This window comes from Arachis hypogaea, chromosome 16, assembly GCF_003086295.3.
Source record: "Arachis hypogaea cultivar Tifrunner chromosome 16, arahy.Tifrunner.gnm2.J5K5, whole genome shotgun sequence".
NCBI lineage: Eukaryota > Viridiplantae > Streptophyta > Magnoliopsida > Fabales > Fabaceae > Arachis > Arachis hypogaea.
The window spans coordinates 135,401,742-135,473,830 of record NC_092051.1 but is presented as its reverse complement, the minus strand read 5'-3'; the positions used below and the strand labels follow the sequence as shown (position 1 = coordinate 135,473,830).

Sequence of the window (72,089 nt, the reverse complement as noted above, 5' to 3'; positions counted from 1 at the left end):
TTTAGGATTTCTCATAGTTTTAGGATTACTTCTTCTCAATTTCAGGTTCAATGTTCCTTTAATTTAGTTTCTCTTCTACTTTTATTTATTCTAGTACTTTGGTTTATCTATTTCTCTTGTTAATTACTTATGTTGCCAATTTGGTTTATGAATTTCTATGTTTAATTTGACTCTCTATTTAATACAATTCGAGGTATTTCAGATTTAAGATTGCTTTCTTCAAATTCATGTTATTGATGCTTTTAATTTAATTTAGATTTTTCTCCCTTTTCTTTGGTTGAGTAATTGGTGACACTTAAGTTATCAAACTCAGCTGTTGAGTGAAAATTAGAATTTGCTGATTAATTTGGATCCCTCTAAAGATAGTCTTTCCCTGGGAGTTAACTAGGACTTGAGGAATCAAATAGATTAATCCACTTGACTTTCCTTTATTTAGTAAGGGTTAACTAAGTGGGAGCAATAAACAATTCTCATCACACCTGATAAGGATAACTAGGATGGGATTACCAGTTCTTATACCTTGCAATAGTTTTCATGATGATTAATTTAATTTCCTGCCAATTTATTTTCTTGTTCCTTATTTCAAAAACCAAAAAATATACCTTTTTTCATAACCAATAATAAATCATACTACCCTGCAATTCCTTGAGAGACGACCCAAAGTTTAAATACTTTGGTTATAAATTTTATTGGGTTTGCTTAAGTGACAACCAAAACTTTTGGACGAAAGGATTCTTGTCGGTTTAGAAACTATACTTACAACGAGCTTTTAATTGTGAATTTCTAGACCACACAAAAGTCTTCTTGTCAGGCTTCATTCATAACTCTCTAAAAATTCGGACAGAATAATTGAGATTGTACTAACCATCTCATCCTCCTCCTCCTCAAAATACTCCTCATAGAGATCAGCATCATTCTTCTTAGGCTTGGCAGGAACGACCTCTATTGCCTTGCATTTACCTATCGACCCTGAAAATTATATTCCCTTTAGGTAAGATTCAGCATCAGATAGAAAAGACAACTCTATTCAGATCAGAAGGTTTTGCCCCTAGAGGTCGAAGGCTTCTCTGTCACAGCTCGACGGAAGTGTCTTCCACCCCGATTACTTTCTACCTTTCCTCTTGGGTATGGATATCGACCGCGACCATACCCTCGACAATCCCTTTGAGCATGTTGTTGTTGATACTCTCAAAATTTGCACTCACAAAAATCCTGGAAATTCTTAATCCATTGAACACCAATGGCCTGGGAGCGGCGAAACGACTCTTGAGGATTTCAAGAACTTTGACCTTCTTGACGTCGAGGAGGACGCTTCTATCAGACTTGCTCTTCCTAAGCTAACTCCTTTTTCATCCTTTCTTTCTCAAATATTGTTGTATCTTTAGCATCGAAAACAACATTGTACCTTAGTCATAAAGATACATCTCTATCTTTTAACTTTTGGTGCATTAAAAAGTCCAGCAACCCATCTCCGACTCTAAGGTAGACCTGTCGAACATTAGCTTCAAAGTCTCCCAAAGTCGTATCAAACTCGAAAGAGGTAAGAACAGCCATGTTCACCCCAAGGAAATGAGGTTAAGCAAAGTTTGCAACTGCATCAAATGGATCGACATCAACCTCCATATCCTTTTTTATATCATCGAACTTCAGCCTCCCTTCCATAATTGCTTCTTGAATCAAATCCCTGAAAAGAACACAATTATTAGTCAAATGGTTGGTTACTTGATGAAATTTACAACAAGATTTTCCTTTTAAATCTTTAGTCGAGGGTAAAGTTTTTCCCTCAGACAAAACCAATTGTTTATCTTTGAGCAACACATTGAATATTTGTTCCGATTTCGAAATATCGAAACTATATTTTTTACCACCCTTATGTTTTGTTTCGCTAACTTTATCAATATTTGAAACTTTTTTCAATGAAGGGAATACATAAGGTGGCCCTTTCCTTAATTTAGCCAAGTCAACTTCAAAATATTCGTTTTTAGAATCCTCACTCAAAGTTTTCATTTCAACATAAGAAACCTTTTCCTTTCGAGCAAGAGATTTTAGACTTCTTCTCACTTTTAAATGTCTTTTTTTCTTTTTTGAGTAATTCAACCTATCTAACCCTTTCGAGCAAATGAGTTAAATCATGAATATGAACATTTGATAAATTTTGACGCATATAAAAACCCAAATCCATGGTTGCAATCTTAACTACCTCACTTTTAGGAAGAGATACATAACATCTGGTACGTGCATTTTTAAATCGAATCATAAAGTCATCGATTCACTCACCAACATCACGCTTTATTGCAACCAAATCTGTTATTGTAACATTTAACACTTCCCTACAAAACTGAGCCTGAAAAGCATTCTCTAACTGTGCCCAGGTCTAAATCGAATCAAGATTTAGATTTGAAAACCAAGTGAAAGCATTTTTTGTTAAAGAGGAGGGAAAAAATTTTCATTTTCAAATTTTCATCTTTTGCCAAATTTTCTAATTCGACCATAGATCAAGTAATATGCTCGATAGTAGATTCTCTAACCTCCCCTGCAAACTTAGTGACTATCTTAGGACTCTTTACCCCTCTTGGCACCTCATCTGTTTGCACTTCAGCAGGAAAAGTTGACAAAAAATAAGATCAATTAATGAATCCCACATTAATACCTACTAGATTGAGCACATTTTCTATTGATCCCCATGCTGGTTAGTACAAATTATGTTCAACACGTCATCAGCATTTTGATTGCATCGAATTCTATTTATCCCTACGCTGGTTAGTACGAATTCTATTCAATATGTCATCAGCATTTTGATTGCGTCGAACCATATGAGGTATAGGCTGATCTTTATTGGGATTGACATGTAAATTTCCTTGATCAAAACCCAAATTTTTAGGATTCATCTTGAAATTTTGATTATGAGGTTGACCTTTATCATAATCAATAATTTGAGCAATTCGTTCAACTTGTCTATCCAAACACTCATACTTAGTTTCATTATCGGTCATTATTGAATTTAAAATGGTAGTTATTTGCTGAGTTAACAAATTAACTAGGTCATGATGGCTCTCGTCAATGTGTTGTTGAAAAGTAGCCATAGACCTCGAATTATTTGACATCGAACCAACATGATATTCTCTATTCATTTTAAAGTGAGAAAAAGTAGGTTGATTATTAACCACACTTTGCACATTCTCAAATCTAACTGGGGGTGCAAAATTACTCATAGGTGGAGTATAATCTGGAGGAAGATCAAAAGGAGGCCAACCTGTAGTTACTAGCAGTTGAACTAGAGTTGCAGAAACCCGAGGATGTGGGTTACACCCATTATTCCCAGCGGTTACATTATTAACTGCATCATTCTCCCCAGAGCCATTTCTAGAATTTTGAATACTTTCTTCTGCATGCGATCTTAAACTTGCAGAAGTCTGTGCTACAACTATAGGAACATTATTATTTGAGGATTCTATATTACTGTTCGAGGTTTCTTCAGCCATATTGATGATCCTACCACTTCGAAGTTGCATGCACTAAAACAGAACCACAATAAAAAAATATTTGACACAATTTCACAAAAACTTTCTCATCGGGTGTGCCAATTTGTTATGCCAATTTTTAATAAATTTAGGTTGGTTTAATATCTATGACCTGAAAGTGAAACCTACTCCTCTTTTACTAATACCAATTTTTCTTTAAATACACCAAAGACTCATTTTTTGAATGAAATAAAGGGTATAGAAAAATAAAATGTAAATTAAAATTGAATTATTTGAATTCGAAATTATAGAGAATAAAGTGAATGACCTTAATTTAAAGAAACTAACAAATGCCTTCAACACAATTAAAGGACTTTGGAATAAAAATGACAATACAAAATTTAAAAAGGAAAGAAAATAACTTTGCAGAAGAAAGGTAAACTGCAGGAAGGGAAATTACAAGAAATTTAAAAAGAGAAATATAAAGACATGAATTGAAAGACATGGAAGGAATCTTATAGAAAATAAACTCTTGGCAGACTCAGAAATTCGCTGGGATGTGAGTGTGCGAGAGTATTTTCTAAAGACAAATTTTCACCTCTTGCTTTTTCCAAGTCGTTTTAATTTATAGAGCAATCTGACCAATCTTACATGGTCAGATGTCACCTCTGAAAAGTCCAAAAATAACTGTTCCCGTCAAGTGCAGAGCCGGAAAAATGCCCTTGTGTGACACGTCGTCGATCCTGGCACATTGTCCATCGAACTTCATTCTTCGACAAGTTATAGCAGATCAAAACCCCTTTCTTTCGACACCCTTTTTTTGAATTAACATTCTTGCAAGTTCGACCAAAAAATACTTCAATCTGCGACCTTTTCGACTATCAAATTCTTCAACTAACAATAATATTGAAAAATATGGGCTAAAATTATGTTATTAGATTGTTTGACTAAAAAAAAAAAGTTATGGCCAAAAAAATAAATTCTATTGATCATTAAACTTTTCTCTTTTATACTTAATAGCAAATCTTCTTATTTTCAAAAAAATATTTATTGAAATTAAAAGTATTTAGTATACTAAAAACAGATGATTCAAAAGAAAAGAGTTTGGACCGCGAAAGAGGTAGCGGCGACTAGTAGCAGCAGTGTGGTTCGGGGCTCCTACAACTTTCGTGGTGATTTGACAAACTCTAATGACTTTTCGATAACTTCTACAAAAGATCCAGCTACTCTTTGGCGAGTGAGTTTTTTTATCAGAGTTGGCACCTTACGATGACATTTTAGTGGGTTATTGATAATGGTTCAAAAATTTTTTAGCGACAATTTGACGACCATTGGTTGTTAATGGTGGTAGGAGATGGTGTTATAAATAAAGCGGTAATACTAGGGAAAGAATATCTAGAGTTATTTAATACTATATAATATTTATAATTTGATACACATAATATTTGTAATTACATATTTATTATATCTAAAATTATACAATTATTCTAGCGATAATTAATAAATATTAAATAAGACAATTTTAAATTATTTAGGTTGATTTTTTATTGTCTCTCAAATATTATTGTAAATAAAGTATAAAAAATTAAAAATATTCATTCAAATGAAATTGATTTTTATTAAATTACAATCTTAACATAAATATTGATTTTGTAAATTCGTTTTATATAATAAATTTAAATACAATTTATTTAGTTTATTCCAAATTAAGTCAAGTCAAATCTAATATTGGCCAACTTAAGAAAAATGTGCGTGCGATGGCATGGTGAGGGACCATAAGTAAGAAATAACGTGAGAGAGAGAGAAAAAAAATGTTATTAAATATAAAATACTAAACCCTTTTTATAAAGTAGTTATAAATATTGTTATGCAACCTAAATTTGTTCTTTTTTTTTTATCAGAGATAGGAGACTCGAACCCACAATTTTTTAATTGAGTATGGAGAGACTGTCATTTGAACTATAACTCATTGGCTAAATTTGCTCCTTTCACGTTCATATAAATATACTATCTATATACAAAAAATTAATCATTAAATTAGTTATTATCATATATTAAAATATAAAATATGTATTAAATATAAATTAAATAATATATATGCATAATATACAAAAATAAATAATAACTAATTTTTGCATATTCATAGTTTATTTGATAAATATAATATAAATTCACTTTCCTCACTAATTATATAATATATCTTCTCCAAAACCGTTAATAATGATTCGTGTGGCACTTGTAGAAATAGAAAAGGTATATTAGTTAGTTACTAAAATATCTAGGCAAGAAAAAGGTCACAAGACAGAGAAAGCCATGATCAAAGTGGCCGGAGAAAACAAATTAAAGCAGAAATTAAATTGACTCAATGAGAGTAATTGAAGTTATCTTCTAGACTTCTACCAAAATATCTCTAATAAAGTTCGTTTGGACATTGGATTATAGAGAATCGAAGGAAAATGACAAGAACATTATAACAATATGTTTCGCTTGGATTTTATTTGATGAAAAGAAATAAAATTTAAACAAAATTTCTATCATAATAACTTGAGGAATAGATAACTCCTCTTGTGAGCTCACTACAAACATATTATTACCAACCACAAAAGTATCTATAAAAATTATTATCATGAATCAAGTAGGATTCTCAAATGGGTTGATTAGTCCATTTAGATTCAATCTGTTTAAATAGTCAGATTGATGAGTTATAAAAATTGATCAGTTAATTTCTTATTATTTTTTTTTGAAAAAATATTTGGATAAAAAGGTATAACCTTGGAATAAAACAAAGACTATTTCTAGATAAAAAATCTTAAACAAATAGAATTTTTTTAGTGGGTTGGTCAAGCCTTCGGATTGAGTTAGAAAAATTACAAAAAAAAAAGCTTTTTGTAATGAAAAAATAAAATATTAAACAGACAACCTATTTAGCTCCTCGAATATCCCATTTTGACCATTAATTTTTAGTGCGTAAAAATAAAGTACATTAGTAATAATTCTATAATTAAATTTGACAATTTTTACCAACATCCAGCGACTATCAACAATAATCAAAAATAAAATTTGAAATAATAAATTGTTTTATTTTTTATTTTAAAAGTTTTTAATAGCCTAAAAAAAAGAGTTGAATTTATGACTTTTTTTTATTTTTTTTTTATATTTTACCACCAAAAACTGTTTCTGTTAAGTCTGCAAAAGTGATTATGTAGAAAATAAAATATTTTTATTTTATAACGAGCAAAACAAAAACAGAACAAAGAAAAAAGAAGTACACAGTCATATATTTTGATTCAGCTATTTTGTACAATGTGATCTACATCCAGTTTTTATCATAACTATGGTAGAATTTTCAATATTTTTTCAAAGATTTACATTTACTAATTTTTTAGGATTCTTTCTAATCCTATCCGGGACAAACCAAACTTCTAGCCAAACTTGATTTGATTAGGTTCACTCCTTAGACGTTTAACCAGTCACTAAATGCTCACCCAACTTAGCAAGAAATACCTCTCAGGTATAAGAAATAAAATAGAAACAGATTACCAAAGAGGTTGACATAAATTTGATTTTTTCTCCAAGCTAATTCTCTTTATCTTTTCTCTCAATGATTTTTTTCTTAATACCTCACTTAAATGCCTTTTTCTATTGATACAAAAAAGATAAAACTGAAGAAAATATAATATTTAATAAATGAACAGGAAGGAGAAGAAGGTATAGCAAAAATGCTATGAAGATCCAAACAGTATGCTCTCACTCTTTACTTCTATTTTCTGGTTGTTTATCTTTTTAAATAAGAGTAAAGTTTTCAAAATTTGAGCCGTTAAAAAGAGTCAATACCTTGAACATTGAACTTGCTAAAGTTTTCTCCTTCTTTCAAGAAATCAGACCAAAAAATCAGGGATTAAGAATAGAATAATGTGACGAAGAGGTGAGATGGACAACAGCAATAAATTTGTCATAAGATCTTCAATAAATTTACCAAATCAACACCTTAATCTTGTGCTTTGCCCCCAATTTCCTTTTCAACCCTTGGATATAAATCAGAACCAACAACCTCCATCTTTCTTCTTCTTACCTGAATTGTGAATGAAGAGAAGAGATAATTTTATTAAGCTATTTTATTTGCACAAGAATAGAAACACTACATCATTTTTCTTCTGAATTAGATCTGTCCCAGATTTGATTCATGGATTTATTGATTTGACTTTATCTCCAAATCTTTTGTTTTTTCCTCCTTCCTCTTTAGTTCTTATGAAAAAGTGAAACACTTTTTTCTTGGTTATTTGTTTTATCTAAATTGTACACTAGTAGTAGCACGTTACCTTTTTTTTCATGATGCTAATAGACTAAGTTATGGTTGAAGATAGATTTGATCCACTTGTTAGTAGTTTTATTTGTCCAAATAGCAACACAATGAATTGATTGCTCTTTTTGTTTAAAATGCTCAAATGAAGAGTGACTTGGGCACGCAACACTAATATATTTATTAAATAACATTATCAAATTTTTAAACCCAATCAAATATATGTTTGTTATCACTAAAAATATGATTATTGTTTATTAAATTCAACATACTTATTGATGATATAATCGTTAGTAATAAAGTTTTTTTTAAATACTATATATTGATTATAATAAAATAAATTTTAAAATTTTAAAATTATTATATTTATTAGTTAATAACAATTAAAATTTGTAACAATTATTATATATGTGGTGAAAGTTTTAGGATTAGTGAGTAGGATTAATTAGTGAAACACTTAACTTAGTAGGAAATATTTTAATTGAAAAGGTAACAACTAATCTTTATCCGATCAAAGTAGTTAAGACAAGTTGTCGTCAACTAGGAATGAATAGAGCGGACTTCATTTTTAACAAGTCTGATACAATAAGGAGGGGCAATAGAGTCAAAAGAAACACATTGCGAGGAGAAGGGAGATATGATTCTAACTAACTGGAAGCGAAAAATAATGCAGCGGAGGGGGATATCAATAGCTGGAGAAAACGAAGAGAGGTGTGGTGCATTGTGACCAGTGGAGCTCCTTATATTGTTTATTCTCATCTTCCTTCAATTCATTTGTGCAATTTATTTGTAAAAAACCAAAAAAATTCCAAATTATAGCCATGTACTCATACATACGTACTCCCATTTCACTTGTTTCTCTGAGATCATATCATTTGGTGCTTTCATTGACGACATGACTGAGAACACCCATTTGTAGTCTATGCAAGCCGCCATCAATAAACTCGCTAAGCAATCCGATGATCACCATGAACAACTCGTTGCGGCTACACAATCCTTGGTGTCCATTCAGGTACAGCTCGCCCAAAAGTTTGATGACTCGCCGCGTCAACCTTCCCCTCACTCCATTTTTGCTGCTCCATGATAAATGAAGGTTGATTTTCCACAATTTTCAGGCGGAGATAATGTATTCCAATGGATCTTCCTGGCTGAGAGATTTTTCAGGATCTATGATATTCCAAAGAATCAGAGGCTCGATTTGGCTGCTATTAGCCTTGAGGGTAGGGCCTGGCATGGTTCCAAATATGGGAAAAGTTGGATCAGGTACATGATTGGATTTCTTTGTCAACAGCATTTCAGATTCATTTTGGCCATCTCAATTTGAAAATCCTAGGGACAGGGACGGATCCAGAAATGATATTATAGGGGGCCAATAACACATATAATATTAAAAATTATGTAAAAAAATTATATAATATAAGATGTATTATAAAAATATACGGATAGAGAATATATTTTAAAGTAAAAAAAATGTGTATACTTTTTACTAATGAAGTGGTCGATTCTTCGTATCATAAAATTCACCGATAATAGAATTTGTGTCAAAATTTTCAACAATTTTCTTTTCAATATAATTAAAAGACAATTAGCAAGAAATTCATCTTTTATTTTGTTTCTAAGTTATTTTTCACAATATTCATAGTTGAAAAAGATCTCTTAATTGTAGCAGTTGAAACAGAGAGAATTAATACCAAACGAATAAAAAAAAGGGCCACAAGAAGAAAAAGAATTCACTTTATGAGATTTAAAAATTTTTATTTAATTAAAAAATATTAGTAATAATATCTTTTTCAGATTTTTTTAATATTGTTACTTATTTTTTAGATATTAAAAATTATTAATATTTAAATTAGATTGAACTTTTATTTATATTAGACTAAATACTAAATATTTTTTTTTAAAAATTAAATTATACATAATAACTTATTACTATTAAAAAAAGTTGGGGGGCCGAGGCCGCCACTCGCCCCCTTATGTCCGTCCCTGCCTAGGGAAGAACTCTTGAAATTGAAACAATCTGCTTCTGTGAAAGTTTATTTTGATGCCTTTAACGATTTAGCTGCTAGGGTATTTGGAATGGATGATACTTTGCTGATGGATTGTTTTATTGGGGGATTATTACCTGAGTTGCGGCGTGAGGTGAAATCATGCTACCCGGCTTCATTAATGCAGGAAGTAGCTCTGGCCAAGCTTTTTGAGGAGAAGTTTTCTCCCAATAGCCAGAGGTGGAGATCTCCAACCATACCACACTCAGCTACACCGCCTAAAATTACTTCTTCCCCCACACCCAAACCACTTGCCACTACCCTAACATCCCAACCATCAAACTCATCTTCAACCTCACTTTTACTACCAACACCACCTAAACCAGCCACCATGTGTAAATTGTCTCCCATGGACATTCAGTTTTGGTGAGAGAAGGGCCTTTGTTTTACTTGTGATGAACGTTACTTTCCTTCACATTGTTGTACTGTCAAACACTATTTCTTAATCCAATCTATGGAGGAATTACCCTGGGAAGAGATTGTTGTGGAAGAAAATCTCGAAATCAAGCAGCCACCACCGGTTGAACCTGATCTACCTGAACCATTACACCTTTCTTATAACATTTTGATAGGAATTCCAAGTAGGAGATCAATATGATTCTCTGGTTCTGTTAATGGGAAAGATGTTCTTGTTTTGATGGATGTCGGCATTTCCTTCACCAAGCGCTTGTTACTGGCTATTCACCAGGCGCTGATGTGTGAGCATCTTTCCTATCTTTTCCTAGTGAATTTGCATTTGGATTGTCAAGTTTAATCAAGATTTAAATACTCTTTAGCCACTATGAATGCTACTTTGAGTTGGGTGCAACTTTGTTTGTTTCATGTAGCATTCGGATGGAATTGACAAGGTTTGTGTAGAAGAAAAGGGAGAAAGTGAATGATGTTGTCAATCCTGACCTCCCTGCACTCCAACGGGCATAACTTGAGATACAGAGGTCCAATTAACGCGGTTTCAGCGACATTGAAAAGCTAACTTCTTGAGCTTTCCAACGATATATAATAGTATACACTTTTTGTAACGACCCAATTTTCAGTATGTCTAGATCATACCGGAAACTGAGCGTCACCAACCTGTCTTCCTAATTATTATCTATTATTTAATTATATGAGCCTGATTCGTTGTTAAAAGCGTAGTTATTTTGAGAGGTATTTTTTTTTTGAAAACATTTGTATTAATAAATAGAGTCATTCATAATCAATTCACAAATGATAACAATACAACAGTTATAAACAACCACACTTATATACATCTTAAGCAGTTAACAATATTCAGTTATCCAACCTTTATTAGAGTAAAGATCTTTAGTTAGAACACCCCTAGATATAGCTAGATAACAAAAATATACATATATATACATACAACATCCCAGGTCTTGACCTATTTAAGAAGTTCCTAAGCTGGCGCCCAGGCTAGCCTAGACTCTATACTCACCTAGTCCCTCTAAACTATTAAAGCGAGGGAAAGTACGTTCTAGGTCTTCAAAACTCAAGTCAGGTGGAAAGTCGTCAAAAGGCAGAAGATCGTCTACTACTCCTCTGCACGATCATACATCGTCAAAGAGCATCTCTATGGTACTTCATTAAGTGGTACAAAATAGTAACATCGTACGAAGGACTTACGCTAAAGTTCATAGATAAACGGGGTGTAGATGTCGGCTGATCTCACGGTATATACGTATAAACAGAAAATGAATCTCACTCTAGACTCAATAGACTATCCAGAACAGAACCCTTTTGCAGAACTATCATCAATGAACTACGAAAGGATACTCTTGCTTACATCTAGAGGGGGAAGGGGGAGAGAAGGGGTAAGAACTGGGGAGTTCTTAGTAGAGTCGGGGTTATTAGTTAAGTTCATTAATTCTGTGTTATTTAGCAGACGAATAGCAAAATACAGAAAAGCAGTAAACAGAAAATATAGATAAATAGAGAAAATAGAGAAAACAGAAAATAGAACACAAATAGAAGAATACAAGAAAACAAAACACAGACATAGAGAATAGAATACAAACAAAGAAAACATACATTCATACAACAATCATAACAGAGGAAATGCAGAACCAAGTATGATGCATGTCTAGCCCTAGTGCAGGTAATGAGCTCATTTGTTGGTTACTAACCCGCTCCCGATGTTACCCAACAACCTCTGTTTAGATAAGGCTTTTCTGTTGGCAATACCCATTGCAAGCACCCTTTGTCTTGCAGGGTGGCATTTGTTAGCCTATATATGCCTAACATACTCACTGTAAGCAACCTTTGTCTTACAGGAGTACAACACACTCACTGTAAGTAACCTCTGTCTTACATGAGTATAGCACACACACTGTAAGCAACTTCTGTCTTACAAGAGCAACATCACACTCATTGTAAGCAACCTCTGTCTTACAGGAGCACACTGATCTCGATACCTCTGTAAGCAACCTCTGTCTTACAGCAAAGCATTATAGCAAGGTATCCCAGGAAAGTATTCTCAGTGGTCATACCACCATCTATCTGACTGCCTCAATGCAGCAGATGAACATACAAATATCTCTGGAGTTGCCTTAATGCAACAAATGACCTTTCAATAGGCCATCTATTTATTCTCTAATCTCTTTATCATATTACTCTTTTCACTTTGTCTCTTTACTCTGCTCTAATTACACTTTTCTCTTAGTCACTTTACTATGCTCTGTTTACTCTTTTCTCTTAGTCTCTTTACTCTGCTCTTGTTTCTCGGTTTAACGTATGTATTTATAGCTTATGTAAAATTCGGTATGAATAGTTAGCCTGTCCCAAGTATAGGTTCATTAAATCTATACTGAAATAGTTTAAATTTTCATATTATACCTAACCCTAGGCGCAACTCAAGAACTAACTATGTTGCTCCTAGTTTGTTCACTAATCTCTGTTTGTTTCTGTCATTAAAACTTTACAGACTTTTTCTTCGATTTTCATTTCTTCTTTAACTCTTTATCTTTCCTTTGTCTTTGCCTCGCTAATATGTTATTACCACTCCCTAAGTGTTTTATGAAGGTAATTATGGGATTCTGAGCTTAAAGTTGTCTTTCTAAAGCTTTTACAAAAAACTGCCTTTTCCACATTATTTTATTATTTTTATTAAAATATTATTTTTAATTAAATATTATTCTTTAATATTTTATTAATATATTTTCGAAAATTACCCCTTTTTAACTTTTAACCTTTAAAATTCACTTTTTACCACTCGTAACTTTTAATATTTCTACTTTAACCACTGTAACTTTTAGAAATTACAAAGTAACCTCCCAAACACCAAAATATTTACTTTCTTGCCCTTTTATGGATCAAAAAGGTGTTCTTCATTGTTCTTCACCACACTCAAAGTGTTCTTCGTGTTCTTCGTAAATTCTTCAGATTCTTTCTCTGTTTTTACCCGTTTTTCAATCTTTTCAGCAACCGATTTTTTACCATAATTCAAAATAAAATTGAAGCCACTAAAGCCCCATATTTTCCCCTTGATTACAACACAAATTCAACCCCAATTTAAGGGTTAGTATTCGTTTTTCCCAGCTACCTAAGAACACAAGTTCATAGCTTGAATTTCATCAAATTTTCACCAAACTTTCAATAAGAATCACTCATATAAACAATCAATTTCAAGAATAACCAAACCATATCATAATCACACAAATCAAACACAATTAACCAAGATTAATTTTACCAAACTCTACCTTGATTTGCTGCTCCAAATCTGGTTACTCTTTGAAGTGTTCTTAAAGCACTTTTTCCTCCTAAATCTAATCAAGAACAACTTTAAAACTCAATATCATCAACCAACCAAAACTTCAACTGCAGCTTAGGAAGAATATCCTCACCTTAAACTTGCTAGAAATTGAAGATCTTTGGCCCACAAGTCAAGCTAAGCAAGAGATCTAAGGAAGAACATCAAGAAAACACATATTTAGCATTTTTCCTTGAAAACCAAATTGAAGAGAGAGGGAGACAGCCATCTCACCTGATTTTCAGCCATGAAAAGTTACATGGTTATGTAGAGAAAGAAGAGAGGATCATTTTGGTGTAATCAGAGTTTTGATTTGAGTTTTAGTTCAGAAGAAATTAAGCTTTGAAGATTAAGAACCAAGAACTTTCTCTCCTTTTTCTCTTGATAATTTTCGTCCACAATGAGCAAATGAGGCAGCCTTGGAGGTCTTGGGGTGAGAAAAGTCATGCATGATAATGATTGGCTAGTTTGGGAGGTGGTTGAAAAATATCTCAGGTGTATAATTACTAAAACTATATGTATTAGAACATACACTTAACAACACTTCTAGAGATTAATATCTGAGCTACTAGTATAAATGACACTAGTAACATGATTAACATGAGAAAAGAAGATATATGATGAGGCATTAGCATTGCTAAAGTCATCAGAGAGTGCTGGTGTTAATCTGCACCAGTAGACTGTGAATCCGGTTAAACCGATCTCCTATTTTTAACTAAAATAGATCAAATAATATTATAATATTATTCAAGCATCTCTAATATTAATATAATCATAATATTATATTGCTATTTCTCTTCTCTCATGAATCGAGTCTGGCTTGTCAAACTAACACTAATTATGGAAACCAGAATCAAAAGCTCCTAACCGATACGGTTTAAAAACAAGGTTCTCCGCGACCGCATTGTTGAGCTTGCCTCAAAAGAGGTTCTGGCTTAAAGATGACATAATGACAATGAGGATTGAGATGCTTGATGATACAGTAGAGGTGTTCCCTTCACTGATCTTCCGGAGAACTCTGTGAGTTCAGAAAAGATCTCACGTACTCGAAAACTGGGTTGTTACGCTTTTTTTCCAGATTGTACGGCCTTGGTGGCGTCTAACTTAGGATTTTCCAAGTTAGGCGCCAGATGAAGACAAGCACGCCAATTGCTTATGGGAAGGGTGGCGACTAACTTGAACTTTCCCAAGTTAGGCGCCAGTTTAAGCCAAACAAGCAAATACTCGCTGCCATAGCCACGCCTAACTTGGAATTTTCCAAGTTAGGCGCTAATCCTAGCTTGTGCAATGGTCCCCACGCCTGTTAAGGAGAATTTGAAGATTTAGTTTTTTTTTTATTTTGATTAAACTTTATTTCATTTACAAATAGGAAAAGATATTATTTAGTTTTAGAAAATATATTTTAGATTAATTAGGATTAGATATAAAAGGGAAAAGATTCAGCCCTTCGGGCTCTCTTCTCTTGGACGAACCTCATTCTACAGTCTACAACTTTTTTGAATCCTAGTTTTCTCTCTGAATCATGAGCAACTAAACCTCCACTGTTAAGGTTAGAAGCTCTGTTTATTGTATGGATTGATACTATTACTCTTCTATTTTAATTACTATATTGATTTCAATTTCAAGAAGTTATTTTCGTTCTCCATCTTAAGGATTTGGGTAGATCGGAAGAATAACCCTTATTCTATTTGAGTTCCTGTAAACCTTGGAAAAGTAATTTACTTGAACAATAGCTTGAAAATAATTTCTCCTAAATCATTAATTATCTAGACTTAATGGGATACATGACATATAATCCTCTTATATATGGATAATTAGGATTTTTGTGGCTAATAAACTAGAATTGGACTGAAACCTCTAATTGAAATTAAGTGACCAAGGAATTGGCGATTAACTAGGTTAGAGGAGACTAAATTACTAAGAAATTAGGGTTTAGTCAAATATAGTTTGTCATCAATTGAATCTTGCATGATTAAAATAGTTGGTAAGAAATAGAAATCCAGAAGATAAACAACTCTAAAACCTTAACTGTTTTCTCCCATATTCTTCACATCAATTTATTGTTTGCTTCTAATTCTCTAAATTTACTGTTTAATGCAATTAAAACCACAAAACACTCTTTTCTGCTTGCTTAACTAAGTAAATCATTCGATCATTGTTGTTTGATCCATCAATCCTCGTGGGATCGACCCTCACTCACTTGAGGTATTACTTGGTACGACCCGGTGTACTTACCGGTTAGTTTGTGGGTTATAAATTCCGCACCAGCCGCCACAATTCAAGGTTAAAGTGGGAAGTGGTCATCTCCTCCAATGCGAGGGAAAGGTAAAGGACGTTCTGATTCAGATCCATGACCATAGTCTCTTTATCAATGCTTTTATGCTCCCAATTGCAACTTAGGAAATCGTTTTAGGTGATATTTGGTTGGAAACTTTGGATACACACCTGGTGAACTACAAAAAGAAACTCATCACCTTTTTAGATGGGAATCGGTTGGTCACTTTGCAAGGGAAAATGAACCATATACGGGCACAAGCACAGTTCAATCAGCTCAAACGGCTAAACCACACGAAGGAAATTGTGGCATTATATACTCTGCAGCTCCAACTCACTCCTGGCAAGGACCTCACTCCATTCGTATTACCTACTGATTTATAGCCCGAACTTACACAGTTGTGAACACTTATAGGGCAGTGTTTCAGAATCCACAAGGCCTTCCTCCACCCCGGTCTCATGATCATGCAATGCCACTTGTGTCCAATGCACCACCAGTCAAAGTTAAGCCATACAGATACCCTCACAGCCAAAAGTCTAAAATAGAGCGCATAGTGGCTGACATGCTGGTAGAGGGTATTATACGGCCAAGCACCAGCCCGTTTTTCTCACCGATTCTTTTGGTTAAAAATAAAGACAGCTCTTGGCATTTTTGCACAAATTACCGTGCTTTGAATGCGGTCATGGTTAAAGATTCATTCATGATGCCAACGGTGGATGAGCTTTTAGATAAATTATTTGGTGCCCATTACTTCTCCAAATTGGACTTGCAATTCAAGTATCACCAAATCAGAGTCCGCCCTGAGGACTGCTTTATGACTGCTTTTCGCACACACCAAGGTCTCTACGAGTGGTTGGTGATGCCATTCAGTTTGACGAATACTCCGGCTACATTCCAAAGCTTGATGAACTCCATCTTTGCTGAGGTACTACGCAAGTTTGTTCTTGTTTTTTTTATGACATATTAGTTTATAGTCCGGATTGGCAATCACACTTAAACCATTTAATGCACGTGTTGAATATTCTAAAGTGCAATGCATTATATGCTAAACTATCAAAGTGTTCCTTTGGCAAAATGGAAGTGGATTATTTAGGACATGTTGTTTCCCATCAAGGGGTCCAAGTTGATGAGTATAAGGTTCAGGCGATAAGGGAGTGGCCGGTTTCTACATCTCTTAAGCAACTGCGGGCTTTTCTTGGTTTAGCCAGTTATTATAGAAAATTCATCCGACAATTTGCTGTGCTTGCTGTCCCTTTGACTGATCTTTTAAGGAAGGATAAATTTCGTCGGTCTTTACTAACAATGGAGGCTTTTACCACCCTAAAGGATGCCTTGTCCAATGCTCCAGTTTTGGCAGCAGTTTTAAGCCAAAGCGGTCATCCAATTGCTTATTTCTCTAAGAAGCTATCGATTACTGCACAGAGACAGTCAATATACGCACGTGAGATGCAGGCAATTCTAGCTACGGTGTCTAAATTTTAGAACTACTTGTTGGGTTATCACTTTGTAATACGAACAGACCACAAGAGCCTTAAAGAGTTACAAGTGCAGACTATCCAGACCTCAGAACAGCAGGCATGGTTGGCTAAATTACTTGGGTACAATTTTACAATTGAATACAAGAAAGGATGCGAAAATAAAGGCACAGATGGGCTGTATCGTGCCTTCTTGGAGCTTACCACGATTACCGACAGTCGGCTGCCATTGTTACAACAAGAACACCGGTCTTTTAGGCCAGATGTGGTTTTCTTGTAGACAAAACAATACTCTGGCCGGCTGCAGCAATGTCACGAGTTATGGTACTGGGACGATCGCATTGTAATCCCGGCTGGCTCCCCTTTAATTCAACAGCTGCTGCATCTAAGCCATGACTCTTTTATAAGAGGACATGGTGGGTATAAAAAAACTCTGGGCAGAATAGCTGCACAATTCTTTTGGAAGGGAATGCCTTCATCTATTCGCGACTATGTTAAAGCTTGCAACATTTTCCAACAGGCAAAATATAGTACACAATCATCCGCAGGGCTCCTTGAACCTCTGCCGATTTCCTCACACATTTGGCAGGATATCTCAATGGATTTTATCATCGCCCTTCCGATGTCCCATGGTTGCTCGGTTATTTTAGTGGTGATCGACAGATTATCAAAATTTGCCCATTTTATTCCGCTGTCTACTGATTACACAGTGCCTAAAGTGGCAAAAGCCTTTGTTCAAACCGTGGTGAGTGTGCATGGAATTCCCCATTTGATTGTTTCAGACCGTGATAATGTTTTTACTAGTAAGTTCTGGGAGCAATGATGTGGAACTCATGGTATCACTTTGGCTAGAAGTTCAGCGTATCACCTTGAGTCAGATGGCCAAACTGAGGTCCTTAATCGGTGCTTAAAAATGTATCTACGGTGCTACACTCAAGAGAACCCCAAAGATTGGTTCAAGCTTCTACCATGGGCTGCCTATAATTACAATTCGTCTTTTTACTCGGCCATTGGCATGATGCCATTCAAGGCGGTCTTTAGGAGAGATCCTCCTCCTATCCTAAAATATGAACCAAGACCATCAGACACTCCATCATTGCAAGAACAGCTACAACAGCGGCACAGGGTCCTCGTGACGTTGAGGAGAAACTTAGAACGGGTGCAACAATGAATGAAGGCGCAGGCAGATTGCAATCGGTGTGAGGTTGACTTTCAAATTGGTGATTTTGTTTATGTCAAATTGCAGTTGTATTCACAAAATTCGGTGGCACGAAAGAACCAAAAATTGTCCATGAGGTATTTCGGCCCTTTTCCGATTAGTGGTCGAATTGGGAAAGTGGCATATAGGCTTGCTCTACCCCCTATAGCTAAGATCCACCCGGTTTTTCATATTTCCTTACTCAAAAAATGTGAAGGCACCCCTGAACCAACCACTATTTCCACATCCTTGTTGATTGATGAACAAGGTTGTAAACTACAGCCACATATGGTATTGGGACATCGCATGATAAAAAATAATGAAAAATGGCAAGAGGAGATCTTAATTAAATGGCATAACCTGTCCGACAAAGAAGCTACTTGGAAGCTGTATGAGGAAATGAGATCAACTTACACATCTTTTGTCCTTCAGGACATGGTCGTTTTTCACGTGGAGGGTAATGATACAATAAGGAGGGGCAATAGAGTCGAAAGAAACACACTGCGAGGAGAAGGGAGATATGATTCTAACTAACTAGAAGCGAAAAATAATGCAGCGGAGGGGGATATCAATAGCCGAAGGAAACGAAGAGAGGTGTGGTGCATTGTGACTAGTGAAGCTCCTTATTATACTGTTTATTCTCATCTTCCTTCAATTTATTTGTGCAATTTATTTGTAAAAAACAACAAAAATCCCAAATTATAGCCACGTACTCATACATACATACTCCCATTTTACATGTCCGAACCACTTGAGCTGCGATTCTACCATCTTTTCCACAATAAATGCTATTTCAATCCTCTCTCTTATATGTCACCAAAAAAAAAAATCCTCTCTCTTATATCTTCATTACTTATCCTATCCAATCGCGTAGAAAATTAACAACCGTAGAAAATTATTGCTATATATGAGATATCAAAGCAAGCATTAAAAAAAAAAAGAGAAATTTTTAGAGACCAATAAATTTTAGTATTTTTTGTCATAATTTGACCAATACAAATACTAAATAACCTTTAACAAATAAATTTTACTAATTCATGTGTACAAATTCTAAAAAATTTGGGTGCAAACTGTATTGATTTATGTATAAAAAATTCTAATAAATATATGTATAAATTATATATTTTTTATGTGTAAGACATTTATAAATATGAGTACAAATTGTTACTAGATAAAAATAATAATATTTATTAACTATATAGCATTATTCTTAAAAAAAATAGAAATCCAATCATTATCTCGAATTTAATTGATAGTCGATCACGGATCTGATGAGATCCAATTCAATTAACTAAGACATTAGCGACGAAATTCAATTCCCCTTTGAAATGAAACAAGACTTTCCATGTATCTAGCAGCTCTTAATGAATCATTATTAACATAAACATGAAAATCGTTTATTTATTGGGAATCACGTTCATACATCACTAGTCTTTCATCGTTACCTTTTCAAAGAAGTTGACTGCCCTTATAAAATCCCACAATCCTTGAAATCACTTCAACATGTCCAACATTGTATAGCTTCATCCAAGACTCTTCATCCCAATAATCCTTCATCATCCAAACGTCATAGCATTTCTCTTTTCCTCTCACAACCACAACAATGCTAGCAGATTCCTCGAACAGAACAAGCGTGGCGAAGGATGCTATCGAAGATTCGCATATTTTCGGTACATTGATCTTTCTAAAAAAGGCTTCGTTAACAATGTCAAATGATAGAACCACATCTTTTCTTTTACCAAATTTATCTTTAAATTAACCCAACAAATGACAATAATTGTTTTCATAAGTATAAATTCGAGATTGATTTTTACTTTTTTCGCAATCGAATTGTAACAACAATAAGCGCATGCAGTTCATATCCCGTCGTAAGATCGGTTGGCGGACATCCTGACTAAACTACTCTCTCAAGCACCCTTCTTTAATTTTAGACTGAAGTTCAGAATTGTAGTAGCTACACCGTCTTTAGTTTAAAGAAGGAACCTGTGGTTAAAGGAAGATGTTAGGGGTTGAGAGAAGCTGGCAAAGTAGTTAGGATTTATTGAGTTAACCTTTAGTTTGTTATATATTGCTGAAGTATAAATAATCACTCATCTCATATCACTATAATAATTCACAACTTTCAATAATCCATTATTACTTGATCTCTGATACCTTTCAATTTAATATGTAATTTGTTATTGGACTATTTTTCAAGTATTAAATTTAGTATGTTATTGATCATGATTTAATTTAAAACTTGTTAAAATATCTGACGGTTTCTATTTTATAAATAAATATATTTTTTATAAAAAATTACTTATGTGTAATATATCAAATTACTTGTTAAAAGTATTTGTAATTTTTTTATTTAAATTAAAATTAATTTTGTTAGGTTTGCTAGGAGAATAAACAATTTTTTAAACATTAGTTATAACTCATTTTGAGTCTTGACAATTAATAAAATTACCGAAAATATAAAAAATATTTAAAGTTTATAAATTATCCCTCCTAAGTCATAACTCATAATCTATCCTATCCCACCTTCAATTCATTAATTCTCGACCCTCAACCCTTTACCACTACTATACCAATCTCCAACTCTCCATTATCACTCCTTAAATCTATTCTCATCCAACTCTTATTCCCCACTATTACCACCAACACCATCAATAACTCATGCTAACACAATTTCAACGCTTTTTATTTTTGTTTTTGGACTTCTAATGGTGTTTTCAAACAATGTGGACAATTTATGTATTTTTTTTATGTGGAGAACACAAATTTGAGAATTAGATTTGAATTTTTTTATTTTAAATTTTTTTAAATGTTCAAATTGGACCCTCCGATTGCTTTAAGGTAAAAAAATATATTTCAACACAAATCGGAGGCTTTCAATTTGGACACTATAAAATCTGACCCTCAAATTTCTCTACTTTTATAAATTTGAGAGTCCAATTTATTACTTAAAATTAAAAAAAATTAGCCCAATTTTAAATCTCTAGAATCCACCATTCTCTTTATCTCTATAAGACCCTCCACCATTACAAAAAACTTTACTCAACAAAATTTTCATAGTTGAATTATCTATACATCTCAAAGATCAAATTTTTTTTAAAATCCACTTGAAGAACCAAACCAGAGAGAGAAGAAACAAAAAGACAAAAGCAACAACATTCAGATGATAGATATTGTGGTGGCTGATCTCATTCGTCAACAGTAGCTCTTTTCATTTATACTTTTCCTTTGCGAGTTCCTTATTTTTCCCTCCATTTTCTTCTTTTTTTTCTTCCCCCTCTCCGCCACACTACCTTTCCATTTCCTCCTTCCCACTGCACGACGTCCCCTATCTCTATTTTGACGGCGGTGACAATGAAAGTAGCTCTCTTCGTCATCGCCATCTATTCCTACTCCTCACCATTGCATCCTCTCTTTTTCTGTTCGGTATTTTCATCTTTCTCTCTTTTGCATCTTTTAACAGTAGCGACAAACTGTAGTTCTCTCTGATGTCGTTCTCTTCTCTTCCTCTCTACTTGGATCTATTTTTTCTCTTTTTCTGTTTTGTCCCTTTTTTTTCCACAATAGTGGTGGTGAAGATGGCAGTAGTGGTGCGCTTATTCTTTTTCGTATGAGAGAGAGGCGTGTATTTCAAAATGGTGTGAGAAGAGAAGTGTTTTACGTTGTTATGACTTATACAAATCGGTGCCTCCGATTTGTTTTATTTTTCAAACAAACAATCACAAATCGGATGGTCCGATTTGTGTTTTCGAAAATAAAAAATTTTTTAATGTTAAAATCGGACCCTCCGATTTGTAGTTTATTTTTTCCTTCAAACAAATCGGACCCTCTGATTTGTAGGTTATTTTTTTCTTCAAATAAATCGGACCCTCCGATTTGAATAATACCAATAAAAAAAATACCATATCAAAGGAAAACACCTAATCTTCCAATAACAATGTATTACACATATATTTAATCAATATAAAAAAATTAGCTGTAGTGGTGATAGTTGGAGATAAAAGTTGGATGAGAAATTATTTGAGTGATGGTAGGATTTGAAATTGAGACTGCTGATGTAGAATAGAATTAAAATTTGAAGTTAGGTTAAATTAGTTTATATTAGAGGATAATTTAAAATTTTAAAATATAAAATCAATTTTTTTTAATAAATTTGTCAATATTTTAAATATGGTGGGTAGTTTTATCAAAAGAAAAGGAAAAGAAAAGAAGAGTGAATTTTTTTTTTGGAATAAATTTGTCAATATTTTAAAGAGGTCTGCTACACATACAAGTCTTTTTGACTTACAAGTTGCTACACATACGGGCCTTTTAATGCGTTATTTAACATCTTCCTGTTTTCAAAGCGCTACACTCACCATGTATTATGAACGACTCTTCTTCTTCCTCTATGAAAACGAGGTTCTTGTCAAATTTGTTCGATCTCCTTCGTGCGTTCTCTCTTCGCATTTTCATTCGTTGTTTTACCTGCGTTTATCACTGGTATTCTTGCTTCGTTTTTTTTTTCGATTTTCATGGTTTCTGAAATCAAGCTTTGAAATTATTTTGAAGATAATGGAACTTCAGAAATACACCCAAACGATTACAGAAATATACCCAAAGGATTACAGAAATACACCCAAACGGTTACAGGAATTCACCCAAACGATTATAGAAATACACCCAAAGGATTACAGAAATACACCCAAAGGATTACGAAAATACACCCAAAGGATTTAAGAAATACACCCAAAATTCGTTGAAGTACACCTTATGCATAATTCAGAACTCTTTCTCTTTCTCCTCTTCATCTTTTGCTGCTTCTTCTTCTTCAAAAATAATTTCAGAGCTTGATGTCAAAAAACAATGGAAATCGAGAATAACGAATAAAGAAAACAGAGAGAAAAACACGTAAATGAAAAAGGAGAAAGAGAAGGCAAGAAACGAAAGAAAAGAAGAAGAAGAGGAAGAGGAAGAAGAACGTGCAGCAAGAAGAAGAAGAAGGTGCAGAAGATGAGGAGGAAGAAGATGAAAAACGTGCAGTAATAGTTCGAAGCGCGTTAATATAAATGACTTGTAAAGACTTGTATAAAAAAACGTTTGTATGCGAAGATTTTCTCTATTTTAAATAGTAGGTAGTTTTATCCAAAAAAAAAAAGAAAGAAAAAAAAAGAAGAGTGAATAGATATACACATGAATGATACAAAACAAATAAAAAATTATTGGAACGAATCTTTTGTTTTCCAAAAGAAAGCACGAAAATGGGATCATTATTTTCGAGTTTTTCACTACGGCCTATTGGCATTATATTCGACTCGAATAGCTAGTACCTCAACGATCATGGACCCAATCAATTGAAACACATTGTCGACTAAACTCGTTTCCCCTGTGAAGTGAAAGAATGCTTTCCATATATCTAGCAGCTCTTAGTGAATCATTCTTACCAAAAACTTGGAGACATTTTACTTTCCCTGATTCAGCTTCATACATCACCAACTCTTCATTGTTGTTTTTCCAAAGAAATTGGTCTCTCCCACAAATCCCCACAAGCGTTGAAATCACTTGCACGGGTCCAACACTGTATACCTTAACCCAAGAGTCTTGGTTCCAATAATCTTTCATCACCCAAACATCATAGGATTTTTCATTCGCTCTCACTGGGTGAACAACCACGCCAATTCGAGCCGACTCGTCACGTGGGACAAGCGTCGCCGAGGATTCTTCCCGAGAATCTCGTACTCTCGGTACATGAATCTTTCTGAAGGTTTCATTAACCATGTCAAATGCTAGAACCACATCTTTTCTTTTACCAAGCTCATCTTCAACGTAACCCAACCAGTGACAACAATTGTTCACCAAAGTGTAGACACGAGAAGAGCTCCAAATTTCAATGGGAAGTGGAAGAACAGCATCAAGCTTTCTCCATGAGTTAGAGTTAAGGCTGTATAACTCTGTTCTCCACCACCCAAGATGTTCTTCACCTTTTTCCCTAATCCAAAGATCCTTGATCACAACAACTTTATAGTCGTTGGTTTTTGGATCAAAGCCGAATCCGGTGTAATCCATTAAAGAATTTCCACCAAAGGGTGTTGCGAAATGGGATTCTGGCAAAGCCTTGAACTGTCCCAAAGAAGGGTTCATCATCAAATTTGGTTTGCCTTCTAGGAAATATATGCCATTGCAAGGACCCATGATTTCGGTCCAATATTCGTGATCAGAATTGTATTCACAAGGAGGGTTTAGAACCTTAGAGGGAACATGTTCTTTGTTTTTGTTGGTAATATTATCATTACTATTACAAGAAAGCAAAGAAATGAATGTTTTCTTGCTAGAAGGAAAGGGTCTGCCAATGACAAAGAGATCATGATTTGTTACTATGTGGTTGTTGTAGACAACATAGTAGTTGGTAACAAAATGAGGATCCTTTATGATATGGAACCATGACTTGCAAACAAACTTACATTTCTGCAACTCTTTCGATGGTAACCTTGAGAGGATGTTGGATAACAATTCCTCTGGCAAATGCTCTATGCTAATCTTCTCTTTGGGTCGGGTTTCGGCTCTGGGCAGCGCTAATTTTGAACTAAGAATTTCGTTACTCTTCCTTGGCAAGAGTATTACCACGAGAAACAAAAGGAAGACAAGAAAGTATAGGAAGAGCATGGTTATGGTGAATTAGTGATGGTGATGATACTACGATTTTGTTAGTATAATGGTTAACAGTAATAAGTGTTGATGGTGATACACTTATACAAAGATTTTGTTTGTTATATATTGCACATGATTAGGGATTACTTTGTTACTGTACTGTACCAAACACCGAGTACTGACTTGGTCGTCCTATGATGCAGGTAAGCCATCAGAATATCGGATTTTTTTTAACATAAATAATTTAATTATTTTAATTACTAAAATAAATAATTTATAGCGTACTTATCAATTTAAATCATATTATTTATCCTGTTTACACTATAAACGAAATATATGTATTTATAAATAATTAAATATAATTTTTAAAAATAATAAAAAATATTAATAATTTAAATTGGACCAAAACTTTTAAAAATGAAATGTTTTAAATAATAGAAAAGATGAACGATTTTAAATAATAAGAAGATAAACCGTCTATTTCAAATAATAAAAAAGATGGATTATCCACTGTTAACACGGTTACCTTTTTTTTTTTTCTAACTATCCATTATTAACACGATTGTCTCTTCCATTCACTGACCTCCAATTTTTTTTTTACTAGAATTTACATTAAATCAGTTCAAATAATATTTCAAATTTTTAATTGAGATATAATTTGTTTATTAAATTTTTAATTTTTAACTAACAAAATTTTTAAATTTTGTATGTATTCTATTGAGTATTAATTTTTAAATTTAAATTATATACCTTTCAAATTTCATTTGTTGCATGAGAGTTTATAAAAAATTATATATATTTTAAATTATATATGTTAATACTCAAGAGAGTACATACAAAATTTAAAAATTTAAAGTATTATTTGAATTGAATTGGTGTAAATTCTAATAAAAAATTGTCAGTAGATGAAAGTCAGTGAGAAAGAAGCAATAGTATTAATAGTGGATAGTGAGAAAAAAAATCGTATTAATAGTGGACCGTTTATCTTTTTTATTGTTTAAAATCATCCATCTTTTCTATTATTTGAAGTGTTCTATTTTTAAGAGTTTGGTCCAACTTAAATTATTAATATTTTTATTATTTTAAAAATTATATTTAATTATTTATAAATACATATATTTCATTTATATAGTAAACGAAATAATTTTGAAGGTATCTCGTTTGTACTGTAAACGAGATATATGAAATTTAAAAATTTTCATATATTTCGTTTACACTATAAACAACATACATTTAAAATTATTTCGTTTACAATATAAACGAGATAAATAAATATGATTTAAATTAGTAAATATGTTATAAATTATTTATTTTAATAATTAAAATAATTAAATTATTTATTTAAAAAAAATCCTCATAATACTAGGATGAGTGATTGACTTAGACTTAATTAATGCAGGTTATTTAAAATACATATAAACAATAAATGAGTCTGAAGAGAAGTTAAATATGTGGGATGATTTGATTTGAGTATTAATATAATGTTTCCTTGTTAATATAATAATATAGTCCTATGGCAAACCATGGTCAAACAATCTTAATTTTATTTTTTTTCTTCTGTGCTGATGCACTTAAATATAGATATATTTTTTAAAGACCATAAAGGGTAGTTACAGCAAAAGTCAAATTAAATATGCCCTATTATATGGCTGCAGTTGATCAAGTGCATGCTTTCCTATTTGCTTCCAGGCTTGTGTTTAGGTTCACACATGAAAAAATCTACATGGCTCGATTAGAATAAGCTCATGTCATTGTGTAAAACCATGATTATAGAATAAGTTATAGTCATAGTTTTATCTATGGTTAAAATTGTGATTATGAAATTGTTTTGTCGATTTTTAGTATATTAAAAGTGGTTCAATATTTAGTGGTTTGCGAGTGAAATCTATTTTTTTGTGAATTTAAAATGAATTGCATTAAAATTGAATAAAACAGTAAACTGTCTTCGATAGGATCAAAAGACTTTGAAATCAAATACAAAATGTAGAATCTTAAAGGAAAAGGAAAAAGTAAAAGTGCTTAAAAGATAAAATTGCAAAGAAAATAAAGAATACAAAAAATATAAATGAAAAAAAAAGATGTAGAAGGAACTCTATAGAAAAATGATTCGAATGCAAACTCAGAAAATCGTTGGAATATGAGTGTGCTTGAGTGTTTTTCTTAAATAAAGTTCTAACCCATTCTTCTTCGATCTTTCATCTATTTATTGAAGTCCTTGGCCAATCAGATTTAAGAGTAACTTCCACATGTGCTAACTTTCAAGCAACTATTCTTGCTCTTTTTGTCAACGTGAATAACTGCCAAAAATCAATTTCAAAAACCTTTATTCCTCTATTAAGTACATCGACTAGCTTCTGTTTTTCATTCTCCAACGAACCCTTCTCGATACAAACTCCATTCCTCGAAATAGAAATTCATTGTACTTCAACTATAGTGTATTTTGAAATCAAATATTTTTTTATCAACAAATTGCTCCCTTAGGATTAACGTGTTTTTCGATATCATTTAAGAATGAAACACTTAATCCTATCTCATTTGACTCTGCAACTATAATCAATAAATTTGATTTGAAATTATTAATCTTTCATTTATTTGTGCCCACTATGGCACGTTTTCCATTGCTAACTGTTTCTCTCTCTTCTACTTCGCCATCTCAAGAAAGTTTTCAATTTCAAATTTTGAAAAAATGAAATACAAAACGGTAGCATTATTTACCTCTTTTATTTTCACTTAAGAAAGTTCTCACCGTTACACAGCGTTAACCTTCCGTCTCCCAACTTTCACCTTTCTTCTCAAAACTTGTTACTAATCCTTTCCGAATTTTCTTGTGCAAACTCTCCCCTCTGTAACCAAATCAATCATTATGAATTTCTTTTCATACTCATCAATGGCTTCCTCTTTTGTTTGAAGAGCTTTATCTACCCAAGACAAAGGCAAACACATTGCAATCGAAGCCTTTGAGCAATCTGATTTGAAGGTATTGAATCGATTTAATGATGTTATCATTGAAGATCTTAAGAATTTGCTCACTAACAAAAGGCTTCTCATCTCCTTCACTGCTGATGATGACACTTGCTGCTTCGTTGGTCCTTTACAAACTCTAGAACAAACCAAAAAGAATGCTCATTTCTTCCCAAGCGCCGAAGGAGAGGATTTGCTTATCAAGCAAGATCTTTTTATTGCCCTTCATCGATCACAAAAAATTCTTCATAAACAATCCAAAAATCACCTCCCAAAATGCTGATTTTCTTGCCTGGTATCAACGCCTTGAATCAACAAAAGGCAAAGTTTGGAGAGCACAGAGCATTCACGATCTTCTTCGTCTCTCTCACTTCACACCAACCCAAAAAATTCTTATAGTGGTTTTATTAATTACCATACGGGCCATGGAAATGATCCTATGATTGATGAAGCGTGTGTGACTTTTTTATATTACTGGTTGAATGCCATCGTCTTTTCCTCAAGGAGCATTCAAATGCAAAAGTTATTACTCTCACTGGCCACCTAACTCTATGAAAGTCACAAATTTAACTTGGCCAAGTTAATCTTAGAAAAATTATATGATGAACTGGGGTACTTAATTGATTGTCTTTGAAAAAGATCTTCGATCAATGTGGAAGGACCCCTTTGACTTTTGCAAATCTGGCTAAATGCTGTCTTCGAAAAGTATATGAAACAAGGCGGGGGCACCATTTCGGAAAAACAACATATCAAAGGCTTCGATTAGTTCCCTTCCAGCCGAACTTTGAGGATGCCACTTCGACTAAAGACCTTTTCTGGGTTGTATTTTCATTACTTCGTTCATGCAAAAGCTTTCAAAATGAAGAACTGATGTTTACCCCTTTCTTACGTTGAAATTGTGGACCGGCTTAGTTTGAACACCTCCTTTTTCCCACTAATGATGATGATGACAATGACTTGGCTAATGCAACTTGGGCCAATTTCCTTGCCGCTTAGGTATTTCCAATAGGAATACCTCAATATAAAAAAGAACAATTTAAAGTGACCCTCCATGCTCCTCATTACGTTGCAAGACAAATGGGTTTCTCCCAAGTTCTTCCAGCTCCTGTTCCTCGAAAAAACAAATCCCTTTGTCACGTCGATTTCAAATCAAAGAAAGATATCCAAAGATGTCTCGATGTCAATGATGCACATCAAAGCCGCTATTCTCATTTGCCTTACAATCGTAGTGAGTTTGTTACTAAGTCTTTCATCGAATGGTGAAATAGTTACTATTCTCAATATAATCACTCCTTGGATAAAATTAAAGAGTCTTCAATAAAAAATCTTCAAGGAATTGAGGCTTCACCCAAAAGAACTCAGAAAAGAAAAATCAAAACCACTGAGACATCCAAACAACCGAAGCAAAAGGTCCAGAAAATTTCTATCAAGACTGCCAAACTAACAAAATTAAGGACTTGGTTAACTCTTTTTATCGATCCTGTTTATTTAGTAAAACTTTGCATTAACTGTACAATCATTATTCCAGAGGCAATCATCAAGTGAGAGCACTTCTGACGAGAGTCAACAACCCTCCAAGAAACAAATTTCCTCTTATTCGAATGTTTTTTCCTCATCTTCCAATGGATCTGATTTAGATGATTCATCAGAAATCTCTTCATTCTCACATCTCCAACCCAGGAAATCTACTAGGTATAATACTTACTAAATTAAACTCTAGTCTCATCAATTCCCATTTTTTCACTCATAACTATTTCTATATTGACAAAGGCTGGGAGGATCAATCAGTCTACCCCTTCTTCACCGATTGCGCAAGTCGATCTAGAAGGGAAGGAAAGCCACCATTTAAGTCCATCCTCTTCCAGTGATAAAACGATTTCTCATCACACAATTGAAGCCCAAAAACCACCATCACCTATTCATGTCATCGATTCATCAGTTGTTGAAAAATAAAATCCAATAGAATTGGATAGGGAGAAATCTCCTTCTCCTCAACCTGTGAATAATTCTACCCTTTCTTCTCCAATTGATACCAACCTTATCATCAATTCTCTTGCCACACAAACTGTTGACTCACCTGTTCGAGATACCAGAGAAACAGTGCCGTCTCCTCAAGCAAGTCCAATAATCAAAGATCCTTCAGGTCTAATGGACCAATCTGGACCGTCTCTCCCACCAAGTCCCAAATCTGCAAAGGACCCTTCAACCACTGCTTCCAACCCATGTAAGTCTATTTTGGATGAACTCTTAGCTGTTTTGAATGGGATTACTATTGAAGAGGAAGCACCCACTTCAACTTTGATTGTGGAATAATTTTCCAAACCAAGTCTTCCTAAAGAGCTTTCCCAAAGAACTCTCAATCAATTGACCTCTCTTCTAAAGTTGTTAAACCATACTGCTGAAGAATTTCACAGAATGACTTAAATAGTATCTTATCTGAAATTTCGAATTCTTCTCTTGAATTTCAGGTTTGACCTCAATTTTTCGCAGTGGTGAAAAAATTTGAAAGGGTTTCTAATAATCTTTTTATTTTTCAAGATAAATTAAAAGAAGTAAAAGAGAGAGGCTAACCAAAATCGAAGTGGAATCTGCAAAAACTGAGGCAACCCATCAATCAGTACAAAAGTCTTACTAAGAATTTGAAACCCATATCACCCAGGCTGTTAATACTCAAGCTTATTTAGCAAGGCATGAGGAAGAACTCGAAAGGAATTGGCCCTAGTTTGAGAAAAACAAGCCGCATTAGCGGAACCTTACGCCAAGGCCCAGAAGGAGAAACAAATATTATTTAAAAGTCTTTGCAAGATAGAAGACAAACAAGCTGAGATTAATAGGAGATATAACAGAGTGCAAATCGAAGAACATGACGAAATTGAAGCTTATAACAACAATAACACAGAAAGAAATCAACTTCACTGGAACTCAAAGAACTGTTAGCACCTTATGCTCCACAAGTTTAATGTATTCTCCTGAACAGATCTTCTTTTCCTTTATTTGTACTTCTTTATATATTTAAACATCACTTTCCAGACATCGATATTGCTTCAAAAATACTTTCCATTTATCAATTTAACCTCATTACTAGAATCGATATCTTTAATATGGTATGCGTTCCCAGTGTACAAATCGATCACCTGAAAATGTCCTTTCTAATTATGGGACCATTTACCAAAAAATTTCGATTTCCTTTCCATTGGTAATATAACTTTTAAGATAACTCTCCCACACTAAAGCACTTCTCTTTCATTTGATGGTTATAACTTCGAGCAATACTATTTTTCTGATAAATCATATTCTCGAGTGCTAAAATGCATTCTTGATCTAAATCATTCAACTCATCATACATTGCATTCTAATAATCTTCAATCGGTAAATCATCTTGCCTCATCACTCTTAAAGTATTAAGATTAATTTCTAATGGCAACACCGCATCATGGCCATACACCAATTTAGAAGGAGACGTATTTGTCGATCCTCTAGGTGAATTTCAATAAGCCCACAACACTTGGCTTAAAGTCTCATGCTAAGTTCGAGGTTTGTGACCAATTTGCTTCTTAATCAAGTTAATCAAAATCTTATTTGCTGCCTCAACTTGACTATTTGCTTGTGCATAATATAGAGTCAAAGTTACCATAGTAATATTCCTCGAGGCTGCAAAATTCCTAATGCGTTGACCAGTAAACATAGTTCCTTGATCAGTACTCAAAGTTTGAGAAATCCCGAATCGATGAATTATATATTCCTCTATAAAATCAATAATTTCATTTTGACATGCCTCTATTAAAGGAACATCCTCAACCCACTTTGTGAAATAATCGATTGTCACTATGATAAATTTATGATTCTTCGATGAAGGTGGGTGTATTATTCCAATCAAATCCAAAGCCCAACCTCGAAATGACCATGGTTTAAAAATCGAATGTAACTCAGAAGCTAGAATCTACTGTATCACTCCATGCCACTGACACTCTTGGCATGTTTTTGCATAATCAATGCAATTTTTAATCATGGAAGGCCAATACACTCGATTTCGTCGAAGCACCCATTTCATTTTTACTCCAGCTTGATGAGCACCATATATACCCTTGTGAACTTCTCCAAGAGCAATGTCTTTATCCAATTGACTCAAGCATTTAGAAAGGCTACCATCGACGCCTTTCTTGTACAATTCATCATCCATCAACACAAAATTCATTACTTTTAACTTAATTTTTCGATCCACTCGAATGTTCGGATTTTTCAAATATTCTGCAATTGGTTTTCTCCAATCATCATCATCCCATTCATCTATAATCAATACCTCTCTTTCCTCAATAGGTACTAGAATTTGATGAATTTTTGCTAATTTTTCCGAAGTTTCAAGGAGTATTTTGTATCTTGATGCAATTTAAGATAACTCATTATCAATCTCATTCCGAATCCTTGGAATACGAACCAAAGACACTTTTCGAAAAGACACTAATAACTCCCACGCTATCGATTAATACTTCTGTAACTTCTCATTATTACACTTAAATTCCTTCGATAACTGTTTCAACATCAATTGGGTATCCCCAAGAATTTGAACATCTAATGCCCCTTTATCATTCAAAATTTTTAATCCTAATATCAAGGCTTCATACTCAGCAACATTATTTGAATAAGGATATTTTAATTCAAAAAGAAATTATAACGGGACGCCTTCCGGAAAAATAATCAAAATCCCAACTCCAGCACCATCCTTATGTTTCGAACCATCAAAATACAATTTCCAACAATTAGAAACTACATCGATTACATTTGTCCCCTGGTCATTGGGATTGTTCAGTCGATCAGCTAGAAAATTTGCAATGACCTGACCTTTCACAGCTTTAGGCGGTACATATTGCAATTCGAACTCCGTTAAAGCAAGCATCCACTTCTCTTGTCGACCTCTTAACATGGGATAAGACAACATGTATTTTATCAAATCTGTTTGTGCAATCACTTTCACAATACATGTAACATTTCAGCTTCATACAGGCATAATAAAGAGACAAACATAATTTTTCAATTGAAAAATACCTCGACTCAATATCGGTTAGCACTCTACTCAAATAGTAAATATCCCTTTCATGACCTTCTTTATCATCTTGAGCCAACATACATCCAATAGTATTCGTAGATGCTGCAAGATATAACTTTAAGGGCTCACGAGGACGAATAGTTGCCATCATTGATGCCTTGGACAAGTAAGTTTTGACCTATTCAAATGCTTTTTGATGTTTTTCTATCCATTCATACTGTGATTCAACTTTAAGCTTGACTAGGGATACAAAAATTCAAGTTTGGCCAGAAAGATTCGATATAAATCGTGGAAGGTAATTGACCTTCCCAAGGAAAGATTGTACTTCCTTCTTTGATTTAGGAAGAGGCAAATCCAAGATTGCCTTAGCTTTATTTTGATCAATGGCAATTCCTTTATTTTGAACTACAAATCCCAAAATTTTTCATGCAGACATACCAAATGCACACTTCAAATGATTCATCTTCGACACTTCTCTACGAATTGTACTAAATGCCTACTGTAAATGATCAAGATGTTGGTCTATCAAATTTGATTTGACCATAACATCATCAATATAGACTTCCATGTATTTTCCAATAAATTTATGAAAAATAGTATTCATTGCACGTTGGTACGTCGCACCAGCATTTTTCAAACCAAAAGGCATTACCACCCATTCGTATGTACCTAATGTCTCAGGGCATCGAAAGGCAGTTTTCGATACATCATCTTCTGCGATAAAAAATTGGTTATATCCTGAATAACCGTCCATGAAACTTAAGATTTTATTTCCTGCTGCAAAATCGATCAACATATCTGCTATGGGTATAAAGTATTCATCTTTTGGCATAGCATTGTTTAGATCTCGAAAATCAAGACATACTCGCAGCTTTTCATTCTTTTTCATTACGAGAATGATGTTCGATACCCATTCAATGTAATGAGCAGTTCGAATGAATTTTGTTTTGATCAATCTTTCAATCTCTTCTTTAATTTTTTGATTGATCTCAGGAGCAAAGCATCAAGGTGGTTGCTTTATTGGCCTCACAAATGATTTCAAAAATAACTGATGTTCTACAAGGGAATGATCGAGTCCATGCATCTCATGATAATCTCAAGCAAAATAGTCTTTGTATTCAAGTAAAAGACTCAATAGCTTTGTTCAAAATCGCTCATCAAGATTTTTACAACTATATGTGAGTTGAAATCATCATCAGATCCCAGGATTAATTTCTTCGAGAGGATCTTGTGAATCAAAATCTTTTGTAACGTCATCACCATCAACTGAATATTTTTCGTAACCCAAAGGCTCCAAATCATAAATGTAATCAAAAGATAAATCAATGGGTTCATTTGAAATAAAACAAACTTTATTATCAACCAGATCAACTATTGAATCACTTTCAGTACAATGGGCTTTAGCTACATCAATAGAAGCCCGACTGATAACATTACTATCAGCAACAAAACAAGAAGAACTTAAACCATGCCTAAATTCGATTTGAGGAATTGAATCTATTCTACTAACTGAAATATCTGAAATAAAATTCTTACATGTTTCAACTTCATCAGTTGAATCACATTTATTTTTGACAGAATGGAAATTACTTACATAATTTTTTTAAATTTATCAGGTAATTCAAGACATCTTGCTCGGCAGCCATGAAGAGATGTCTTCAAACCACCACCTTCGCAAACTACTACTCCAAACCAGTAGGAGGGGCATCAAGCTGTGGGTGCGAAGCTTCACGTTTAAACCCTCTGATGTCAAGAACCAACCTTCGCAATTGAAGGAGTTGAGCACCCTGTCGACATTTAAAGGCTTTAACTTATCATTATATATTTTGAAATCGACATGCAACTGTTCAACATATAAACTTGAGTCTACCTTGATCACTTCAAGTTTTCCTTCATCCGTCCATAGAAGGACACTTTGATGCACAGTCAAAAGTACAAATCCAACACCATAGATCCAGTCGTGTCCCAATAACGCATTGTAACTAGCCTTCGAAGATATTACCACAAAGACAGTATTTCGATCAGAAGATCCTACCTGCACACCAAGAGTAACCAACCCTTTTGCAGGAGTAGATACTCCACTATAATCAATCACAGAAATATTGGTAGGAATCAAATCATCAGGATGTTTGATGAGTCCATATTTGCTGGGATATTTAGGATTGATTTGAGTAGATTTCATCACATAAACCTACATTTAAGCACCAAAATAGCATACTTTTGTGATTCTCCCTAATTTGGACTTAAATGTGAAAACATGTGTTTTTATGCTTAAATTAGTGATTTTAATTCCACTTTTATGCCATTCGATACCGTGATATATTTTGTAAGTGATTTCAGGTCAATTAGACAAGATTGGCTAGGCAAAAGTGAAAGAAAGCATGTACAAGGGAGAACACATGAAGAAAATAAGGAAAAGCACACACAGCAAAGTGTGCGTGCGCACAAGAAGGAAATCGGCTAGTGTGCGTGTGCACAACGCTCTGTGCGTACGCACAGGTCCCTGCACGTGATTTCATTAATGAAACATGTGATTCGCGATTTTGAGGGCCTTTGACCCAGTTTTGGAAGGCTTTGTGCTGAATGAAAAGTGCTATATCAAGGGGATATCAACACATATGAAAGCATTAGCTTAGGGAGCTCACTTAGATAGTTTTAATTCATAGTATTAGGAGTAGGAGTAGTGTAGTTAGAATGCTCTCCTAGGGTTTTATTTCATTTCCATTTCATGTAGCATTTTATAGCAAGTTTGATCTTGGATTTTGCATCTTTAATTGTAAGTACTCTCCATTTCCTCTTTAATTATAGCATCTTTATTTTCATTTTCTTTTGGTTCAAGTTACTTTGTTCATATTTGCAATTTTGAGTTTCTTGAAGTTTTGATTGATGAATTTACTGTTTTATGCTTTCTTTATGCTTGATTGTTTGTTTATAGTTGATTTTGTGAATAGTTGGTTATAGTTTTCCATTTTCTTTTGCAAATTCTCATGTTTTGGTTTTGTGCCCACCAAGTGTTTGTGAAAATGCCACTTGGTAATTTTGAGTAGATTTTCACACCTTGGCTTGGGGTTTTAGTTCCTAGGATACTAGAGTCATGATGTCCAACATTTAGTGGTAATTCTTGGGGAGTTAGCTTACTCTTGTTTCTATTAAAGCTAGCTTTTTACCAACCAGTTTGGTAAGTTAGCTAGGACTTATGGATTAAGGTCAATTATGATTGCTTTACCATAGTTTTGGTTATGGCGATGATAGGATTTCCTGGATCCTTATTCCCAAGTCAAGGCTTTTTATACATATCTTAGCATTTTCACTAGTTTTGACCTTGTTTCCTTATTATTGCATTAATTACAATTTTGATCATTACTTAGTTCTTTTATATCTTAATTCTTTTAATCTTTCGTTCTTTGATTTGAAAACCGCTCTGTTTGCCCTAACAACCGAAAGCGTAACACTTCGATTGCATCCTAGGAAAAACGACCCGATGTTTCATTACTCTCGGTTTATTGTTTTGTATTTGAAAATATCAAACTTTGATTGAGCATTACTTGTTGGCTTGGGACTATACTTGCAACGGAACTATATTTTTGTGAAAATTCTAAGCCGACGGTTTTGCTCACATCAATGTTTCCCTACTTTTATTAGCATTCTCTCTGGCAACAAACTAATTGATGCTCCCCCATCGATCAGAACCTTGTTTACGCTAATTCCACTCATATAAGCCGTAATATACAGTGGACGAAGATGGAAATTTTGTTTTTCAGTAGGCCTCTAGAAATAACCCAACTCATCCTCAGTTTGAATGAATGAGAAAATCTCCTCATCTTCCACATCATAATCTTCGTACGGATTCCCTTCAAATTCCCCTAAGTACGCAGTTGGGATAATTGAAATGGTACTTACCATCTCATAATCACCATCTTCGAAATACTCCTCGTCTAGATCAACGTCTTTTTCTTTACCAACTTCCTGGGTTACCATCACAGCCTTACCTTTGTCAAACCTGGCAGGAGATAGAATCTCCTTTGGGACCGTTTTCCCATCGACCGGAAATATCATGCGGGAATAAACAGAAGGAGTTGTCCCCTTGGCTCTATCACTTAAAGATTCCCTTTGTACCTGATGTCCACCTCTTCCTCTTTGGTTTCCTCTGGTTTGACTTTGAAAATAAGCATAACGGCCATGATGGAAACCTCGATAACCCCTTTGTGTGTTACGACTGTACTACACATCTCTATTATGAAACTCCTGACAATTTCGTATCCATTGTACACCCAAAGCCTGCGAACAGTCCAATGGGGCAGGAAATTTTCTTTGAGGGACACCAGAACTGTCATTCCACTCTTCGAGATGGTTGCCTCTGTCGAACCTGTTCTTCTTTATGAGCCAACTCTTTCTTCATTCTTTCTTTCTCAAAGATAGCTGCAGCCTCAACATCGAAGACAACATTACATCAAGGGCACAAAGACACGTCTCGATCTTTCATTTTTTTTTTCGCATTAAAAATTTCAATAGCTTGTCACCAACACCAGAATATACTACTCTAACATTAGCTTCGAAGTCTCCTAAAGCAGTATCAAATTCATAGGAGAAACCAACCATGTTAACACCAAAACATGGTTCAACAAAATTAGCCCCAGCATCAAAAGGATCGGAATCAACCTTTATTTCCTTTTTGCCATCATCAAATTTCAACCTTTCTTCCATAATTGCTTCTTGAATTAAGTCCTTGAAATGGACACAATTGTTAGTCGAATGGCTAGTTGCTTGATTAAACTTACAATAGGATTTTTCCTTTAAATCTTTTATCGAAAGCAATGTCCTGCCCTCTGGCAAGATTAACTGTATATCCTTAAGCAAAACATCAAATATTTTATTTAATTTCGAAATATCCAAACTATACTTTTTTCCACTCTTATGTTTCGAATCATTCGATTTATCAACATTTGAGATTTTCTTAAGCACAGAACAAACATAAGGTGGCCCTTTCTTTAATTCAGCCAAATCGACTTCTATTTCAAAATCAGATTCCTCACTCAGGACTCCATCGCAACATATGACACCTTCTTCTTTCGAGAAAAAGATTTACTTTTCAACTTTATTTCATTTTTATACTTCTCTTTTTTTTTCCGAAGAATTTCTACCTGGCGCACCCTTTCAACCAAATGGACCAAATCCGGTATATGAACGTTAAGCAACTTTCGACGCATATAAAAACCTAACCCCATAGTTGCTATCTTTATTACCTCACTCTCTAGAAGAGATACATAACATCGACTCCGACCATATTGAAACGAATCATGTAATCATAAATTATTTCTCCATCATCACATTTCAAAGCCACCAAGTTAATAACTGTCACATCGAATTCCCCTCTATAAAATTGAGAGTGGAAAGCACTCTTCAACTGTGCCCAAGTCACCATCGAATCAGGCTTGAGATTTGAAAACCAAGTAAATGCATTCTTCGTTAACAAAGAAGGAAAGAACTTCATTTTCAAATTTTTATCATTGACCAAATTGCCTATCTCGACCAAATATCGAGCAATATGCTTAGTAGTCGATTCACCAACTTCTCCGACAAATTTTGTAATTATTTTAGGATATTTTACCCCTCAAGGCACTTCTACCATTTGAACAACAGCAGGAAAAACAAAAACAAAATAGGGTTGATTCATAAAACTCACATTAAATCTGACCCTATTAAGTACATCATCCACAATTCTCGTAATTTGATAACGTTTGCCACCTTGATTGGCTGGCAATCGAGCCAACACATCATCAGCGTTTTGGCCACGACGAACCATTCGAGGATTTTCCCTACCCAGGAGTGCATCATTGATAAACGAAATTTATCATGCCGATATAGAATTCAATAATGGATATAATCGTGAGTATAGTCTAATCGACATTCAAACTTCGCATCAAACAATCCTACAATCTATAACCGAGAATACTAGTCCCCCGAGTCGTCCTCCCTTGGAATTGCTAGAGCATGCATCTTATCGATTAGGAAGCCTTGTTGCGGTTCTTTTGAAGGTTTAGCAAAATAAATGGCAAACAAGCAATCAATTTTTAGAAGACTTGGCCTAGGGTTGGCATTAGAAATTTTGTCCTTATAGTCCCATCAATGATGACAACAATTAGGCCTTGCTTCATTTAGTTAACCCCTAGGTATAGAGGAAAGTCAAATGAGAGTAACTAACTTGAGTCACAAGTCCTAGTTTTCACCTTAGGGAAATATAGCTTTAGTGCACTCCAAGTCAATTAGCAATTTCTAATTCCAAATCAACAATTGACATAAACTATTCAACTCTTTCTAATGACTCAAACCCTATGCCAAGTAAGAAACTTTTACTCCATAACTAATGTTGGCATTTTATCAAACAATTGATGAGCAAGGAAAAAAGGCATAGTAAAAAAATGAGAAGGAAGTAGAATTGAAAGTGCTTCAACACAAGGAACTAACAACAATTAACAAAGAACAACAATGGAAATGAGCTTCTCAAGAAATTGAAAAAATCCAAAACTACAAAGTTGAATCTAGGATTTATGAGGATTGAGCAATTACAAGCACTAATTGAGATTGGAGAAGAAAATCTATAACATGAACAAATGAATTGAGAATTGCAATGGATCTCACCAAAGTGTGATTGGAAATTCAGAAAATGGATGAAGATGAACCCTAATGAGAGCTTGGAATCTCTCTCTCTCTCTCTCTACTCAAGAGTGTAACTAACAATAGCCAAAAAAATCTAGAACCATCTAAAAATGAGCCAAAAGTCCTTAACCCTTCAACCCTTGGTCTTCTTAAGCTCTTCCCGCCAAGGCACTTCCCCCAAGATGAGATCTCCAACTGTCTCCACGCCCAGGTCACGTGACTTCTAAAAAAATCATGTTCGAGCATCGGCGCGCACGCGCAAAGCACGCGTGCGCGCCACTGGGGCATCTTGCAATGTGAGCGGAGGCGCAGCATACGCGTGCGCGCCCATGGGGGTTATGGCCTAGCCGCTACACAAGCCGGCTCGTGGCTTGGCTTCTGGCTTTGACTTCTAGCTGCGCAATCCACGCGGGCGCGCCAAGTACGCGCACGCGCCCTTGCTGAAGTTTCCAAAGCTCAATTTCTTATGCTCCTTTCCTTCGTGCCCATTCTCCTTCTCTCTTCCGGTTCATCCCTGCCCTATATTCTGAAACCACTTAACACACAGGTCACGGCATCGAACGGCATCAAGAGAAGATTAGAAATGTATCTAATTTAGTGCAAAATAAGCATGTTTTCATCCATGAGGCAAAAGTTAGGAAAGGAACACAAAGTCTTGTATTTTCATATGAAAAGCGTGTGGAATCATTGATAAAACCCCTAAAATCGATACAAGATAAACCCTCAAAATGGAGTTTATCAATCATCATTTTCATTTTTAAGCAAATTTTCAAAACCCTCATGGTTTCCTTCCATATTCTACCTATCACCCTCACCATAATCGACAATTCGAGCGATTCGCTCTACTTGCCTAGCGAAGCGTTCAAACTTTGTCTCATGATTCGCCATCATAGGGTTCAAAATTATAGTCATTTATTGGGTCAACAAGTTGACTATATCATGATGGCTTTCATCAATATGTTGTCGAAAAGCTGGCATCGAGCCAAGACTACCCGATGTTGAACCCACATAATAATCTCAAGAATACTCGGGATGTTGTTTCAATTGTTGAACATTATTTGCTCCAACTGTGCTTCCAAATCAAATTGGAGGAGCGAAACCACCTATTGGTGGTGTGTAACCTAGAGGGAGGCCATAAGGTGGCCAACCGGCAGTTACTGAGGACTGAGTTTGTAGTGGATTACCACGTGGGCGCGTATTACTCCCACTATTCCCTGTTTGAGAACTAGTAACCACCACACTTTCGTTCAATACATTTCCTTCTAGACGTGAAGTTACATCTGTCGAAGACTGTGCAACTACAAGCACACTATCGCTTGCAGATGAACCACCATTAATATTCAAAACTTTGTCTGCCATGCGTACAATTCTCCCACTTCTTAATTGCATATACTATGAAAATACACAATCATTTGACACAGTTAAACTTTCAAACTGCCCCACCGGACATGCCAATTTGTTTTATCGATTTTTAGCAAATCAAAAGTGGTTTGATATCTAGTGGTCTGGGAGCGAAACCTACTCCTCTATGAGTACCAATTTTTTAAAGTGCATCAAAAGATCTTTCTATCGCGCAAAATAAAAGAAAATCTGAAATATAAACAAAGTAAAGTTTTGAAAATAAATTGACTGAATTTGAAATGAATTGTATTAAAATTGAATAAAGTAGTAAACTGTCTTCGATGGATCAAAGGACTTTGAAGTCAAATACAAAATGCAGAATCTTAAAGGGAAAGAAAAAAGTAAAAGTGCTTGAAATATAAAATTGCAAAGAAAATAAAGATTACAGGAAATGTAAATGAAAAGGAAAGACATGAAAGGAACCCTACAAAAAAATGACTCGAACGCAAACTCGGAAAGTCGCTGGGATATGTGTGTGGTTGAGTGTTTTTCTAAAACAAAGTTCCAACCCATTCTTTGTTGATCTTTCATCTATTTATTGAAATTATTGACCAATAAGATTTAAGAGTAACTTCCATATGTGCTAACTTTCAACCAATTGTTTCCGCTCTTTTTGTACAACGTGAATAACTACCAAAATCAACTTTAAATAATTTTTATTCCATGATTACTTACATAGACTAGCTTCTGTTTCTTATTCTCCAACAAACTTCATTTCTCGAAATAAAAATTCATTGTACTTCGACTATATGGTGTGTTTCGAAATCAAATATTTTCGATCAACAGGAATAAGTTATGGTTACGATTTTAGATCATGTCTAAATTGTTTCTTAGAGATATATATATATATATATATATATATATATATATATATATATATATATATAAAGCATCATGCTAAATTTGGTCCCAGTTAAAAATCATGACGTAAAGTAAAAAAAAAAAAAAACATAGATTTATGGTAATGATTTTCTTTACCTATAGTCACGGTTTATTCTAAATCGTGAGTCGTGACCATATATAAAAAACGTTTTAGTAACATGCTCCAAAGATTCCTGAAGACGGGTCTTCAAGTTTACCAGCTCCTCATAATGGGTTCTCATTCCGGCCTGGGGAGGAAAATTTGTTGAAGGAAGGGGAGTGAGTCTGATTTGGAATTGTTTGAGAATCACTTTGGATGTTTATTGTACAAGTCGTATAAAATTTTCATGTGAGTGAATCCATACCTACTCATTATTAATCTTTTCTAGAATTTGATTAGAAAGATTCGCTTGAAATTATAGTGTTATTTGTAGTACTTAAAGGTTTCTACTCGTAATTCAAGAAAGAATCATGTGCTATCTTAGTCAAAGCACCCACAGATTTACCGGAGAGCTCACGGGTTGCTTGTGTTTTATACTATGATGCACTGATACGAATACGGGACACGACATGACACGGGACACGGAACACGGAACACGTCGACACGCAAATTTTAAAATTTTACATGACACAGAAACACGTATACATATAAAATATAAAGTATTTTTTAGATAAATTGTAATTATATTTTAATATTTTATTGATATTAAAATATAAATTAATTTTATAATTATTTTTAATGTCTTATTTTAATTATATCAAGTATTTAAAATATTTTTTGTTTTAATAAATAATAATATATACTATATCTAAATTTATTTAAAAATTATATGTTAAGAATAAGATAGGACACGCTGACACGTGATGGTATTTAGGTGTGTCCAAGTGTGTTCGGAGAAATTTTTTTATTTTTTATTAAGACACGGTTGGACACAGCAGACACGCATGTCGGACGAGTGTCGATGAGTGTCGTGTCCGAAATGTGTCCGACACGCAGACACGACAACTCAATGAAGTGTCCGTGCTTTATAGGTTTTATACATCCCAAAGTTTTCTCCAACAACTAAATAAAGATATATTGAATCAAATTATGAGCCATGATAATGCTAACACTTCTAGTTGCTTGTTTGTTGGAACTGAGAACATTCTTGACTCAAAATACTATCTAAATCATAAAAATTAAATCAAATTCACCAAGTGTTTTTATTTTACATTTTCTTGTTAAAGATGGGCATTCATACACTACTTCTCAAACTTACATTAGCACCGAGATCCAATCCAATCAATTAGAAGACATTGCCGACGAAACTCATGTCCCCTTTGAAGTGAAACAAGGCTTTCCATGTATCTAGCAGCTCTTAGTGAATCATTCTTAACATAAACATGAAGATCCTTTACTTGTTGGGAATCACGTTCATACATTACTAGTTTTTCATCATTACCTTTCCAAAGAAGTTGATTACTCTTATAAAATCCCACAAGCCTTGAAATCACTTCAACATGTCCAACACTGTATAGCTTCACCCAAAACTCTTCATCCCAATAATCCTTCATCATCCAAACATCATAGTCATTCATAGCGTTTCTCCTTTCCTCGAACGGGACAAGCGTGGCGAGGGATGCTATCGAAGATTCGCATACTCTCGGTACATTGATCTTTCTGAAGGCTTCATTAACCATGTCAAATGATAGAACCACATCTTTTCTTTCACCAAATTCATCTTCAACGTAACCCAACCTGTGAAAACAATTATTTTCATAAGTGTAAACTCGAGAAGAGGCCGAAATTTCGATGGGGGATGGCAGAGGAGCATCAAGTTTTCGCCAAGAGTTCAAATTGAGACTGTACAACTCTGCTGTCCAACACCAAAGTCTTCTTTGATCCGTTTCCCTGTTCCAAAGATCCTTGATCACTACAACTTTATAGTCATTAGCTTTTGAGTCAAAGCCAAATCCGGCATAATCGGACAAAGAGTTTGTCCCAATTGGGGTTGTGAAATGAGATTCTGGCAGAGCCTTGAATTGTCCTAAAGAGGGATTCATCATCATATTTGGATTGCCTTCAAGAAAATATATGCCGTTGCAAGGACCCATGATTTCGGTCCAATATTTATGAGCTGAATTGTATTCACAAGGAAGGTTTAGAGTTTGAGAAGAAACGGATCCTGTGGCATTATTACAAGAAAGAACAGAAATGAATGTTTTATTGCTAGAAAGTGAAGGTCTTTGAATAAGGAGGAGATGAGAATGGTTATGGTTGCTAACTTGCTATTGTTGTAGACAACATAGTAATTGGTAACAAAATTAGGATCATTTATGAGATGGAACCATGACTTGCAAACAAACTTGCATCTCCATAACTCTTTCGCTGGCAACCTTGAAAGGATGCTGGAAACCAATTCTTGTGGCAAATGATGTGTGATGCTGAGCTTCTCGGGTAATCTTAACTTTGAAGAAATGTGAATTTTGTTATTAGCTATACTCGTCAATGGCATTAGAAGAAGTAAGAGAATGAAAAGAATGCATAGGGAGAGCATGGCTTTGTGGTTGGTGACTGTTTTTGTGGTAATATATCAAATGTGTGAGGATGGTGAAGACTATGAATAGATGATAAGCATTCTAACGTTCTTTACCAAACACTCAAACACCGTACCGTTTGGTGACTACATTGTGGTAAACACTATGTCAATTATATAAAATATTCAAATAATATTAATTATATGTAAATTTGAAGTAGACCAATCAAAGAGCATATATGTTTAGTTGAAACTCGGGTGCAGTTTACTTTATGTGAAGTTGATAACTGAGAGTTATTAGATGAAAATTTAGTCAAATCAATCAAATCATCTAACCGCTCAGTTATCAACTTCACGTAAAATCGACTGCATATGAGTTTCCATCCAAGTCAAGACTAAGGACTAATTTATCATGAATATAAACTTTTAACACTTGTTTATATAGACTAACAAACAGACTACTAAACCTAAAATTTTAAAAATAAAAAACCGTTTCACTATACAGTTCGGTTAATAAGCTAAAACGCTTGTTTAAAAATCTCCCGTAAACTACTAAATTAACTGGAAATGATCGGGGTGATAGAACTAGAAACCAATTGGTTTTTAAAATTTTTCTTTTTTTTTATGACTCTTATATAGATGTTTTTAATAGGCTATTTAAATTCATAACAAAAAAGTTTTTTTTTATTATAGTAAATTACCCTTATCTTTAATAGTATAACCCAATACATTTAATAATCCAAAAGAACAAAATACATTTAATTTAAACTAAATATGTATTAAAAATTAAAAGATATAAAATATATTTATTTTTCAAATAAAAAATTTACAAATTAAGATATAACTAAATTAATATTTTTTTTGGTTATCTTTTATTATTCTATAACATAAAATATATAATATCATAAATATTATACATATATAAACCTTGAAATGTGACTTTTTTTTATTTAATTCTTATATTATACTTATATGATACTTATATAAAATTATAAAATTAATATTAATATATATTTATGTTTTTATGTATTTAATTATAATTTTATATATTATTTTATTATAAATTAATTATTCTAATTAAATTACAGTTAAATTAATTAAACTTTTAAAATAATAAATTAATAATTAAAGCAACTCGATAACAGGTTCAATTTTCAAAATCTTTCACTAGAGAGCAAACTTAGTTCGTTATAAAAGAGCATATATAAACATGCACATGATAAGTCATAGTCTTGAATTTAAACCGAAGTAATGTGTATGGAGACCATGAATGAGTAGAACAATGAGATTCACGAGGTGCCTTTGGAGATTTTTATAAATTGCGTCATTGCGAAGTAGCAACCTGTTCAATCACGTACGCTATTTAATTCATGATTAATTATCCAAATCAGCCCCGAAGATTTTAGAATCGGACATTTTAGTCCCCAAAGAAAATTAATACACGGATCAGTCCCCAAGATTTTACTCCGACAGACAAATCAGTTCCTAGTTCATTTTCTGGTAGAATAATTACTAGGGGTGGCAACACTATCCGAACCCGCGAGTACCCACCCCGCCCCTACCCGCTCGGGGTGGGTAATTACCCGCCTCCGCACCGGGGCGGATTTTAATGGGGCGAATTCTTGGGCAGGGCGGAGCGGGGTCGGGTTTAGGTTAAACCCGCCCCTACCCGCCCCAGTATACATATATATATATAGGGCTGCACATGGATCGGATAATATCCGCATATCCGCGGTAATTATCCGCATCCGATCCGAATTTTGCGGATATTATCCGATCCGTAGAGCCATCGGATCGGATCGGATCGGATCCGCACTATGTCGGATCGGATTGCGGATTTGGCAGTGATATCCGCGGATCCGATCCGCAAATCCGCATATCCGCACATCACATATAAATAGCATAGTTTAAGAAAATAAACCCTAATGTGATATGAATTTTAGTGTGTTATTTATGAATTTTATGATATTTTGTTTTTAATTTTTTATGTTGTACTTCAACTTAGAATAATTAAACTTAAATCTTGTGTTATTATTTTGTTTTTGTTATTCAAAAGAACTATTATTGATAATATTTTAGGAGTAAATAGGCTTAAACAGATAAAAAATGAAATTTTTGGATTTTTTTTGTAAAAATAGTCAAATAGAATTTTAAAATAGTTTTTTTTTTTAATTATGCGGATATACCCGATATCCGATCCGATCCGATCCGCAAGTATGCGGATCGGATCGGATCGGATCCGGCCTAAAAAAATGCGGATATCGTATCCGATCCGATCCGATGAGTGCAGTGCGGATCGGATAGAATTTTAGGCTATATCCGATCCGATCCGATCCGTGTGCAGCCCTATATATATATATATATATATATATATATATATATATATATATATATATATATATAAAATAATTAGTAAAATGATTAATAATATTATATCATATATAAATTTTTACTTTAATTTATGTTATGTATGTAAATGGTGGTTATATAATTTTTAAAATTTTATTTTATTTGTTGGATTTAATAATTATAGGGGCGGGTAGGGGCGGGGCGGGTACCCGCATGGGCGGGATAGGGTTTAACATTTTACTACGCGCGGATAGGGTGGGGCGGGTTTCATGCGGGTTTTTTGTCGAGCGGGGCGGGGTCGGGTAGAGCAAAAACCCGCCTCTACCCGCCTCGTTGCCACCCCTAGTAATTACCCAGATCAGTCCTCAAAGATTTAAAAAACGGACATTTTAGTCCCCAAGAAAAACTAATGTACAAATCAATCCCCAACGTTTCTCTCTGTTAGACATAATAGTCTCCCGTCCAAAAATAAATAAAATAAAATAATTATTATTATTAAGTGCACAATAATATTGTACTATATTTTTTAGACAAAAATAATGATAAATTTATTCATTAAATTTATATATATATATATATATATATATATATATATATATATATATATATATATATATAGTCACTCAATAATAATAATAATAATAATAATAATAATAATAATAATAAAATGATTAGAGATTATTTTACAAAAAATTTAAAGTTAAAATTATTTGATATTTTTGTATTTAATATAATCAAAAGATGTCCTAGGTAAAAAAAATTATATATGTTTATATTAAAAAATATGTATTAAAACAAAATATTTTAATTTGAATTTATATTAAATACATATTTTTTTTAATACAAACATATTTTTTAAAATAGTATATCTTTTGATTATATTAAATACAAAAATATCAAATGATTTTAACCTTGATTTTTTTGTAAAATAATCTCTAATAATTTTATTTATTTATTATTATTATTATTATTAATTACATAATAATACTATATCATGATTTTTTGTATTTTTTAGATAAAAATAATGATAAATTTATTCATTAGATTCGTGTATATATATATATATAATCACTCAATAATAATAATAATAATAATAATAATAATAATAATAATAATAATAATAATAATAATCAATAAATTTATTAGAGATTATTTTATAAGAAATTTAAGGTTAAAATCATTTGATATTTTTGTATTTAATATAATAAAAAAATGTACTATTTTAAAAAATATGTTTGTATTAAAAAAAATATGTATTTAATATAAATTCAAATTAAAATATTTTGTTTTAATACATATTTTTTAATATAAACATATATAATTTTTTTTACATAGAACATCTTTTGATTATATTAAATACAAAAATATCAAATCATTTTAACTTTGAATTTCTTGTAAAATAATATCTATTATTATTATTATTATTATTATTATTATTATTATTATTATTATTATTATTATTATTGAGTGACTATATATATATATATATAAGAATTTAATGAATAAATTTATCATTATTTTTGTCTAAAAAATACAAAAAATATAGTACAATATTATTGTGTAATTAATAATAATAATTATTTTATTTTATTTTATTTTTGGACGGGGGACTATTTTGTCTAACAGAGAGAAACGTTGGGGATTGATTTGTACATTAGTTTTTCTTGGGGACTAAAATGTCCGTTTTTAAAATCTTTGGGGACTGATCTGAGTAATTACTCTGCCGAAAAATGAACTGGGAATTGATTTGTCTGCCGGAGTAAAACCTTGGGGACTGATCTGTGTATTAATTTTCCTTGGGGACTAAAATGTCTGATTCTAAAATCCTCGGGGACTGATTTGGATAATTACTCTTAATTCATTTATCAAGTAGTAGCCTCATTTGTCTTCGTTGAAATTGTTCGCAACACATTTAAAATAAGGTGAATTATATAGTAAAAATATAAGTTTAAGATTTTTTTTTATAGGATGAAAGAGAAATTAAAAAAGTTAGGACTCATATTTTGAATAATAATAAAATAATAAAAGATAATTATAAAAAAATTATATTTTTTTATATAACTTTAATTTGTATAATAATAGAGTATCCCTTAAAATAATATAGTAAGTATTATTTAAAGAATAATTTTTCACATCCAAACAATTTTAACATTTAAGTTTATCCAAGTGATTTGAGTTAAGCGTTTTTTTTTTTTTCTGTTTTTTCCTTTCCTTGCACTTCTTCTTTTTCTTCTTGTTTCAAATTCACGTATGCGTTCTTCTTATTGGATGCTACATTTTTTTTTTCTTTTCCTTCTTTTTAATTATTTTTTAATTTCGTTACCGTCATCGCCAATAATACTTGCTCCTCCTTCTCTTCTTCTTATTGGAATTTTGCCTCCTCCTTCTTTTTCATCATTCTCTTCCATCATGATCATCATGATCATCATCATAATTATCATCGTTATCGTCATTGTCTTCTTCTAATACGTATTGTCGTTATCGTTATCATCGAATTTTTGTCATATTGATGGCATTGTCTGATCCAAAATTGATTTGGATGTATTTTTGTTCAAAATTGACTTGTTTCTGAATTCGAATTAATATAATGGACAATTTTTGCTTCATTTGGTATTATATAATGGTTTCGTTTTGATAATATTTTCGGTTCATTCGAGACGCAGATGTTTTTAAATTCGAATTTATATAATGGACAATTTTCGGTTCATTTGGTATTATACAATGGTTTCGTTTTGATAATATTTTCGGTTCATTCGAAACGCAGGTGTTTGTAAATTCGAATTTATATAATGGACAATTTTCGGTTCATTTGATATTATACAATGGTTTTATTTTGATAATATTTTCGGTTTCAAAATTATTTAATGATGTCATTGTCACCACAGAGAATCAGAATCAATAAAGATGTTAGCAAAATGTTGGTGATGACGATAATGATGATGGAGGAGAAAGAAGAAAAGGAAAGAGGAGATAAAAAAAATTCAAATATAAAAAGAAACAGGAGGAGGAGGAAGAGAAAGAGAAGGAGGAGGAAGAGACAAATGTGGTGGTATGGTGGTAGTAACGATGAAAATAATAATAAAAAAAAAAGATGAAGAAAAAGAGAAGAAGAAAAAGAAAAAAAAAAAAAAAAGAGGAGGAGGATGAGGAGGAGAAAGAAGATGAAGACGAAGCCCCACGCGCGCAGCATAAATTAAATGACTTAGTTGCTTGGTTGCATAAATCGCTTGAACGTGTAATGGGGCTCTTACTCAAAATGCTTTCTAGACATATTTGAAACACATTCAAAATTCATTTTATATTTTCCTTAAACATATATAAAAAATTTAGCACAGTATTTTGTTGGTGTTTTAATTTAAATTTAAATATTCTAATTTAAAAAAAAAAACTAATTTTGAATTTAAAATGCATTGAAAGAGAACAAATGAGACATGATATCTAAAAGTAATTCTTGCAATTATTTTGTTAATTATTTTTATAAATAATGACTTATTAGAGGTTGATTAGTGTTTGTTAATTTCGTATTAAGTGAAGAGATCATGAACTGGTGAGTTGAGTAGATCAAAAATTCTAATTTTGATAAAAACAGAATTAGACTAGAGAACAATCTATAAGACATTTCAATTCTTAAATTAGCAATGTATTTCAAATATTATTTTTTGGTTCAGAATTTATCGATCGAATTCTCTCTTTTTTTTATCCCTTTATCTCAAGATTATCACTTTTTTAGGTATTTACTATCTTTATGACATGCTCTTAATGCCATGATTTGACAGTTTCATAACTTAATAATGTAGCTGTTATAATTATCTTGTAACATCAAATTTCATTTAATTGTTATCTCATATACTATTATTTGTCTAGAATAGTTATTTAATAGTATTTTTTTTTTTGGTGACTTACATAGTAGTAGTTTGTTGTAAGTAACTTTTGCTATATAAATTGTTAAATTTAGGAGTAATTATAAAAGTGAGACATTGGTATATAATAGCATCTAGAAATCCAAAATAATTTAAGCATAAATTCTATGATTATGAAAATCGAATCGAATTAGCATGTTCAATTGGATTAATCACTAAATTAATTTAGTTTAAGTAAAAAATCGGTTAAAGAATTGATTATTCGATTAAATTGGTATAATTTTTTAATAGTTAACCGATTAAAATAATAAAACATAAAAATTTTTTTTTTTTTTTAAAATCATATATATTTTATATTTTATTATTTTCGTCTCAATTTTGATTGAAATTCAATTGAATTTTTAAATTTTTGAATTTCTAATTCTAATGGCAATTCGATTTTCAGAAGATTGATAAATCCTTTCTTCGCGTACCCAAATAATGTTGCTAGAATTTGATGATTTTATCAGGAAGATTTGCTCAAACGCAAACTCTGGTTCCATGTCGATTCTCTAGCATGAGATTCCTCACCAGAAAGACATTCGGACTTGTGAGACAAGTGAAAAGAACTCTGATTAAGACTTTGACACTAAGCACAAGCTAATTAGGCCAAATCAAACATTGCTTTTATTTAATGATGATAAAATCCCTCTACATACAAGAGCATCACGGCGAGATGCTCAATGATTTCATATAATAATTCATACCATCATAGAGAAATCAGTAACATGCTCCTTCCAAATACCATCATCCAGATATTCCTCAAAAAAACTTGCTTCACCACCACCTGATCTCACAACTAATGCAGCACTGCTTCTTGTCCCATAAAGACCCTGCATACATATATAACACATATATATGGAATACTCACACATTCAATATCCACACTATTTAATTAGAGTTTATTTGTGATTTAGGCGTTCCAAGAAAAATTATAGAAAAAAGAAAATACTATTGGTACGTACACCAAATACTCTTGACATCCTGTAATGAATGAAAAGGAAAGGATAGTATATATTATAATAATAATATTAGTAATTTACCAGTGGTGTTTCTATTTCAACAAAGATGGAGCTCAAATTAAGTTCCCAATCAAGAGAGCAAATATGAGGTAGACCACACTCCTCAGCTTTAACTTTGTCCTTCAATATCTTTTTCATCATCTCCTTCACAGGAATCTCGCCTTTCCCATACTTTGCAAGTTGTTCTTTGAAGCTCACTTCAAGACGTTGAGTCTGCAACATGTACATATTAAAACAAACACAAAAGGGAATTTTATTCTAGTTATAGTAACAAACTTGCATGATCAATTAATGTTAATTAAGCATCTTTGGATGGACAATCACTCTTATTATCTTTTTATTACCTTTCCATGCATGCTAACAAGCCAAAAATTGAAGGGAAATATTAATACGATAAGATGCTATTGTAAATCGTTAGTTAGTTTAGTCAAACACATTAAATTAAAAATATTAAATAATTTAAATATTATCTTCGTATAAAAATGTCAATATGAAAGTATTTACTAAAATTGAATAAACCCCCTCCTTAGATATAAGGTTTTTTTTTTTGTAAATATTGCAGAATTATGTATCTCAATTGAATTTTGATTATTAACAAATAGTAGATATAATTTAAAATTTTGTTAATTCATTTCTAATTGTTGCTTAGTTTATGAAGCATTAAAGAATGTTTCTTTAAATAATTTATTGAAAATTAAAAATATACAAGAGTTGAGAAAGGTATAATCAACACAGATATTTCAGAACAAGATTCTGAATTTTCCAGCCACGTCAAATGACACGTATAGTTAACTATTTCACTTTAGAAATATTGAAATAAGATGCATGTCGATAATAAGACTAAGGAAAAAAAAAAAATCAAACTATCCGATATATTTTGGATGCTATAGATCAAATGAGTATATTCAACAAACTAAAATATTTGGAAAAAAAAAAATCTCACTCCATTGTTATAGTACAAAATATTTTATTGAAAACAATAAAAATAAAAACATATTTGATTCATAACAAGTATATATTCAGATATTAGAGTTTAGAATTTAGAGTTTATTTGATTGAAAATAATAAAAATATATTCTGGGTTTTCTAGAAGAGAAAACAATGAAAACATATCTGATTGAACAATTTTTTTTTAAATATTTTTTTAATATCAAAATTAGAAAATCATATTTGTTATTAAAGAGAGAATAAATCAATAAAGTAATTAAAGAGAATAATTATGTTTACTAAAGATGATTAGTTTATATTTTAACTTTTATAACTCCAATACATTTTAATCTTCATTGTAAATCCAAGTGAGCATTTAAAAGTGAAAACTTAATTAATTAAAAACAGATAAAGGATATATTTTTATTTCAAAGAATGACCTATTGTTAACATATTTTATAATAAAAAATTTTATATATCAACTATTATATATTTGTTTGTATTGTTTTATACATTTTTAATTAATATACGTTTTGTATTTAAAATATAATTTATATTAATGACTAATTTTTTGTGTACATATAATATATAGTTGTTTTATAATATGATAAAATAATCATATTAAATATACACTAAAATTAGTCACTAATGTAAAATATATATCGTCGAAATATAAAATACATATTAAAAATAAATTAAACTATACATATATTTATACACAAATATCTAGTGACTAATTTTAATATACAAATAATATTTTTATAAATTTTATAATGTATGATGTAATAATAAACAAATTATGCCAAGTTATTTGGCGGTATAAAAGAGTAAATTTCTTATAATAATATTATATGATTAATAAAATTTATTATTTTTTATTAATATTTTAAATTTTTGTATTAAATTATAAATTTAAATTCTAATAATATAAAAATAAGGTATTGATGTAGGTAATATTAATAAAAAAAATGTGTTATCCTACCATTTTGAAATTCTTATGCATATGTAGTAACATATATATACCTTGTGCCATGGCGTGTCAAGTTTGGCATTGGAGAGCACATGCAGTCCTGGAGAAACCTCCTGAATGCTAATCTGTTGTCCTTTGGGCCTGTTGGAGATGTATACCATGGATTTTGACTCAATATCTGCAACAATTAAGTTGAACCCATTGTACTTATCAGCCTCTCCTTTTAGGCTTTCTGCAAATTCTTTGGGTCTCTTGCTGCTCTGCATTCATGTTATCTGATTATACAACTTTCTCTTTATTTGATTAATGAACCATACCGTTGACACAATACTTTACCTTAAGAAACAAGAGAGGTAGGTCACCACGCGATTTGGCTTGGGGAGAAGAATGAAGCTCCAACACATTGGTAAGAAAAGCAACCTTTCCTTCTTTGGAACAAGCCATCCATGTCCCTCCTCCTATCTCATCTTTTCCTCCCAATACGTCACAACCTTCCCACCATGACACTGCCTTCGTAGGCCTAACCTTAACCAAATTAAATTAAATAAATCATTCATTAAAAGAAATTAGTTTTGCTTAAAAGGAGAAAAATAAATTGAATTGAAACACGTGCCTGTTGTGATACTCGTCTCTGTTGTTGAAAAGAAGAAAAGGGTAGAGTGGGTGGGCTTGCCATAGAAACAGAGATATACACATTGTTACATGAAACACAAGAGTATTTATATTATTACTCACCAATCTAGCTACAAGCAATGAAATTTAATTAATTAAAGCACTCTGATAATTTTGTGATGCACTATAATACTGTGAGTGAGAGGCTGAATTTGAATTTATAGTTACATGCTATGTATTATCCACTTAATCCTTAAAATTCATTGAGAACTTAACGATAAGATTGATAAATTTGAGTTTGACTCCTCATAAATTGATTTTGGATTTTTGCATGAATTGAGAAATTAATGTATGAACTAGCTCTAGATAGGATAAACCTCATAATTTTCATATATAATTTAAGAATATATTTTTGAAATTGTGTGAAGGGTTGTTCATGGTTTGATTAATCCAAAAATTAAACCTGTTTTTAGGTTAGTCAAAAATATAATTTGGTTAATTAATCAAATTGATTTTATGTAATAAAATTAGTCATTAACCGGTTAGAAAATTCAAAAACCAAATTTTAATCAGTTATAAAAATAAAAACCAATTTTAAAAAATAATTGGTTTTAAAAGAAACTAATTTTTATATAGAAAATTTTGATTTTTTTTTTAAATAAAAATCGATTTTTAATCGGTTAAAAACTGGTTTTTACAAAAAAATTAGTTAACCAATTTAAACACAAAAGTTATATAAAATTTAGTTTTGGTTAACCAGTTAAAAACTGATTTTTTAAATTATTTTATTAAATTAATTAACTAAAATATAGTTATAATTTTTTAACCGATCAACTACAATTTGGTTATTTTATCAACAGCCCTATGTGAAATCATGGATTGGTGGGTATTTTTCTCTATCCTTTCTTGTTATAGGCACATATTTAATGGAATAACATGATGCTTTAAGAAGAAGAAAATTGATCATCTGTGCCTATGGAACTAGGGATTTATACTTTATAGCCATCATCCGTTAGTTTTATGAAAGTATCTATTGTAAATCAATCTCTTAGAAATTACTTAGATATTATTAAAATTGAATCAACCCTAAATCTTTAGCTTTTTTTTTAATAATTACCTTAGACGTAGTATTTTCTTTCTTGTTTTAATAATTGTTGTAATAAATTACATTTGATCCAAAATTATTTCATATAAATTTAAAAGAAGTTAAATGAGTGAAATTAAAAGTTAATTAATAACTCAGGCTTGTTTGATAAAATTTTTATTTTTTAAAAGTAACTTATAAAAGTTAATTTTTAAAAGATAATTTATAAAAATTGTAGACTTGTAGCATCTATATTTAATAAGTTAAATTAAAAATAATTTTTAATAAGCACAAGCAACAATAATTGTATTTGATAATATAATTTTTAAAATTTAAAAATACTATAATAGACATAAATATAAAAATTAAATTTAAAAATTAATTAATGTACGAGATTATATTATATTTTTTAATTTTAATAAGTATAAGTCAACTTTAAAAAATTTTATCTTAAATATGTTTATACGTATCCATATCTTTTAAAAACTATAAACACAAATATATAATTTTTTTTAATTTATCAAATATAAAATAAAAAATTTATACTTTTTAAAGTTACAAGGGCTTTTGTAAAAAATTTTATCAAACTAAATCTACATACATTCGTGAGAGTACGTACTCTTTAAAAATGCTCTGCTAAGATTTTTTGTGCTTTGGTAGAGTTTTATGACTCTGCTAGAGTTTTTTGTGATTCTTAAATTTTTCTTCAATCAGTAAGTCATAAGCACAAATTATTGTGAGGATCTTCTTTCTTTTGACTCTTCTATCTTCTTCTACACAAATTCTACATGGCAGTAAGGGAGGTACGTGGAACTCAAAATCCTAATTCTCTAGGAGAAGAAGTGGAAGAGATCGTGAACCTTGAAGTGGAAGATGTGAGGGAAGGGATTGAAACTTGTGCAAAAAATTTGATAGGGAGATTAATGGCGGATAAGAGATTTAGTAGTGGTACAATGGAGGGTGCTTTTACTGCAATTTGGAATTATCCAGAGGGATTCCGAGTTAAATCACACGGAGAGAATATTTTTCAATTTTTCTTTAATAAAGAAGCTGATGTTATCTGGGTGGAAAGGGGTCTCCATGGTTGTTCAGACAATTTATGATACATTTAAAATGGTGGAGTCCTAATATGAAGGTGGAAGAAGAGGACTATACAAGAATTCCAGTATGGATTCAAATGTGGACAATGCCAGAATTTTGCAAAATCAGAACAACATCAATGAGGATAGGGCAGAGATTGGGGGTGGTAGTGGAGGTGGATTCCTTCTTGATGAGAGGGAAGGAGGATAGGATTATGAAAGTGAGAGTCAACTTAGATGTAACCAGAACTCTTCGACAGTCAATTAAGGTATCAAGCCCTGACAAAATTGTGTTTGAAATCATGCTGAAGTACGAGAAAATTGGGATTTACTGTGACTTCTATGGACACATTAGACATGAAACAAGAAACTATGCTAATTATTTGGAGATTTCAGAAATAAACCAAGAAGTGAAAGAAAGATGGAATAAGGAGTTAAGGGCAGATCAACTTGGCTGGAGAATTGATGAAACTAAGAAGAATGCCTACCCTAATCATAGAAGAAAGGAAGTCAGGTCAATTCACCCAGATAGTAAGCCTACACCAGTGAGCCTATTGAAGAGTTTTTCTCAACTATCACTATCCAACCCAAAATATACTCCTTTCTCTCACAATAACATAACCCCAAAAGAACACACAAATCCACCACCCATACACAATTCCTATAACACCACAAAGCAGAATCATAACATGGAAAACCTACTACTGCTATCTGGTACTAAAGCTAACCAGATCCTAGGAGGAATTAGGGGAGAGCTGAAAATAGGAGGAATAGGAGGCTTTCAACTGGGAACCAATGATGAAAACTCAGAAAGGTGCAAGAAGAAACATAAAATCAAACAGCTAGCAAGAAGGACGGATGTGAGGGATTCTATTGAACCAATCATTGGAGCAAAAAGGAGCTTTGAGCAAAGAGAAAAGGAGACAGGCCATGAAGGAACTGGTTATGCAATTGAGGTTTCTGAAGGGCTACAGGGTGCCATCCCAAAAGCGACACCCCAAGGGCCATGAAGATGCTCATGTGAAATTGTCAGGGTTTGGAAAAACCCCTGACAGTTCATAACATCAAAGGGATTAAGAATTCTCATTCCTCAGAGGTGTTGTTTTTGTGTGAAACTAAACAACAACCCTCTTATGTTGAAAGGCAGTTGAGAAATTGTGGTTATCAGGAAATCTTCACAGTGAATCCTAATGGAACGGCTGGTGGACTAGCGCTTGCATGGAAAGAGGGTGTAAAGGTGGAAGTGGTAAAAGCTGAGGAGTTTTTCATCCTTTTTTCCATAGAGGATCAAGAAAGGCAGCTGATTTGGGAAGTCTTTGCAGTACATTTACACCGCTCTGATCACATTCACAATAACCAATATGAGGTCCTGCTAAATCTTATGGAGAATAGGGGAGAACGGCACTTAATAATTGGTGATTTCAATGTAATTTTGTCTAATCAAGAAAAACAGGGAGGAAGGAAAAAATCAGCTCAATCAATCTAATCTTTCCAAGGCTTTATCAACAAAGGAAAATTGATAGATATGGGTTTTAATGGTGATAAGTTTACCTGGTGGAACCGAAGTTGCCAAGATAGTGCTATTCGAGAAAGACTAGACCGATGACTCCTATCTTCTAAACTAAGAGAGGAGTATCCTTGGGCCAATGTTACTCACTTAGAAGACACAGGATCAGACCACAGACCGCTCCTGATGTGCACTAACCAGACAACACATAAGGGCAAGAGGCGCTTCATATTTCAAGAGAGATGGTGTGGAATGGCAGAGGTTGATAAAATTGTATCTGAAGCATGGCTGACTTCTTTTCCAGGTTCATCAATGTACCAACTGTTTCAAAAATTAAAGAAGTACAAACATGAACTGGTTAAATGGCAATCAGCTGGAACAAGTAATTCTAAAAAGAAGATAGACGAGCTGAAAGCACTATTATCAGTGGCCAAGGCAGACCCAACAACAGCAGACAAAGAACAGATTCTATTATTAGAAGATGAACTAGCTGCTGCCCACATTAGTGAGGAACGCTACTGGAAAGAAAAATCAAGAGTGAGCTGGCTAAAATGAGGAGATCAAAATACCAAGTTTTTTCATGCAAAAAACCAGTCCAGAAACAGAAGAAACAAGATATGGAAATTAGAGGATGAAGAGGGGAATTGGTGCACCACACCCGAGGCAATTGGCGACAGGGCACAGAGGTTTTTTGTTGATCTATTTGAAAGCAATAATCCAGAAGATCCCTCTCAATTTTTCACCGAACTTAGAGTCAAAGTTTCTTCTGAAATGAATAGGAGTCTAACTAAACCAGTCTTAGATGATGAAATTAAAAGGGCTACATTTTCCATTAATGCAGAAGCCGCCCCAGGAGACGACGGATTCACCGCAAAATTTTATCAGTTCTATTGGAGCAGGATAGAGGGGATGTATGCAAGGCTGTGAGAAGTTTTTTTAGTAGCAGCAGCATTCTAAAGGGATTTAACCACACCCAAATTTGTTTGATACCTAAAGTGACTCAAGCTACTTCTATGAATCAAATTCGACCAATCAGTCTCAGCACAGTCTTCTACAAAATTATCTCGAAAGTTCTAGTACATCAACTTCAACCTTTTATGAGTATGTTAATAAGCGACAATCAGAGTGCTTTTATTCGGGGAAGACTCATTAGTGACAACATTCTTGTGGTTCATGAATGCATGCATTTTCTAAAGAATAAAACCCATGGGAAAACGACATGGCGATAAAGGTTGATATGAGTAAGGCATATGATAGGGTGGAATGGAGTTTTGTGTGGTTTATTATGAAGAAGTTGGGTTTTTGCTCAAAGTGGATTGAATGGATGAAGGCTTGTGTCTCTACTATATCCTATTCTGTTATTGTGGATGGTACATCAACTGGTTTTTTAAAACCAAGTAGGGGTCTCAGACAAGGAGACCCCCCCTCACCATATCTATTTCTTTTCTACGCAGAGGGTCTATCATATCTGCTCCACAAAGGAGAACAGAATAACCTCTTTCAAGGACTGCGATTGAACAGTAGATGTCCGACTATTCATCATCTCCTATTTACCGACGATTCACTCTTATTTTGTAAAGCTACCCAATACAATTGCTTTAATCTATCCCAAATTCTCCAACTATATGGCAGACTAAGTGGACAACAAATTAATTTCTCCAAGTCTGCTGTATTTTTCAGCAAAAATACCCCATTACCCATCAGAACTGAAATAGCGGCATCTTTGGAAGTCCCAAATATTGGGACACAGGATAAATATTTGGGGCTACCCTCCATAGTACACAGATCCAAAAAAGAAACATTTGCTTTTATAAAAGAGAAGGTGGCAAAGAAGCTCTTGCATTGGAAGAAATCATTTCTATCTGCTAGTGGAAGGGAGGTGTTGATCAAAGCAGTGGATTCAGCTATACCAATTTATACTCTGGGCTGTTTCAAACTCCCAGATACCCTCCTGGATGAACTGCACCGAATGATGATGCAATTTTGGTGGGACAGAAACAGAATGAAAAGAAGATGCAATGGATCAGTTGGGATACTATGACCAGAGAAAAGAATTTCGGGGGTATGGAGTTTAAGGACCTAAAGGTATTCAACCTAGCCATGTTAGCTAAACAAGGATGGAGGCTGATGACTAAACCACATTCTCTTTTCTACAAAATCTTCAAGAATAAGTACTTCAGATACAGTTCCTATCTAGAAGCCAAACCAGGAAATCGACCATCCTGGGCTTGGCAGAGTCTTTTGGAAGGAAGGAAAATATTGGAGAAAAAAGTTAAGTGCAAAGTTTCAATTCAGGGATCTGTCAGAATTAGAGAAGACCCATGGTTTGGGGACCAACCACCATTTTGCATTGCAGTTAATGAATGCAGAGATGATTGGCTTACCTGGGTTAGACAGCTAATCACAGCCGAGGGAGAATAGAATCACCAACTCCTTATGGAAGCCTTTCCACTAGACACAGCTCAGTAAATTCAACAAATTCCTGTCACATAAGAGAAAGACTCGATTATATGGTGCAATAACAACTCAGGGGAGTACTTGGTAAAATCTGGGTATAGTATAGCATACCAATTCTTTCACCCTCCAGTAAATTTACTCCATCCTCGATATGCAGACTCAGAAATGTGGAAAACCTTATGGAAAATGAGAGTAACACCAAAGGTCAAATTATTTGCTTGGAGATTAGCCCATGAAGGCATTGCAGTTAAAGCAAAATTGAACGAGAAATTACCACAAGTTAACAGCCTTTGTCCCCGCTATCGCCAGAGACACCGATGCATGCCATCGTCTTCTGCCCAGAAGTTCTTCAAATTTGGAACAGTTCCCCAGTAGCTAGCACTATTCCCCGCGAATCTAACCTAAAAGCTTGGATTGGTGGAGTCAATTCATGGAAGCTGAGAAACCTAAACCCAATTTCAGAATCAGAAGTGCTCAGGTGGCTTACCTTCTATGACAGATTTGGTTGGCGCCGAACGCTTTAGTCTTTGAGGACCAACGCCAGTAACTTGGGAAAATTCTGTGTCAGGCGATATTGTTGGACCGGCGACATCATTTTCTCAAACCACCTTCTCTATGAACAGCAATAACTAGCGCTTTGGAACTTCTTCCTCTCTTAATTATTTTCTTTCTCATCTTTACCCATTAGATAAATTTTATTTAACATCTCGATTGAAAAATTTCTTTGTCTTGACATAATGTACTCCAGGTATAAAGTTCTTTTATGCAATAAAAAATATATCTTTAAAAAAAAGTTTCCCAAATTATTAACACAATCCAAAAATATTAAGTCACAGGACAATTATATAACACATAAGAATAATAATTTTTTATAAACATATCAAAATGTATTGGAATTAAATAACATGAAAATATTAAATATTAAATGATTTTTTTATTTATTTATTATCAAAATTGATATATTAATAGATACAAATGTGACTATTAATTTACTTTTTTATAACTTAAATACATATAATAATAATAATAATAATAATAATAATAATAATAATAATAATAATAATAATAATAATAATAATAATAATAATAATAATAAAATTGCACTACAAGAAAACGCTGACTACCGTTAGATTTACTGACGAAAAATTTACTTTTATCGTTTAATTTACTTTTATCGTCAAATTTTTTTGTCAGATCCGATCCAATAATATAAACCTCACCGGTAACTGTTTATCATCAGATTTTGTTGTCCGCTGGTAGCTTACTGTGGATTTAGTGGCGGAATTGATTTTTAAGCTACGAATATCTTATATCAGTTACACTACAAGACAGTCGCCGAATATCGGCAGATTTATCAAAAAAATCCGATGATAACCTGTTTACCGTCAGATTTAGTGGCAGAATAAATCCAATGGTATAAACCTCGCCGGTAACTATTTACTGGCGAATTTTTTCATCCGCCGCTAATTACTGGTGGATTTAGCAGTAGATATAAACTTTTAATTGGAAAATTTCTGAAGTTTGTTACCGTCGAATTTTTTCCGGTAAATCTGACAGTAATACATTATTTATTTTGAATAATTAAATTAATAATTACCGACAATAAATCCGACGATAAACTTAAATTTTATAATTTCTAAGCTAACAAAATTAAAGGTTTTACAATTTTTTATACTAAATTTGTTTATATTGAGATGCTATAGATGTATTCCTTTACTAGTTTTAGTACATCACAACAATTGCTAACATATTCTTGTAGTGAAAACAATGGAGGAATGTGTTTTCAAAGTCTACTGGGAATTACTAAATCTTTATGGTAAGACAAAATACAAATAAATGATGCTCCACATACCCAAAGAATTCAAAATCTTCTTCAACTTGGTCTGCAAGGTCATCCACACAAAGCAATGGCTCGTTCAATGAAATCACATTGGCTCCCAACTGCAATAACTCTTAAGCAAATGAGAAAGAGTCTATTAGACTCTATGAGCGATTGCGAGGAGGGAATTCATAGCTTTTATTTGTTTCAAGAATATGAGAAATCCAAGTCAATACCAAAGCTACAAAAATAGTTTATAATAAATTAATATTTCATGGAAGTAAAAATGCATCAAAAATTAGATAAAAATTGATAATTGAAGAGCATTAGAATGTAAAAATTTTCTATTAATACTGACCTCATAGTAAGAAGCATCAATGAAATAAATGCAGAAGTTATGAAGCAACAAAGAAGTAGCTTTTGGGCAGAACAATAAACCTTGACAACAAGATATATCTGCATAAAGATCCTACTTTATTTTTCAAAACTTCACAATTTCTCAAACACATTCTCTCAATACAAAGACCATGCTGAAATTTGCTTCCTATCCCTCAAAATATTTCTAGCCAAAAAAAGACAAGGCATTTTTTTTCAAGTTCAAAATGGAAATAAACTTCACAAAACTAAAAAAGTAAATAGAAAACAAATATACAAACAAGAACAAAAACTGAAATAGTAAACCAAAACTTTACTTGTTTTCACGAAGTTGGCTTTTTTTTATCCCACAAACAATCACAAAAACTGAACCTTTACTTATTTTCACCGTAAATTCCTGCAATGCACACACAAATTAAATTAAATTAAAAAAATAAGCAAATAGAGATACAAACTCAGAATATTAATAATTTAAAAAAATTTCAAACAACTAAACAAACTCTAAACCTCCAAACATTGAAAAAAATTAATCAGAGAAACGGACTTAGTACAGAAGGTGGCAAAAAACGAAAGATGGCGACAATGGAAGGAAGGAATGGCGAGGTGGCAATGATGAGAGCTGAAGATGCTGCTAGAGCCGGCAACGACGCTCCTATTGGTGTTGACAATTTTGTTGGACACGGCGACGATGAGGGAAGACCGATTGGAGGAGGCCGCGAAGGTGGTGAACAAGTGTGGAGCAGGAGACGCCGATGCGACAACGATGAGGCAGCGATAGTGGCTGAGTAACAGTGACTAGCGATGAGAGTGAGGGTGGCGGTTGCAAATGTTGGCGATGGGGGATGATGGCGAGAGGCAAAGAGAAAGGAAAGAAAAGTGAGGTTGCTGATGATATTGCACAAATGAAAGGGAAGGTTTCTCAAATTCAAATTTAGGGTTAATTTTATCGGCGGATTTACCATCGGAAAATCCGCTGGTAACGCATACCCTGTGACCAAAACAGCACGTTTTATTTAATTACCTTAAATAAATTCGACGGTAATGGTCACGCCAATTTTTCTTTTTTTTTTCTTCCAATTTTTTCGGCAAATTTACCGTCAGAAAACCAGATCCGACTAGTATCCAATGAATTCAATGTCGAATCCATTGGTAAATCCGACGTAAACCCGGGGCTAACTTTCGACGGTATTCAGCACATTTCTTACAGTATACCGGCAAATTTTTTTCCACGGTAACTTTGGCGCCAAACTATTTTGTTCTTGCATTATTGTCGTCAGATTTTTCCCTGGAAAACTCGACGGTAAGTTCATTTTTTTTTTACAAAATTAGTGGTCAAATAATAATTTTTTATTTAAATTTATTTTTTGTATAATTAGTAGTCAAATTCTAAATAATAGAAGCTAAATATGTTAAATTATCAAGTGTACAAATAAAATAAAAAGTCAAATAACAGATGATATAAAAAACCCTAGTCACTAAAGATCCTAATAGTCGTCATCATCATCATCATCATCGTCCCGCTGGTCCTACTGCTGAGGCGGCAGCCTAGGCGGTGATGTATGTGCCCCTCCATCAGCGCTACTACCACCAGCAGTGCCGCTGCCACCAGTGCACATCTGATCTTCATACGGCGCCATATGTCGCTCCATCCGCTAAAGTCGCTCCAACTCCCGCCTCCACTGCAGTCTAAGGTCATTTGTGTCTGTCATGTATTAGAGGATCGCCTGATACCTCTGATCTCCTCAAACTCTCGTAGCTGCTGAGCCTGTTGGTGAAAGCTCCGGGTGAGGAGCAGCACCTGCTCCCTCAAATCGATGTCGTACTCGGAATCGATGGGCCGATTGGTGGAAAAGGCGGATGAAGGATCCAAGCCTGTAGATGTGAATCGATGTCGACGAAGAACAATCCGATTCCGTAGACGTGATTCTTGTACGTCTCATATGAGGCCTCGCTCCAAACCATGTCAGTATCGATGACTGATGCAGCAGAGTTGTTGCCGTCGTCTCCAATAGGCTGAGATTGCTGGATTACGACCTCCAATCTTTGCGTATAGGACTCTTGTATAACACATTTTATGATTATGGTTGCAGTTAATTGAAAACTTTTTATCACATGATGTTTACTCACATAATGATCCGCCGCTCGCTAATCAGCAAATCTCTCATTGTTCTCCTTCAAGGTGTGAATATACTTGAAAGTATCTACCATCGTCACATCGCGATCTAACAACTTAGACTACACATTTTGACACAACATGTTAAGTCAAATAATAATGGCATTATATTAAGTCTAAACAAACTTAACTTAATTCTTAAGAAACAAATTACATACCAACTTGGCCTTTATCTTCATGAAAGTCACTGACCCACCGATATACTTTGACGACCTGGCAGATACCCTATTAGCTCTGTTCGTGAGACGGTGATGTTTGAATCCCCTCATTAGTCTCCTAATAGACGTACAATGCCTTCTTAACTTTTGGGCAAAGTCAAATGGTGAGGTGGTCGCGATGCTCACATACGTCCTCCAACATCTGCTGAAGCCGCCTAGTCATCTGATGGTTGAAGATCTTCTTGATCATGAGATTGTGAGTCTTGTCCCATATAAATTTCTCCTGCAAAAGGAATATTAAGCAAGAGTTAATCAAAATTAAATATATAATTAAATAAAATAGAAGATATAAACTAACTATATGTTGAGTTTTTACCGCCCACTTCTGAAACCATCGCTCTCCGGTCTTAGTTGGGATCTTCTTGTAGCTCGGCCATGGGTGGTCTTACATCAACTTGATGACATTAGTACACTCATGTGTACATGCATTGTTATTTAGCACAAACCTATCAATAGAAAACTTAAGATTAGTAGTCTACTAAAAGTTATTTGAAGTAATCTATAAACTTCAATTATATTTAGATTTTTTTAAAAATTTCGGCAGAATTTCATCTATAACTAGAATATGCCAAAACTCTAACCGTCAGCAATTCACTTAAATAGCAACATTTATCAACAATGAACAAATAAGAATCAAGAATCAAGCAACAACATCTATCAATCAACAATAAGCAGTTCAATTAATTAAGATTAGTAGTTTCATCTATATGGCATTATATAATTTAAGCACCAACATCCATCAACAATCAAGAATTCTCAAACACTTTCAGCAGTTCAAACCTACTAACCTAAATCAAACCTATCTTAACAACCTAAATCCACTAAAACTAGAAAATTGAGTGTAACTAATTTAATCAAACTAACTAAAATGGTTTGCATGTAAAAGCTTAAAGTAGTACTCACGCCGTCAAACCATCAGGCCAAATTGTCGTTTGTACGATGGGAGGTGGTGGAGGGGTATCTGGTTAGAATCTGTGAGAGGATTCCAGCACCGCGGTGTCTGTCGCTGGAGGCAGCGTCGTCGAGATAGTGTGCTGCTGAGCGGATGGAGGTGGTGGAGGAGTATACTCTAATGAAGCAGACGAACGATTTCTTGGTTGCAGGGGTGACACAATAGTAGGAGCCACGTAGTCAGGATTAGGGACTATGATGATCAGTTGGACTTGTGCACCATTGCCTGTGACATCACAGGGGTAGTCAAAGTAGAGGGTGATGACTGAAAAGTCTCATCAGGGGTACCAATAGAATCTCTCCCTCTACTACGACCATGAGAACGATTCGTGATACCTCTACCTCTCATCATGTCTGCAAAGGGCATATCAATTAACACTAGTCACAAAAACAATGTAATACCAAAGATAAAATTCATAAACACTTTAAATCACATAAATTAGCAAATACAACACAAATCATGTTTACATTTACATTATTTGAAAAAAAATTTTGGCATAACCTCCCCTAAAGTTGGACATATATCCACCTTTACAGTTACCACAAATCTAACCAACTTTAATCATAAATTAAAACTTAAAAACAACCACAACATATCCAAAATAACTTAAACAATTAACTAATTAATTGAGTTTCTAACTACTTAGGTGTTTTAATTTTTTATTATTAAATCAATAACTTAATCAACAATATCTCAAAACATGTTTTAACTAGAATCAGAACAAATTAGAACCAAATAATGAACATAAAATTATAATAACAAATCAAAATCAAAATTATAATAATATATCAGAACCAAAATAATGAACACAAAATTATATTAACAAATCAGAGCCAAAAATATAATAACAATTATATTGTTTATTGTTGTAATATGTTGTTGTTGTATATATATTGTTGTATATATGTTGTTCTATGTTGACTATTTTATATTTTTATTTACGTAGGATCGGATTAACCAGTTCAACCTGTGACCTACCGGTTGAACCAGTAATCCAATGACCCAGTAGCTTGACTGGTTCGATCACCGGTTCGGTTTGACAACTATGGTAGCGGCAGAATCCGGCAGCAGCAACGATGACGATGAAAACAACAAACAGTGTCGAAGAAGGAGGGGGCTGCCGGCGTCAGAGAGGGCTTCTGGAGAGGAGGGGCTGCCGGAAAGTTGAGAAAGGTAGAGAGAGAGTAGGAGGCGAGAGGGTTAGAGAGAGAGATAGAGAAATTCAAATGAGGAGGAAGATGGTTCACGGTTCGAATTTAGGGGCACAATTACCATCGGATTTACTGGTGGATAAATCCAACGGTAACATATTGTGGATTACCAAAACACAGTGTTCTACTAAGTGGGTTTAACGTCGGATTTTTTCGCCGGTAAACCCAATCCTAAATGTCATGCCTATTTTTCTATTTTTTATCCAATTATTACCGACAAATTTACTGTCAAAAACAGAAATTCGCTAGTAATATTTTGCTTGACATTTAAACTGCCGGTAAAAACGCTGCTACTTTGCGACCCTAAATTAAACGATATTTAACGTTTTTCTTATAGTGTTAATTAAGATGGTAAAGAAATTATCTTCTAATTAAAAGATTTTTTATTCAAATTTTGAAATACCAGAACATGCTTTTTATGAATTATATATGATAAAGAGTATCTTAGAAGAAAAAATTATACACTAAACCCATTATATTCCAATATATATTTTAGGTTTTAATTATTTTATTAATTTTTATAATTTTTACTAAATTTTTAATTAGATCTTTATAACTTAAAATTTGTTGTAATTGAATTCCTATATTATATTAAAACTTTCAATTAGATATCCTTTTTAATTATAACTATTTTTTGTTTAAAAAAATAAATTTTCTTTTAAATTAAATATTTATTTTTGTGTTTAATATAAAATAAATTATAAAATATTATAAAAATAAATATTTTAGAATTAATGTATTTTTCTCAATTAATTTTTAAATGACTTTTAATTCAATTTATGTTTGAGAATTAATTATTAAAATATAGATGTAGTGCAAAATTTTTCAATTTACTAATAAATATTAAATTTGAGTAGAAAAATTCAAAAATATAATTTTAACTAAATAAATTTTTTAATTGAATAGTATCACAATATTCTATTTTTGTTAACTTGATTTAATATATGTTGTATTTTTAGATAAAATTTAATAAGAAGATTTTTATTAATTGTGTGAAATTAAATTTGATAAAATAAATGTTTTGATACAAAAATTTAGCATCAATTTTATTTTAACGTGGAGGCAAAAATAATTTTATAATAGAAGTACATATATAAAAATATATATTTTTTACTACTTTTTAAGAATGCTATTGAATGGATCCGTTACTACACATATATATAGAGACCGTAAATTAAAATAATAAAAACAAACATTGATATTTCTCTCCCTTGAAAAAGGACATATATGATCTGTTTCTTAGATATTTATCAGTGGGTCTGATGATTACTCATATTCTATTTTCACAAGTCATGTCTTTGAAAGTGAGATATATATGCACTTTTTCTAAGTCTTCCAAGCATGTTTGAAATGCAAGGGTGAAAAACAATAATGTTATAATCTGATATGAGATGCTACATTATTTTTATCTCCTACATCACGGTCTTTCTTCTTCAATCGCTTTTTTTCCCTTCGTTTTTTAATATTCTTTTTCACATTTATACAAATTGGATAAAATGAAATGTGAACTTAATGTACATATATGTCCTTTCATGGACTACTTAAAAATTGATAATACAGAAATATTATTATCAAAAATATTTTGTATATATTAAAATATTTTTATAGTGGTGACAAAAATGATAATACAGAAATAATTAAATATAATATAAAACTTCAAGAATTGTATATGTTAGATATTACGGATCTAATATATGTATTATTTGTCTGGCTATCGTAAAGAGTGTTCGACTACAAAAAAAAAAATTTAAAAAGAAATTAACTAAAAGAATAAAGGATAATAAAATATCACATTTAACTCAAAACATTATGTATTAAATTTAAGTCTTTAATTTTATAAATTCTTAACTATTTTTTATTTTTTTTGATGTGTGATTAATCTGACGCACCTGCTACTCAACTATTAATATTATAAGAAGCGGTTCCCATATGCCACTCTATTTGAAAGGAATTTGGTATTCCACACATTTGCACCATTAAGATTTAAATTAAATTATGTAAACGGTGTAGATTCATATGTATTGATTATAGTGGACAGAAAAAGCTAAGGTCTAAGTTGGACTTGCAACCGGTTGAATTGTTTAGCCGTATTGTAGGAGAGTTGATGTGAGGTCTATCTAAGACTCCAAGTTACTTTAGACTAACTCCTTTTCTTAGTCTTACTTTATGTTGTAACCGAGCTGAGGCAATGTGGAGATGGGCTCTTTTTTTTTTTTCTTATTTTGGGTCGTGTGGCTTAAGGTTGGACTATTATTGCTTGTGAGTTCTTAATTATCAATCATCCAATGTTTGTGTTTGATAATCAAAGGATAAGGGGCACCACTTTGCAGCTTGCACCCATTATAAGCAGTGAGGAATCTGTAAATTTGGTCCTGCATGCAAATTTGATCTTTCTTAGCTGATATGTCAGTTACACACTTACACCAATCAGCAGTCTTGCTCCATCGTCATCTTCATTAGAGTTGCGGCCTAAACTTGCTTCAGGATTGAGCAAGGATGTTGTTTCATCCATAATGTCTTTATCGATGAGCACTTCAACTCGATAAATTAGCTTGACTTTGTCAACTGTCGAACCAATTTCTCGATTGGGCATCCAACCATCTGCTCAGAGTTCCAATTCTTTAGCAACTGCATTTCACACCTCAAGCTAAGCAATGTGAATATATTCCTCATCATTATTCCTTTTAATATGAATTTTTCAACTGGACATCATGATTTATTCAAGGAGATCCTCAAATAGGTTTCTATTTTTTCAGTTTATCCAAGTTCCACATTCAAGTCTAGTACTATACACATTGCACCAATCAATTATCATTGTGTTCATATAATCTTTTTGTGGCCAAATTGGCCGTCCCTTTTAATTTATCCCAAATAAAATCATGACCAACCTCGATAATTTTAGCAACTCATACAACCAGCTACTTTACTATATTTGTCACCAAACGCACAATAACATTTTAGAGAATTTAAAGTAATGATTTATCTTAAATTTTATATTATTAAAAAAAAAAGTCTCTAACCAAATGAACTATTATTACCACAAAGAAAAGTCCGTAAAACAATGCAAGAAGCTATGCAAAGTGGAAGTAGCAATAAATAATAAATAGCAATGTGAAATTCTAAAAGGTAACAGAAAAGTAGTGCATGCCTATTTTGTTTTGTTTGCTTAAAAAAGAGGCAAGGCAAAAAATTTAAATAAATAAATAAAATAGAAAAATATAAATTAAATGGATAGTCTAGCTGCTATGATTGTGTATATCTGAGAAAGAGATCACTGCCATTTTGCGTTCAACTTGTCAAAGGGTCTTAATAAGAAAATTTTGTTTATGTGGATTCCGAATAATCTAAAAATAATCTCTAAGTCCATTTTTCATTGTCTCTCCCTGCTGATCTCTTTTTTTTTTTTGGAGTTTGTTGTACTTATTTATGATTCGATCTTTTTCGGTTTGAGAAAAGTTCCGTTGACCATGTATGGTTTATGTCTCTTCATCCATATCTTTTTTTGAAGTTGGGAAGATCATTGTAGATTTTGTTTCACACTTGTGTAAGGTTTGTTGTAAAGAGAAGTAATCAGGAGAGTACAAGAAAGAATAAGGAAGAAAAATCAACGAATCCAACCGCAAAGAACCCCTCTGCGTCGTTCTTCCCTGAGGCTCTGACACCACCACCAGATCTTACACCTTCGAGCCTACCAGCCACCAATCCAAATTTATTTGGCTTCCGACAAAACAGCTTACCAATTTAAATAAGGGCAATTTACCTAAATAAAATAGTTGGTAGAAATCTTTACTCAAATGCAACAATTGCAATTCCTTTACTTACGTGTCTTATTTTATTATTATGTAAATTGTGGTAAGTACCACGTTTTGAAATTTACACATAAACCATAGCAAGTAAGTACCATTTATGAAGTTAGCAAGATGAGCATAAAACGTGGTAAATACTAATGGTTTAAGAAGCAAGCACCCTATTACATGCCACGGTTTATGAAGGGATATTTAAATGCAAAAACCTTTGTTACTTGCCACGATTCATTAACAACAAAACTAATTTGCGCCACACATCAAAACATAAAACGGAGTGGTTCACATATATCATGTAATCCTCATCATACTTGCAATAATAATAATAATAGTAATAATAATAATAATAGACAAAAAAATCAGCATAATAAAGATGCTAATAGATCCTCTCTCATATTGGTCCTATTTTCTCTAATAATAATAATAATAATAATAATAATAATAATAATAATAATAAACAAATCAGCATAATAAAAGTGCTAATAGATCCCCTCTCTTATTTACTTTTATTTTACATTCGTAAAGATAACGCCAACAAATATGTAGTCTTTTATTTTTTAAAGTCAAGATATTATAAGTAAGGAAGATATATAAAACGCAGAAATGAAATCTGTCAAACTCTCAAACTCTCAGAGTTTCAAAAATTTTGGCCCACCATAAATAAAATCTGTCAAAACTTAATACAGATTATGTATTTATATACCTGCACGCATAAACCGTGGTAACTTAAGGAGTTTTATGTTCAAACAGTTTACTAATAAACCGTGAGTACCTAGTACGGTTTCCACTTACATTATTTAAGTCTAATTCGTGGTTATTTTTCACGGTTTATACTCATTTTTTTCTTTCATAAACCGTGCTTACCTGCCATGGTTTATGTGTAAAGTTTAAAACGTGGTAACTTACCACAATTTACATAATATAATTGTTGCATTTGCATAAAAATATCTCCATTTCATTTTATTCAAGTAAATTGTCCTTTAAATAATGTACTCGTCATCTACGCTTTTGAGCTTGTCATTTGCGACAATCCATTCACAAAATTAGGGTTATTTTAGTTCTTTATTCTTCG

The 72,089-nt window shown here is 32.9% G+C and overlaps 4 protein-coding genes and 1 pseudogene across 4 annotated transcripts; 1 reads left to right on the top strand and 4 right to left on the bottom strand.

The window, feature by feature from the left end:
• The first annotated feature begins 18,211 nt into the window (after positions 1-18,211).
• On the top strand, positions 18,212-19,030 carry LOC140180264 (uncharacterized). Its single transcript, XM_072220718.1, has 2 exons — positions 18,212-18,457; positions 18,545-19,030. The coding sequence occupies exons 1-2, from the start codon at positions 18,212-18,214 to the stop codon at positions 19,028-19,030; spliced, it is 732 nt and encodes a 243-aa protein (XP_072076819.1).
• A 4,043-nt stretch (positions 19,031-23,073) lies between these two features.
• LOC112759167 (F-box protein CPR1-like) lies at positions 23,074-25,198 on the bottom strand. The gene is made up of 2 exons (XM_025807987.3): positions 23,803-25,198; positions 23,074-23,301 (listed from the first exon to the last, which is right to left on the bottom strand). Exon 1 carries the CDS (start codon positions 25,133-25,135, stop codon positions 23,804-23,806), a length of 1,332 nt encoding a protein of 443 aa, XP_025663772.1. The 5' UTR covers positions 25,136-25,198; the 3' UTR covers positions 23,074-23,301; position 23,803.
• A 6,823-nt stretch (positions 25,199-32,021) lies between these two features.
• Positions 32,022-33,273, bottom strand: LOC140180263 (uncharacterized). The gene is made up of 4 exons (XM_072220717.1): positions 33,125-33,273; positions 32,798-32,994; positions 32,569-32,683; positions 32,022-32,457 (listed from the first exon to the last, which is right to left on the bottom strand). Exons 1-4 carry the CDS (start codon positions 33,271-33,273, stop codon positions 32,022-32,024), a joined length of 897 nt encoding a protein of 298 aa, XP_072076818.1.
• Positions 33,274-43,145: 9,872 nt separating this feature from the next.
• LOC112755145 (F-box protein CPR1-like) lies at positions 43,146-44,683 on the bottom strand (annotated as a pseudogene).
• Positions 44,684-51,412: 6,729 nt separating this feature from the next.
• On the bottom strand, positions 51,413-54,630 carry LOC112759166 (uncharacterized). The gene is made up of 5 exons (XM_029293879.2): positions 54,341-54,630; positions 54,064-54,247; positions 53,781-53,987; positions 51,852-52,043; positions 51,413-51,641 (listed from the first exon to the last, which is right to left on the bottom strand). Exons 1-5 carry the CDS (start codon positions 54,421-54,423, stop codon positions 51,510-51,512), a joined length of 798 nt encoding a protein of 265 aa, XP_029149712.2. The 5' UTR covers positions 54,424-54,630; the 3' UTR covers positions 51,413-51,509.
• Positions 54,631-72,089: the final 17,459 nt, after the last annotated feature.

What these genes read in the sequence shown, in the direction of transcription:
- LOC112759166 (XM_029293879.2), bottom strand. Translation starts at nt 54,423, where the DNA reads ATGTGTATATCTCTGTTTCTATGGCAAGCCCACCCACTCTACCCTTTT. An exon ending in AGAGACGAGTATCACAACAG is followed by an intron (nt 54,248 to 54,340) that starts GCACGTGTTTCA and finishes GGTTAAGGTTAG; the next exon opens with GCCTACGAAGGCAGTGTCAT. An exon ending in TACCTCTCTTGTTTCTTAAG is followed by an intron (nt 53,988 to 54,063) that starts GTAAAGTATTGT and finishes ACATGAATGCAG; the next exon opens with AGCAGCAAGAGACCCAAAGA.
- LOC140180263 (XM_072220717.1), bottom strand. Translation starts at nt 33,273, where the DNA reads ATGGCAACTATTCGTCCTCGTGAGCCCTTAAAGTTATATCTTGCAGCA. An exon ending in TGGTTCGAAACATAAGGATG is followed by an intron (nt 32,684 to 32,797) that starts GTGCTGGAGTTG and finishes CCTTGATATTAG; the next exon opens with GATTAAAAATTTTGAATGAT. An exon ending in AATAATGAGAAGTTACAGAA is followed by an intron (nt 32,458 to 32,568) that starts GTATTAATCGAT and finishes AATTGCATCAAG; the next exon opens with ATACAAAATACTCCTTGAAA.
- LOC112759167 (XM_025807987.3), bottom strand. Translation starts at nt 25,135, where the DNA reads ATGCTCTTCCTATACTTTCTTGTCTTCCTTTTGTTTCTCGTGGTAATA.
- LOC140180264 (XM_072220718.1), top strand. Translation starts at nt 18,212, where the DNA reads ATGTATCTACGGTGCTACACTCAAGAGAACCCCAAAGATTGGTTCAAG. An exon ending in TGAGGAGAAACTTAGAACGG is followed by an intron (nt 18,458 to 18,544) that starts GTGCAACAATGA and finishes GTCAAATTGCAG; the next exon opens with TTGTATTCACAAAATTCGGT.